The sequence below is a fragment of the Theropithecus gelada genome, chromosome 3, assembly GCF_003255815.1.
Source record: "Theropithecus gelada isolate Dixy chromosome 3, Tgel_1.0, whole genome shotgun sequence".
In the NCBI taxonomy this organism is placed as follows: domain Eukaryota; kingdom Metazoa; phylum Chordata; class Mammalia; order Primates; family Cercopithecidae; genus Theropithecus; species Theropithecus gelada.
Genome location: NC_037670.1, coordinates 6,522,062 through 6,594,150, shown reverse-complemented (window position 1 = coordinate 6,594,150; position 72,089 = coordinate 6,522,062). Strand labels below are relative to the sequence as shown.

The 72,089-nt window shown below is 41.7% G+C and overlaps 2 pseudogenes across 1 annotated transcript; one reads left to right on the top strand and one right to left on the bottom strand.

Moving 5' to 3' along the window:
- Nucleotides 1-24,785: 24,785 nt before the first annotated feature.
- LOC112620598 lies at nt 24,786-32,654 on the top strand (annotated as a pseudogene).
- Nucleotides 32,655-38,506: 5,852 nt separating this feature from the next.
- On the bottom strand, nt 38,507-39,350 carry LOC112621512 (annotated as a pseudogene). Its single transcript, XR_003118741.1, has one exon. The product of XR_003118741.1 is annotated as a 60S ribosomal protein L7 pseudogene (transcript).
- Nucleotides 39,351-72,089: the final 32,739 nt, after the last annotated feature.

Sequence of the window (72,089 nt, the reverse complement as noted above, 5' to 3'; positions counted from 1 at the left end):
AATGAATTGGCCCAGGGTTCCACAGCTACTTGACAGAACCGCAATTTAAATCCACAGTCTTAATCACCATGCTCTTCACCTCTCTTGCCAATGTCATTTAGTGAATATTTCTGGCTCTGTGTAATTGGGCACGCAGTCAGTATATGGTTGCATTTTCTATACCTTCCTTCCCTACGTCATGGTTGGTTAGGGTCATGTAACCAGTACCAGCCAATGAATGATAAGCAGAGGTAATAAATGTAATTTCTGGGGCAAGCATTTAACTGCTATTGCAAGACCTTGTTCCAGAGTTCTCTCTCCCTTTGGGGACTGCGACTAGCATTATTTGAGATGGTAGCTGTTTAATCAGTCCGGGTCCCTGATATGGTTTACATCTGTGTCCTCACCCAAATCTCATGTTCAGTTGTAATCCCCAGTGTTAAAGGTGGGGCCTGGTGGGAGGTAATTGGATCATGGGGGCAGATTTTTCATGAACAGTTTAGCACCATTCCCTTCAGTATTTCCCTTGAGATGGTGAGTGAGTTCTCATGAGATCTGGTTGTTTAAAAGTGGGTGGCACCTCCTCCTTCACACTCTCTTGCTCCTGCTCTTACTATGCCTGCTCCTGCTTTATCTTTTGCCATGACTGTAAGCTTCCTGAGGCCTCCCCAGAAGCCAAGCAGATGCCAGCATCATGTTTCCTATACAGCCTGCAGAGCCATGAGCCAATTAAACTTCTTGTCTTTATAAATTACCCAGTCTCAGGTATTTCTTTTTTTTTCTTTTTTCTTTTCTTTCTTTCTTTCTTTCTTTCTTTCTTTCTTTCTTTCTTTCTTTCTTTCTTTCTTTCTTTCTTTCTTTCTTTCTTTTGAGAAAAGGTGTCACTCTGTCACCCAGGCTGGAGTGCAGTGGCACTATCTGGGCTCACTGCAACCTCTGCCTCCTAGGTTCAAGCGATTCTCCTGCCTCAGCCTCTGGGTACCTGGGATTACAGGTGCCCACCACCATGCCCAACTAATTTTTGTATTTTTAGTAGATATGGGGTTTCACCATGTTGGCCAGGCTGATCTCGAACTCCTGACCTCAGGTGATCTGCCCACCTTGGCATCACAAAGTGCTGGGATTACAGGCATGAGCCACCATCCCTGGCTCAGGTATTTCCTTATAGTAATGCAAGAACAAACTAATACAGTCTCATAGCCCTCTACCAACCCACAGTGGACATGTAACATGAATGAGAAATAAGTATGTGTGGATTTAAGCCACTGAATATTTGAATTATTACACAGTATAATTGGAACTATTTTGACTGACTATATCATGTCTTTAATCTTCAGTTTCCTTGGCTGTAAAATGGGAATAATAATTACTACCTAGGGGGACTATTTAAAGCTTTTAGACTGGCTCGGCGTAGTGGCTCACCCCTGTAATCCCAGCACTTTGGGACGCCAAGGCGGGCGCATCACTTGAGGTCAGGAGTTCAAGACCAGCCTGGTCAACATGGTGAAATCCTGTCTCTACTAAAAATACAAAAATTAGCTGGGCATGGTGGTGGGCACCTGTAGTCCCAGCTACTTGTAAGGCTGAGGTGGGAGAATCACTTGAACCCAGGAGGTGGAGGTTGCAGTGAGCTGAGATCATGCCACTGCACTCCAGCTTAGGTGACAGAGTGAGACTCTGTCTCAACAACAAGAACAACAACAAAAGCTTCCAGAAATACTCTATACGTGTAAAATATCTAATTCAGTGTTTAGCCTAAAGCAGGACATTATCACTATCATATATATGAAGGATGCATGGCATTGAGCAGAATGGTAATTAGGCACCGGCCTGCCCATATAAGTGGAGCTGAACTTGCCTAATTCCCATTTATTCTTTGTAAACATCTGTTGGGCACCTGTAAGATTTCAGCAGGGTGGACCCTGAACGTAGAGAAGTCAGAGAGAAGAAAGACAGAGAGTCGTGGGGAGAATCAGAGTTAATAGGGCTTCTTAGGAATGTGATGTTTGCTAGGATTATAAACTGGCAGTTGGTAAGAGTTAAGCCAGTCAGCGAAATACTGAGACAGAACCAACCACGACTCTGCTATTTTATCCTGGTTACAGTGACAAGAATAACTTTACAGAACAGAAGCTCCCAAAACAGATTTCTTTCATAACCAAATAACAACCAGGTATAGAAAAATCATGTTTTCAAAACGGAGCTTCAATTTCCCGTTAGAGGAGGAATTTTGAACACTTCCCCTAGTGGGAACTGAGGAAGTGCCTCTTATTCAAATGGATGCCAGTCTATGATTGTCCAATTATTCACTGCATTTTGTCTTTGATGGCCCAGATGTTCTCAATTTCTTGTAATAAGTTCTTTCATCTGAAAAGTCGTTCTACTCAGAAATGCAAAATCCTCTACAGCTCGCCAGCTTTTTTTGATGAGCTGGTATAATTGGCCTTCAATTTGCTCATTGTTTTGCAATAAAAAGCCCAAGTTTAATTGCATTTCTGTAAACCTGTAGATAAGAGCCGACCACTGCACCATTTAAGTCACTGTCATTACAATCCACTTGGGCTCTGCCCACCGCCCCGTCTCCATTGGCAGGATGAAATTGTGCAAAAGCATTTTTAACATGTCTCCTTATTTTTCTGCTTAAAAAAAAAGAAAAAAAAGACACATAGCAAATTTTTAATTTTATTTTATCTATTTTTTTGAGACAGAATCTTGCTGTCACCCAGGCTGGAGTGCAGTGGTGTGATCTCATCTCACTGCACCCTCCGCCTCCCAGGTTCAACTGATTCTCCTGCCACAGCCTCCTGAGTAGCTGGGACTACAGGCGCCTGCCACCACACCCAGCTAATCTTTGTATTTTTATTAGAGACGAGGTTTCAACATGTTGGCCAGGCTGGTCTTGAACTCCTGACCTGAAATGATCCACTGACTTCAGCCTCCCAAAGTGCTGGGATTATAGACATGAGCCACCGTGCCCTGCCTTAAATTTGCTTTATTAACATTTATTGATCACTTCTTGAAAAAGCAACATAACTTACACCCAATGATTAATCAATAGATTAACATCTTTAGTCACCAATCTAACTGTATCAATCAATACGTATCGAGCTCCTTCTCATCCCATAAACCAGGTAAGGCCCACGAGAGAGACAGAGATGTATGAGAAAAGTTCTTGGTCTGAGAGTTCCTTAACCTCTATTTGTGGAGGCTGGGTATACTCATTTAAAAAAAAAAAAAAAAAGAATAGTAGGCCTGGCACGGTGGCTCACGTCTTTAATCTCAGAACTTTGGGAGGCCGAGGTGGGAGGATCACCTGAGGTCAGGAGTTCGAGACCGGCCTGGCCAACATGGTGAAACCCCGTTTCTACTAAAAATACAAAATTAGCCGGGCATGGTGGTGCATGCCTGTAATCACAGCCACTCAGGAGGCTGAGGCAGGAGAATCATTTGAACCTGGGAGGCAGAGGTTGCAGTGAGTGGAGATCTTGCCATTGCACTCCAGCCTGGGCCACAAGAGTAGAACTCTGTCTCAAAAAAAAAAAAAAAAAGAACAAATTGCCATCTATTAGATGATTAAAGCCACTCATTCAAAAAGCACTGATTAATTTAACACACAGTGATTAAATTCTTCAACATGGTTGAATGCTAGGAGATCAATTATTCCCTTGTCTTTACACTTTAAATTTTTGTGGCGTTAGAACTGCACCTTCCCCACCTTTTTTTTCCGGATGGTTTTGTATCCAATTTCATGTCCTGCATTAAGAAAATTTCACCTTTTTTTTCTTTTTGGAGACAAGTCCATGCTTCGTCACTCAGGCTGGAGTGCAGTGACACAATCATGGCTCACTGCAGCCTCAACCTCCTTTGCTCAAGTGATCCTCCTGTCTCAGCCTCCAAAGTAGCTGGGACTACAGGTACACACCTCAACACCTGGCTTTTTTTTTTTTTTTTTGGTAGAGAGGGGGTCTTCCTATGTTGCTCAGGCTGAACTTGAACTCCTGGACTCAAGCAATCTTCCCACCTTGGGCTCCCAACGTGCTGGGATGCCAGGCATGATCCACGGTTCCCAGCTGGAGATTTCACTTTATAGGGATGAGAAACCTGAACTGTCTGAGATGCTTCTGCTATGTCTTCTGGACTGTGGCATAGAGAGACAATGTCTCACAGTGGTTACAGCATCAGCTCTGGAATCAGGCAGCCTGGGTTCAAATCCGAGGTCACCTGCTTGCTGCATGACTTGTCAAGTAACTTATCTCCTCAGGCCCTAGTTTCCCCATCTATTGGGATAATAGGACCTATATTGTTAAATGGCATGATAGAGAGTACTTGGAACAGCATTGGGAGCAAGTTCATGCCTCTTTGCTCATTCACTGCTATTAATCTCTAAGCTATAGTGCATAGAGCTTTCTGGCCATTTGTACCTCAAAATTGTCCCTCCATTGCCAATGCCCTCATCTTGGGATGCACCCTCCAAATACAGAATTGACACTGTTGTTGTTGCTGTTGTTGTTGTTGTTGAGATGGAGTTTCCCTCTGTTGCCCAGGCTGGAGTGCAGTGGCAGGATCTCGGCTCACTGCACCATCCTCCTCCTGGGTTCAAGCCATTCTCCTGCCTCAGCCTCCCAAGTAGATGGGATCACAGGCGTGCACCACCATACTCAGCTAATTTTTGTATTTTTAATAGAGATGGGGTTTCACCATGTTGGCCAAGCTGGTCTCGAACTCCTAACCTCAAATGATTCGCCCGCCTCAGCCTCCCAAAGTGCTGGGATTATAGGTGTGAGCCACTGCACCCGGCCTAGAATTTGACACTTTTTTTGGTACCTACCTGATTTATTCATTTTCCCCCTTTGTATATCTCACTTGAAATCACATTATCTCCACTCAGTGGAAAATAATTCTGTTGGGTCATAGACAGACTCAAACAGAGAAACTAGAAATAATCAGAAATTACTTACACCAGTGAAATGTCAGGCAGGTCTGCATGCCCCATTCTTCCAAGAACATTTTTGGTAATTCTGTAGAAGAAAGAGGATTGCGAAGGTTTTGTAAGCCTTTTTTTTTTTTTTTTTTTTATTCTTTTCCTTCTTCTCCCAGATGAGAGGAGCCCTCAACAGCCCTTTGTTGAAGAATAATTTTCCAAGGTTACCAATTTGGATCTCAAAAGCCCAGATTCAAAGGGAACCTCAGTTTGCTATCTAAAATAAGTGCCTGAATAGCTATCAGTTAAGGTGCACATAGAGCAGATGGGAAATAGATAGCTACATTATAGATTGCTCTGTGAATTCAAGAGGTCTTTGTCTGAGGACAATAGTAACACGAACAAATATTCAGATTTTCAGTTACAGGCCAGCCAGAGGATCGAGCGAAAAAAAAAAATCTAATTAAATCTAATTAAATCAGCAATGCCAGCACCACTAATACAAAATGCATCACCACCAGATACGCTTCCCCAGGTTGCCTGGCCCAATTCTTGGAAATGTGGCTGGATTGAACCCAGTATAATACTTCCAGGTATCTTTCTGGTTAAGTACAATGGGGTTTTATTGTTTCTAATTAAATAGGGTTGATTCACAATCTTCAAATGGTTCCCCTGTGCCTTTCACCAAATGAGAATCCTCTCAAGACTCTGGACACGTTATCAATAGGAAATGTACCCTATTAGTTATTTGAATGTTACTGAATGTAAGCTCTATGAAGAGAATGACCTGGAAAATAATCACCTGTCATTCATAATTGTGTTCTCAATCAATTTCAACCATTTAACAGTGAGGTTTGGTTTTACCCATAATTGCTAGTGACTGCATTTTACTAAGTGAGGGGAAAAAATCTATCTGTATCTATGTATCTTTTTGCTCAGATCAGCTGTCTCCTCAAATGTCCTATTTCAATTGAAGGCACCAACACATACCCAATCCATCATCTTTGACACCACCTTCTCCTCCTCCTCCTCTGTCACAGACACGTCCAACAACTAGTCACTAATCCTGTTAATTCCATTACCTATGTAGCTGTCATATTTATCCCTTTCTCTCCTTGGCACTGCTGCTTATCCTGTTCTGGTGGGAGTCATCATGGCAGGAAACCCCAACAGAAAGGCATTCTGGGACATTCCCAGGTGAGAGGGAAGAACAAGTTAAGGGCAATAGGTTAGTAGTTTTGGAATTGGATGTAGGTGATAAAGAATAAAACTTCTCAGAGATGGGATAGTGGTTTGAGTCGCTAAATGCCACAGATGTAACAGAAATGAATCCCATCCAGATGATAATGTTTAACTGAATTATCTGATACAACAGGACTGGGCCAAGAAGAAGGCATGATTCTGAACAGTAGTCATAGGCACAAGTGCTAAATGAAAGTCTAAACCATGGCTTCAGATGTCCCTGTTTGGGTTCAAGTAAGACTAAACACGCAAAGCAGAATCCAGCAGATATAACAGCAAAGAAGTCAGTCTAGATGTTGATCAGGCGTGGTGGTTCATGCCTGTAATCCCAGCACTCTGGGTGGTTGAAGAGGGAGGATCGATTGAGCCTAGGAGTTTAAAACCAGCCTGGGCAACCCATTGTGAGACTCGGTCTCCACAAAACTATTTCTTTTTTTTAAATTAGCCAGGGGTGGTGGTGTGTGCTTGTAGTCCCAGCTACTTGGGAGACTGAGGCAGGAGAATCGCTTGAGCTCAGGAGTTTGAGGCTACAGTGAGCCATGATGGTGTCACTGCACTCTAGCCTGGGAAACAGAGCAAGACCCTGTCTCAAAACAACAACAACAACAACAAAAATTAAACAGCTAGATGTCAAACTCAGATTTAATTGTCTCTTTCTAAAGGACAAGCATTGAAACTATTTTATATACATAGGAGCTCCTAGTAAAGATCTCAATGGTCATTTATTCCCAAAGGAAGAAACAATCAACAAATTTATGCATGATCTTCCTGCTTTCTTATCTGAATTGATGCATACAAGGCACTGAACCTTGGTGTGGACAATTATTGATTACGTGTAACTGGAATTGTATTTAAATTTCTCATCTCACTTTTATTCTAAGGAAGGCATTCTACTAACCCTCTCAAGTGCTGATGACTATAATCAAGCCATCATAATAATAATAATTACAATAATGATAATAACAATATACTTGTCTCACCCTTTACAGTTTATAAAATCCATTCCAAGATGCGTTCACATGTATTATCTCACACATAAAAGGGTATTTTTCCACATTAACGGGGATTGGTCTTGAGAGTAAAAAGCATAAACAAAGCACGTGATCATTTATGAATTAGCATTTCAGGGTCTTTGTGGCAGGTCCCGTCTGTGCGTCTCCCGCATCTCTTTGGATTCTATTACTATTTCTGTGCACACCAGCATCTTTGCTGACTGGCTGACCTGAGGCTGCCAGAACACATTCAGCCCGTATGTAAGAGATGAAAGTGGCTGGAAATTGACATCTTCCGGAATATTCATATTTTGGAACCAATAGTTGATGGGTGGGGGATATAAATACCCCAGCTCCTTTGCCCCTTGGCTAGGATAATCCTAAAGTGTGTATTTTATGGTATTTTCTGAAGCTTCCTTACAGGATTATGCTTCAGGTGCCAACAACAGTAGCTAGGGTTTCTGACTGTTTCTTACCCTCCCTGTGTCTCCTCCGTGTTATCCTTTTATGCCTCTGCAACTCCCAAATAAACTGTGCATCCTCAATCCTCCTCTTACGAACTGCTTCTGATAATAATGATCTTAAGACAGTGTATATACCATTCCATCAAGAAGACAGGTACTTGGATGTTCATCGCTGTGCTATTCACAATAGCAAAGACATGGAATCAAACCAGGTGCCCATCAACGGTAGACTGAATACAGAAATTGTGGTGCATATACACCATGAAATACTGCACATGTCCTGTAGGACAGAATTTCATTCTTTCTTATGGCTGTGCAGAATTCCATGGTGTATATGTACCAGCAACATGGATGCAGCTGGCGGTCATAATCCTAAGTAAATTAATGCGGGAACAGAAAAACAATTACCGCATGTTCTCACTTATAAATGGGAGGTAGAGCGCACATGGACATAAATATGATAACAATAGATACTGTGGACTACTAGAGGATGGGAGAATGGGTTAAAAACTGGTTATCTGCCTATTGAGTGCTAACTGTCTGAGTGACGAGATCTATATTCCAAACCTCAGCATCACACAATATTCCTGTATAACAAATCTGCACATGTACTCACTGCGCCTAAAATAAAAGTTGAGGCTGGGCACAGTGGCTCACGCCTGTAATCCCAGGACTTTGGGAGGCCAAGGCAGATGGATCACCTGAGGTCAGAAATTCTAGACCAGCCTGGCCAACATGGTGAAACCCTGTCTCTACTAAAATACAAACATACAAAAAATACAAGAGCCAGGTGTGGTGGTGGGCGTCTATAATTCCAGTGACTTGGGAGGCTGAGGCAGGAGAATCACTTGAACCCAGGAAACAGAGATTGCAATGAGCCAAGATCGTGCCACTGCACTCCAGCCTGGGAGACAGAGCCAGACTCTGTCTCAAAAAAAAAAAAAAAAGTTGAATTTTTTTTTTTTTTTAAAGTAACCATGAACATTTTGAATCAATGCATAGTATGTGGCATACAAACAAAAAGGTCATCTAAACTGAACAACATTAATATCCATTGAGGAATCAATTTTGTTTTTAAGAAAGTATACCACCTATCTGTAATAAGGTAGTTGCTGCTATTATCACACATTTGCCATCACAGTTCAAGTCCTGACCCCTGAACTGACAGTATGCTGGACAGTGTGAGTAAAAATGAACTGACTGACCTTCCTCTCCAGTGACCAGAAATTAACATCTTCCCAAATGTTCATTTTGTAACCAATGAATGATGGATGTGGGGCTACAAATGCCTCAGCTCCATTCACCCCTTGGCTAAGACAATCCTGAAGTGTGTGTTTTACACATTTCCTAAGGCTTCCCTGCAGGATTAAGTTTCAGTTGCCCACAACAGTAGCTTTACATTCTGGGCTGGCAGTGGGAGCTCACGCCTGTAATCCCAGCACTTTGGGAGGCCAAGGCCAGGGGATTGATTGAGCCCAGGAGCTTGAGACCAGGCTGGGCAACATAGGGAGGTTTCATCTTAGTCTTCATAAAATAAAATAATAAAATAAAAAATTAGCTGGGCATAGTGGCATGCTCCTATAGTCCCACCTACTCGGGAGGCTGAGACAGGAGGATCGCTTGAGCCCAGGAGTTTAAGACTGCAGTGGGTTCCAATTGTGCCACTGCACCGCATCCTAGGTGACAGAGTAATAGCAGGTCTATTAAAAAAACAGGCCGGGCACAGTGGTTCATGCCTGTAATCCTGGCACTTTTGGAGGCGGAGGCGGGTAGATCACCTGAGATCAGGAGTTTGAGACCAGCCTGGCCAACATGGTGAAACCTCATCTCTACTAAAAATACAAAAATTAGCTGGGTATGGTGGCGGGCACCTGTAACCCCAGCTACTCAGTGGGGTTAGGCAGGAGAATCGCTGGAACCCAGGAGGCAGAGGTTGCAGTGAGCCGAGATCATGCCTTTGCACTCCAGCCTGGGAAACAAGAGCGAAACTCCAACTCAAAAAAAAAAAACAAAAAACAAAAAAAACAGAGTTTCTGTTCTGGTGGTTAAAGAAGGACACCAAAACAAAGCATCTATTCACTGTGCAACAGTGATTTCAAGCTGGTGTTGTAAAGAGAAAGGAAAGACTTATTACTTTCCAGTGATTTTCTTAAGGTGTGACCAGACTTGGAAACACAAGAAAACAGCTCAATTGGGGAAATGACCACCTCCCACAGATTGCATTACAGCCAGGGAAAGGACAACTGTTCGGGGGTTTAATGCACCATCAGAAGAATGGGTGTCAGTATGACGTCATCTTGCAATCTAAAACAAAAGGAGAAAAACAGGCGTGCTGATCTTAGCAAATCCTTAGAGATCTCAGCTTTTGTCACAAACCTTGTTTGTCGTATCAGAAAAATTGATGCCTTGCAACCAGTTCTTGTAAGATCTGTCTCTGAAGACGGAGTGGAAATAGATATATCAAGTTACAAGCATGTTTTGTTGAAAGATAACAAACATTTTTCACAACAATGAACCAAAGAACAAACAACAGTGTTCCCTCCAATCTCCATATCTCTGATTCACAGAATGGGTGCTGAGATGTTCACTTAAGTGTAAAATCGGCTGTCCCCACCTCCTCTTTCCATTTTCAAACATGAGCAAGATAATCAAAGAACAAAAGAAAAAAGACAGCATTTCTTAATACCCTTGATAACAAACAGATACAACTTCTTTCTCTAAGGAGCTCTACAGGACAAATATATTAAGAGTTTCCAGAAGAATTGTGATAAGCTGATGGCAGATTCAACACTGATTATTAATAGGTTTTGTCTAAGATCAGTCAACCACACAGGATAAGAGCAGAAATTTAAATAGCAGGCTGGAATTCTTAGGAGCTGTCCGCTCATTTTCTAGACAGCCGCGTTCTGCAAACCTCCTGTTGTGCAGTGTGATTTCTTTTAGCCCTCAGAATGGTTTCTATTATAGATATATAGGCAGACAGCAAGATCTCAGAGAACAAGCAGGCTGTGAGATCCTTCCAGCCAGCAAGGGGCTATTGATCCCCACAGAATTTCCTTTGGTCTGGCAGGATGATTCTCATGTGCCCTAGGGGTGACCCAGGACATGTGGAAAGAGAAGCAAGCCCTCAAAACCAAACATAGACATTATAAGACAAGAAGACTACAGACCAATATCTCTTATGAACATATATGCAAAAATCCTCAACAAAATATTAGCACACAGAGTTCAACAATGTATGAAAAGCATTATGCACCGTGACCAGGTGGGATTTCTCCGAGCTACGCAAGGCTAATTCAGCATTCAAAAGTTAATTTTTGTGGCCGGGTGCGGTGGCTCACGCCTGTAATCCCAGCACTTTGGGAGGCCGAGGCAGGTGGATCACCTGAGGTCAGGAGTTCGAGACCAGCCTGGCCAACATGGTGAAATCCTGTCTCTACTAAAAATACAAAAATTAGCCAGGCGTGGTGGCACACGCCTGTAATCCCAGCTACTCAGGAGGCTGAGGCAGGAGAATTGCTTGAACCCAGGAGGCAGAGGTTCCAGTGAGCCAAGATCGTGCCACTGCACTCCAGCCTGGGCAACAGAGTGAGATTTTGTCTCAAAACTAAAAATAAATAAATACATAAAAATTAATTTGTGTAATCCACTGCATTAACAGGCTGAAGAAGACAAATCATGTGATCCTATCAACAGATGCAGAAAAAGCATTTGACAGCAGCTGACATCCATTCATGATAAAAGCTCTTGGTAAACTAGGGACAGAGGGGAACTTCCTCAAGTTAGTGAAGGTCATCTACAAAAAACCTACAGTGAGCATCACACATAACGAGGAGAAACTCAAAACTTTCCCAGTAAGATCAAGAACAGGCACCACTGCTTTTAAACATCACATACTAGTATCTATGTTGGCAAATAAGAGTAAAAATGGCTTTGTTTTCAGATGGCATAGTTGTTGATGCAGAAAATCTGAAATTTTTTTCTTAAAAACCTCCTGGTGGTCTACGCAGAAAATCTGAAATTTTTTTTCTAAAAAAACATCCAGAACAACTTCCAGTCCTGCAAACTCCAAGTATGCAGATCTACCATTTTTTATTTTTTACAACACATTTTAATTGTACCTTTTCTACATACAGATATGTTCAGATACACTAGTGCTTACCTTTGAACGGCCTGCAGTGTTCAATACAGTCCCATCTTGTACAGGTTTATAACCTAGGAGTAATAGACAAGACCATATACCCTAGAGGCATAGTAGGCTATACCATCAAGGTATAAGCACATTCCATGATGTTCACACAATGACAAAATCACCTAAAGGCACATCTCTCAGAATCTATTCCCATCATTAGGTGATACATAACTGTATTTCTTCAAATAACCTTGAAAAATCTATATCCACCTAAAAACCTGCATGTGGTTGCTTATAGAAGCTTTATTCATAATTGCCAAAACTTGGAAGCAACCAAGATACTCCTCAGCGGGTGAATGGATAAATAAACTGTGATACATCCAGACAATAGAATATTATTCAACGCTAAGAAGGAAATGAGCTATCACACCATGAAAACACATGGAAGAAACTACAATGCACATTGCTAAGTGAAAAAAGTCAATCCGAAAAGGCTATATTACTATATGCTTACAACTGCTTATGACATCCTGGAAAAGGTGAAATTATGGAGTCAGTAAAAAGATCAGTTGTTTCCAGGGGCTAGGGGGAAGGGAGGTATGAATAGGCAGAATACCGAGGCTTTTTAGGGGAGTGAAACTATATTTTTTGGTTTTTTTTGAGATGGAGTTGCGCTCTTGTTGCCCAGACTGGAGTGCAATGGCGCGATCTTGTCTCACTGCAACCTCCACCTCCTGGGTTCAAGCGATTCTCCTGTCTCAGCCTCTCGAGTAGCTGGGATAACAGGCATGTGCCACCACGCCCGGCTAATTTTGTATTTTTAGTAGAGACAGGGTTTCTCCATGTTGGTCAGGCTGGTCTTGAACTCCCAACTTCAGGTGATCCGCCTGCCTCGGCCTCCCAAAGTTCTGGGATTACAGGCGTGAGCCACTATGCCAGGCTGAAACTATTCTAATGATACTACAATGGTGGATACATTACACATCCTTCAACACCCACAAGATGTATAACACCAAGAGTAAATCTTAATGTACACTGTGGCCTTTGGGTGCTAATGATGTGCCATTTTAGGCTCATCAACTCTAAGAAATGCCCAACTGTGTTAGGGGATGTCAGTAGCAGGGAGGTAATGCATGGGTGAGATAGAGGTATATGGTACCTCTGTGTCTTTCATTCAATTTTGCTGTGAACTCAAAACTGCTCTAGAAATAAAGTCTATTAATATAGAAAAAGAGTTTTGCACACAAACATGCAGATCTCTCTCCAAAATTATCCCCATCCAAGAATTTGACTGTAATCCATAACTCCAATTCCTCACCTCCAATTCTCCATTAATTTATTCCAATTAGGCTTTTGATTCTCCTCTTCTGCAGAAACTTCTCTTGTCAAAGTCATTAATGACCTCCATGTTGCTAAGTACAACGGCCCATTCTCAGTCTGCATTGTACTTCATGAATCAACAGCATTTGTCAGTTATCCTTTTCCTTCTCATCAATTTACTTTCTTTACTTGGCTTCCAAGACACCAGATGCTCCAGGTTTCCTCACACTTTGCCCCTCCCACTTCCTTTGTTGGATTTTGTTTTTTCCCAAACTTTTTTAAAATAATGTTTTTGATTTTTGATTTCCATGGGTGCATAGTAGGTATATATATTTATGCGGTACCTGAGATGTTTTGATACAGAGATGCAATGCTGAATAACCACATCATGGAGAATGGGGCATCCATTCCCTCAAGCACTTATTTTTTGTGTTATAAACAATCCAGTTATGCTCTTAGTTATTTTAAAATGTACAATTAAGTTACTATTGGCTATAGTCACCCTGGTCTGCTATCAAATAGTAGGTCTTATTGTAGGTCTTACTCATTCGTACTCTTTAGTTTTCTTTTTTTCTTTCTTTTTTTTTTTTTTTTTTGAGATAGAGTCTTGCTCTGTCACCCAGGCTGGAGTGCAATGGCGCAATTTCGGCTCACTGCAACCTCTTCCTCCCGGGTTCAAGTGATTCTCCTGCCTCAGCCTCCTGAGTGGCTGGGATTACAGGCGCCCGACAACACGCCCAGTTAATTTTTGTGTTTTTAGTAGAGATGGAATTTCACCAACTATTTTATTTTAGTACCCAATAACCATCCCCCACTCCCTCAGCCCCCACTACCCTTCCCAGCCTTTGGTAACCAACCTTCTACTCTCTATGTCCATGAGTTCAATTGTTGTAATGTTCAAGCATCACTAATAAGTGAGAATGTGTGATGCTTGTCTTTCTGTGCCTTGATTATTTTACTTAAAGTAATGATGTTATGTTGCAAATGACATGTTGCTGCAAATGACAGGCTCTTCTTCTTTTTTTTTTTTTTTGAGACAGAGTCTTGCTCTGTTGCCCAGGCTGGAGTGCAGTGGCGCTATCTCGGCTCACTGCAAGCTCTGCCTCCCTGGTTCACGCTGTTCTCCTGCCTCAGCCTCCCAAGTAGCTGGGACTACAGGCGCCCGCCACCACACCTGGCTAATTTTTTGTATTTTTAGTAGAGACAGGGTTTCACGGTGTTAGCCAGGATGGTCTCGATCTCCTGACCTCGTGATCCACCCGCCTCAGCCTCCCAAAGTGCTGGGATTACAGGCATGAACAACAGCACCCGGCCTTTTGTTCTTTTTTATGGCTGAATAGTACTCCATTGTGTATATGTACCACATTTTCTTTATCCATGCATCTGTTGATGGATGCTTAGGTTGCTTTCACATCTTGGCTCTCATGAACAGTGCAACAAATGTGGGAGTACAGATATCTCTTTGATATACTGAGTTCCTTTCTTTTCAGTACATGCCTAGGAGTGGGATTGCTGGATCATATGGTAGCTCTATTTTTATATTTTTGAGGAAACTAGAAACTGTTCTCCATAATGGTTGTACTAATTTACATTCCCACCAACAGTGTACAAGGGTTCTATTTTTCTCCTCATCCTTGCCAGTATTTGTTATTGCCTGTCTCTTGGATAAAAGCCATTTTAGCTGGGGTACCAAACTCATAAGATTAGAGCACCCCAAGTCTCAGTCTTTTTAGTCTCTTTTCTCTACAGTTAGTCCAGGCCTCAGAGATTTAATATGTCAACAACTCGCAAATGCAAAACTCTTATCCCAACCTCTCTCCAGAATTCTAAATCTTTCTGCATATCCTGTTGGATCTACCACTTCATTGTGTCTAGAATCTGATTGTTTCTCACCACCCAGTCTGAATTATCATCATCTCAGCATTGTAACCGGCTTTCCTGTTTCCAGCCTCCATAGAGCACCCTTGACATAAGTAACTCCATCTTAGAAGAAGACTCCATCTTACATTGCAAAGGGCAACTTGCCATCAGGAACCAGATGTTTTGCCTAATCAGTAAAGACTGCATCTAACCAGATAAAGACATAATCAACCATGCTTTCCACTATCAGTCCTCACCGGAGGCCCCTGTGGCCATAAAGAGTGCAGGACTTCAACAGCTCAAAACGACCATCTTAACAGACATGGTCTTGCTGTCACTTGAAATATTCATACAGCATATGCCAGTGAAGGCTCTAACCACATTGAAGACTCTTCCTTGTAAGACCGGTGGACCACCCAGCCCAGGCCAAAATATTATTTTTGTTCAGGTCATTTTCCCTAGACTGATTTTTTTTTTTTTTTTTTTGAGACAGAGTCTTGCTCTGTTGCCAGGCTAGAGTGCTATGGTGCAATCTCGGTTCACTGCAACCTCCAACTCCCTGGTTCAAGCGATTCTCCTGTCTCAGCCTGCTGAGTAGCTAGGATTATAGGTATGTGGTGCCATGCCCAGCTAATTTTTTTGGATTTTTAGTAGAGACCTGGTTTCACCATGTTGGTCGGGATGGTCTTGATCTCCTGACCTTGTGATCCGCCTGTCTCGGCTCCCAAAGTGCTGGGATTACAGGCATGAGCCACTGTGCCCAGACCCCTGGACTGATTTGATAACCCATTTTCCTGTCCCTTCTCTCTCGATGTTAAATGTCACTTTTTTTGTGGTGCAATATTTACTCTATAACATTTATATATTGATTAGGTATGCTATTAGGTGTGGTTTGCAATATTGATTGACTTGTGGAGTGGCTTGAGCCCATATGCCAGTGGTTCTGACTTCCGAGTGGACAGGAATTACTAAGTGGAATTGCCTCCTTGGGAATTCCACATAGCCTGTGGCTTTTGTGATCGAAATAGCATCAATAAAAGCCTAACATGGTGGAAAGACACAAACCTGAATAAATCTGATTATCTCTGACCCCATGCTGCTCAAGATACACCTTTCCCCTACACTTTACTTTCCAAACAGAGACAGAATTTTCCTTTTAAAATCTATGTCATATCGTGTTTGTACTTTGACTCAAATTCTCAATAGCTCCCATTTCACCAGAAGAAAAGTCAAAGTTCACCCAATGTCTTCTTGAGGCACCACCACTGCCTCTCTGCTCTCTATCCATTTCCCTCCCATCCAGCTATCCAGGTATATATCCAGGTGTATAAAACCTGGATAAAGAGACAGCTTTGGAGGGCCATTTCAGAGAAATATATTTGGGGGTAATATGTTGATCATAACATGTGAGGGTTAATTTCAATTTCTTTCAGGGCCTCCTATCTGTTATGTTGGCATCTTATTGTTACAAGGAGTCTGTTTTGTCAGTGTTAAGGTCTTTTTTTTTTTTTTTTTGAGATTGAGTTTCACCCTTGTTGCCCAGGCTGGAGTACAATGGCACAACCTTGGCTCACTGCAACCTCTGCCTCCTGGGTTCAAGTGATTCTCCTGCCTCAGCCTCCCAAGTAGCTGGGATTACAGGCACCCACCACCACGCCTGGCTAATTTTTTATGTTTTTAGTAGAGTCAGGGTTTCACCATGTTGGCCGGGCTGGTCTCGAACTCTGGACCTCAGCCTCCCAAAGTGCTGGGATTATAGGCATGAGCCACCGTGCCAGGCTTAAGGTCTCCGTTTTAATATTAATGCTGGTTAATGCTGTGCCTGAATTGCAAAGGGAGGAGGGGATAATGAGGCATGTCCAACCCCCTTTTCCCATCATGGCCTGAGCTAGTTTTCCAGTTTTACTTCAGAATGTCCTTGGTGAACAGGAGGGCTCCATTCAGTTGGGTGGGGGGCTTAGAATTTTATTTTAAGTTTACAGCTTGTTACCTTTTATTTATCATTTTCTTTTTATTTGGGATCAGGGTCTCACTGTGTCACCCAGGCTGGAGTGTAGTGGCACAATCTCGGCTGATTCCAACCTCCACCTCCGGGGTTCAAACAATTCTTATTCCTCAGCCTCCTGAGTAGCTGGAACTACAGGTGTGCACCATCATGCCCAGCTAATTTTCATATTTTTAGTAGAGATGGGGGTCTCACCATGATGTTCAGGCTGGTCTGGAGCTCCTGGCCTCAAGTGATCTGCCCACCTCAGCCTCCCAAAGTGTTGGGATTACAGGTGTGAGCCACCGTGCCCAGCCTAGTTAGCTTTTAGATGATAATCTAGGACTTGAACTTGGTGCAGTCAAGCCACGTATCTCATAATCACAAGCACTAGGCTACTTGAGAACTCTCCAGTTGCTATCCTGCAGTAAATTCAGAGGTGGTATTCAAAGCACATCTTGTTAATTGAAGTGTGGTCCACAGACCAGCAGCTTTGGGACCATCAGGAGTGTGCTAGACATGCAGAATCTTTTCCTCACCTCCTCTGGCCCCCTCTAGTTAGACTCTGTATTTTAGCAATAGTCAAAGCGATGAGCATAAACATCAAAGTCTGAGAACACTGAAAGATTTGGCAATTCAAAATGTACTAGTAACAAATACCCAAAAGGAATAGGGTGAGGGAAGATCCCAAGGAGGGGCTGGAAGTCATAGTGGGAGTAGAATTTTGGGTGAAAAAATCATAGCTTTTTGTTGTTCACTGCAAAAGTATTTCAGTATTTCTTTTCTTTTCTTTTTTCTTTTTTGCTCTGTCACCCAGACTGAAGGGCAGTGGTACCATCTTGGTTCGCCGCAACCTCCATCTCCTGAGTTCAATTGATTCTTTTACCTCAGTCACTCGAGTAGCTGGGACGACAAGTATGCACCACCATGCCCTGCTAATTGTTGTATTTTTTGTAGAGATGGCATTTCGCTCTGTTGGCCAGGCTGGTCTTGAACTCCTGGCCTCAAATGATCCTCCTGCCTCGGCCTTCCAAAGCGTTGGGATTACAGGCATGAGCCGTCATGTCCTGCCACGATATTTCAGTATCTCAATAACAGTAAGAGTAGCAGGTATTTACCAGCTGGAGATTAATCTCTGGGTCTACTAATGTGCTGTGAATGAGTTACAGTGTGTTCTATATTGATCACCTTAACCTTCTAGCATCCAAGTGAATTTGCTGCCACCAGAGACCTAAGGCCTGTGTGTAAAAGCCATGAGTAGCTTAACGTGGGCTAAGAAAGTGGCCTTGTAGCTGCCCAGTAGGTTCACCTTGCCTGTTGCCTAGACAGAGCTGATTTGTCAAGGCAGGGGAATTGCAGTGGAGAAGGAGTAATTCATGCAGAGCCAGCTGTGCAGGAGACCAGAGTTTTATTATTACTCAAATCAGACTCTCTAAAAACTCAGGGATCAGAGTTTTAAAGGATAATTTGGTGGGTAGGGGACCAGTAAGTTGGAAGTTCTGATTGGTTGGGTCAGAGATGAAATCACAGGGAGCTGAAGATGTCCTCTTGTGCTGAGTCAGTTCCTGGGTGGCGGCCACAACACCAGGTGAACCAGCATATCAATCTGGGTGGTGCCAGCAGATCCACTGAGTGCAGGGTCTGCAAAATATCTCAAGCACTGATCTTACATTTTACAATAGTGATGTTATCTCCAGGAACAATTTGGGGTGGCTCAGACTCACAGCTGGAGGCTGCATGGACCCTAAACCATAATTTCTAATCTTTGTGTGTGTGTGTGTTTTTTTCTTTGAGATGGAGTCTTGCTCTGTTGCCGAGACTGGAGTACAATGGTGTGATCTTGGCTTGCTGCAACCTCCACCTCCCGGATTCAAGCAGTTCTCCTGTCTCAGCATCCCAAGTAGCTGGGATTACAGTACACACCACCACACCCAGCTGATTTCGTATTTTTAGTAGAGACGGGGTTTCACCATGTTGGCTGGGCTGGTCTTGAACTCCTGACCTCAGGTGATCCACCTGCCTCGGCCTCCCAAAGTGCTGGGATTACAGCATTAGCCACCACTCCCGGCCTGTAATTTCTAATCTTGTAGCTAATTTGTAGATTGGTCCCTAGGCAAGAAGGGTTTTTTTTTCAGGAAAGGGCTATTACTAATTTTGTTTCAGAGTTAAACTATAACTAAATTCCTTCCCAAGGTTTGTTCAGTCGATGCCTAGGTGTGAAAAAGGACAAGGTAATGGTTAGAAGCAAGATGGAGTCGGTTAGGTCTGATCTCTTTCCCTGTCTTGATTTCCTCAGCTGTGATTTTTGCAAAGGTGGTTTCAGCCTAAGCAGAGGTGAACCTGACAGTGGATCCCAAATGTCAGCAAACATTGAACATAATAAGTGACACGCAACACCTCCACCTTGCCACCATTCTCCAAGAGTAGCCAATGAGTTTCGTTGTATCTTGGACACCTATGGTATAGCCAGCAATGTGGTATACCCCAACAAGCACGCCCCAGGAACAAGGAGTCCATGGACCTGCTAGTATAGTTTGTATTCCAAACACCTAAAGAGTCAGATGCACAGGTGAATATGCAGGTGTTAGAGTTGAAGAGGCTGAGATATTAGCAGGTGCTCCCGGCAGAGCAGCTCCAGGGGGCCCTGAATCTCTGCCTTCACACATATCAGACGCAATTGCTGCTAATATGCCCTTTTAGTGGCATACAGGATAGCTGCAGGGTAACTGCTCTAACAATGCATGCATTTTCTGCTAATTAGAGCATCATCATTATTTTGAAATACTTGATATGAAAACATTCTGTTAGATTTGAAACCCATTTGCATTATCACAAGAAATTTCAACATTACATTTGTCAGTGCAAAAATAGAGGAGCTGTTAACTCCCTTAAATATGCTTCAACTATTGCAAATTTGTGAATAGCTGTAAAGACGGTTTTAAATTTTTTATCACCTACCAGTATGGATACATTTTCTTGCCAATGGTGAATATCAAAAATTTGAAAAGATCATCATTAAAAGGTCATGATCAGGAATTGAGTATAACCTTGACAAGCATAAAACCTGATACGAAAATTACTATGTTCATGGAGGATAATGGCTAAGATCCAACCAGACTAATCCACCTACAGATAATCACTGTAAACTATGGATATAATACAAAACAAATAGCTATCTTAAGGCAACGGAGAGTGCATAATGCCTAGAATATAATAACAAAGTGCCCTGATACATGAAATATCCAGAAAATGGAACACATTCTTAAAAAAAAAAAAAAAGACCTGTAATCAACTCTGATACAGTCCAGATGTTAGAGTGAGCAAAAATGAATTTAAAAACAGTTATTATGACTATTGGTCGGGTGTAGCAGCTCATGCCTATAATCCCAGCACTTTGGGAGGCCGAGGTAGGTGGATCACTTGAGGTCAGGAGTTTGAGACCAGGCTGCCCAATACAGTGAGACCCTGTCTCTACTAAAAATACAAAAATTAGCCAGGTGTAGTGGTGCATGCCTGTAATTCCAGCTACATGGGAGGCCAAGGCAGGAGAATAGCTTCAACCTGGGACACAGAAATCGTAGTGAGCCAGGATCACACCACTGCACTCCAGCCTGGGCAACAGAGCAAGACTCTGTCTCAATAAATAAATAAATAAATAAATAAATAAATAAATAAACAAAAATAGTTATTATAACTATTAACTCTTCTCTGTGAAGTAAAAGAAAACATGCTGGTGGTGAAAAATTAGGGAGAAAGTGAAAGCAGAGAAATAAAAACAATATAGATAATGAAATGGAGTATATTATAATTAAAAATATACAACAATCAAAATTAAAAAGGCACTGGATGGGCTTAACATAATGCCAATGACATGGGAAAGAGTAAGTGAACTTGTTGATACAAATTAGCCAATGTGAAGAACAAAGAGAAAAAGACCAGAAAAAAAAAAAAGAACCGAGCTTAAGGAACTCACTGAGCAATAGAAACTACTCTAATACATGTGTAATTGGAGTCCCAAAAACAGAGCAGACAACAAATGGGGCAGAAAAGAAATTTTTGAAGAAACAAGGGTCAAATATTACAAATTTAATAAAAGAAGTAAATTTACAGATTCAAAACGCTTAACAAACACCAAGCAGAATAAAAATTGAAGCACATCATAGTCAAATAATTGAAAGTCAAATGATGAAAAGCAAATATTGAAAGCAGCAAGAAAAAAACCAACTCATTATTTGGTTAATAACAGACTTATTGCCAGAAACTACAGAGGCCAAAGGAGAGTAGAACAATACCTTTTTAATTGCTGAAAGAAAAAAGATGTCAACACAAAATTGTATGTCCAGTGCAAAATGTTTCTTAGTAAAGGATAAATTCATAATCAGATAAAAGGAGACTTTGTTGACAACAAACCTATCCAAACATGTACTGCTAAAGGAAGTTCTCAGACTGAAGAGATATTATACCAGATAGGGATTCAGATCCTCATAAAGAAATAAAGAGCATTATAAATGATTAGCATCTTGGTAAACATAAACGTATTTTTCTTTTTTTCTTATAATTTCACTATAATATACATGAGTCTCTAAGGAAAATACAGCAACTTGGTTTTTACATTTGGAATATATGTGACTAGTATAAAGGTAGTGGCCAAGATGGACCTATACATTGGCGAAGTTGAATAATTTTCCTTAAAATGGTACAATATTAACTGTAAGCAAAGTGTTAAAAGTTAAAGGGTTACATTGTAATTTTAAATCAATCACTAGAATAAAATTCAAGAAGTAAAGCTAAAAGACAATAGACGAATTAGTATGAAATTCCCAAAAGAGCCAAATAGAATCTCCCCTTCCTCTTACCCCACCAAATTAAAAACAAGCAAGAAAAGGGACAGAAAAGGAAGAACAGAGGAACAAGAATAAAAGAAACAAAACTTGAAAACAAATAATAAAATGGTAGCCTCATTCCAAATCATATAAATAATTAAGTCAGCATTATCAGCAATGTTGACTTAACCCATTTATGCCTGAAGTTGCAATTTTTGGAATTTTTGCAATCAGAACTTGGCAATGACCTTGAGCAACAGAATACAAATAACTTCCACATGCTTAGTGTTCCAATAGTGGAAGGCTAAGCACAGATGTGCTCTATAAATTGTGCTCTATAAATTAATATTTATAGAAGATATATATTAAGTATATATGTTTAATTTTATTCCAAAATGGAAGAAATTTTCAACAAAATATCCAGGAAAATTCCAAATATTCAAAACTAAACAACACACTTCTAAATAATCTGTGTCTCAAAAAATACAAAATAAATTAGAAAATGTTTTGAGCTGGCCGGGCGCGGTGGCTCACGCCTGTAATCCCAGCATTTTGGGAGGCCGAGGCGGGCAGATCGCAAGGTCAGGAGATCGAGACCATCCTGGCAAACAGGGTGAAACCCCGTCTCTATTAAAAATACAAAAAATTAGCCGGGTGTGGTAGCGGGCGCCTGTAGTCCCAGCTACTCTGGAGGCTGAGGCAGGAGAATGGCGTGAACCTGGGAGGCGGAGCTTGCAGTGAGCCGAGATCACGCCTCTGCACTCTAGCCTGGGCGACAGAGCTAGACTCCATCTCAAAAAAAAAAAAGAAAGAAAAAAAGAAAAAGAAAATGTTTTGAGCTAAATAATAATCAAACTTCACTGTATACAGATTTTAGGGATGTAGCTACAGTAGGCTTTAGAGGAAGTTGCACAGCTTAAATGCTTACATTTGAAAAGAAAGATCTAAACTCAATTTTATACATTTCCACGTTAAAAAAAAAATTTTTAAAAATTACACCCAAGGTATTTTTTAAAAGGAAAAACAATAAAAAAACAACAAAATCCACAGTTGATTATTTGAAAAGTGTAATCAAATTGATATACCTCTGCCTGATAGATGAGGGGAAAAGGGAGACAGAGAGAGAAACTGCAAATTACGAATAAATTTAACAATGTAGATTAAATTGCCAAATTCCTGATAGATACAAAATACCGAAAGTGACCCAGAAAGAAAAAAAAAAAACTTGAAAAGCTTTATATATATTAAATAGATACAATTTAAAATTAAAAATTTTCCACTAGGAAAACTCCAGGTCCAGATGTCTTCACTGGTGAATTATGTCATACATTTAAGAAAGAAATGACACTAATCCTATACAAACTCTGTCAGAAGATAGTGACATTATTTCCCAACTTATTTTATGAGGCAGGATTACACTGATAAAACCAGACTAATAAGTCACAATAAAACTACCTACATGCTATAATTTAAATGTGTGTGTCCCTCCAAACTTTGTATATTGAAATCTTAGCTCTCAATGTGATACTATTTGGAGGCAAGGCCTTTGAGAGGCGATTAGGTTGTAAAGATGGAATCCTCATGAATGGAGATCAATGCCCCTATAAAAGAGGCCCTCGAGAGGTCCCTCACCCCTTCCACCATGTGAGGACACAGCAAGAAGATGCTGTCTATGAATCAGAAAAGGGAGCCTCACCAGATACATCATCTGTCAGTAGTCTGAACCTTGAACTTTCCGGTCTCCAGAACTGTGAGAAAAATATATATACATTTATATATTTTAAATATATATACGCTAAAAACATATATATTATCAAAATATGTGTTAAAACATATATATTATTAAAATATGTATTTTCATATATATTAAATATTAAATTAAATAGATAAAACATGTTTATTAAAAAATATTTATTAAAATATATGTGTACAATAAATTAATATATTATATCTATTTAATGTATATAAAGCTTTTCAAGTTTTTTTTTTTTTAATTTCTTCCTGGGTCACTTTTGGTATTTTGTATCTATCAAGACTTTGGCAATTTAATCTACATTGTTAAATTTATTGGCATAAAGTTGTCCATAACACTCCTTTATTTTCCTTTTTATGTTGTATGATTTATAGTGACAACAGAACACATATATTTTAATAAATATATATGTTTTAACATATATTTTTAACATATATATTTTTAGCATATGATTTTAACATATATTTTAATAAATATATGTTTTAACACTTTTTTTTTTCTTTTTTTTGAGACCGAGTCTCGCTCTGTCACCCAGGCTGGAGTGCAGGGGCCGGATCTCAGCTCACTGCAAGCTCCGCCTCCCGGGTTTACGCCATTCTCCTGCCTCAGCCTCCAGAGTAGCTGGGACTACAGGCGCCCGCCACCTCGCCCGGCTAATTTTTTTGTATTTTTTAGTAGAGACGGGGTTTCACCATGTTAGCCAGGATGGTTTCGATCTCCTGACCTCGTGATCTGCCCGTCTCGGCCTCCCAAAGTGCTGGGACTACAGGCTTGAGCCACCGCGCCCGGCCAACACATATGTTAATAAATATATGTTTTAACACATATTTTAATAAATATGTTTTTAATAAATATATATTTAAAATAAATATATATTATATAAATATATTTTTAAAATAAATATATTTTAATAAATATGTATATAGTTTTTACAAAATATATTTATACATATGTATTTTGTTTGTCAGCTACCCAGTTTAGGGTATTTTGCTGCAGCAGTCCAAAAGGATTAAGACAGTATATCTACATTCTTCCGTCATAATAGAGATACTAACCTCCTCCTCACCAAGTTTTAGCAAATGTAGTTCAGCAATACATAAAAGGATGATAAACGTTGACCAAGAAGTGTGTCTATCAGGAATGAAGGTTGGTATAATATATAAAAATGAATCAATGCAATCCACAGAATCAATAGAATAAAGAAAGAAGAGGACATTTTAATTGATGCACAGAAAGCATTTGAAAACATAAAAACTCCCAGAAAACTAGAAATAGCCTTTTGGCCAGAACCAGTATCTTCCAGTAATTCACCAAAATGACGAAAGCAAAGGGAAAGTGGAGAAGCACCCGATATAAGTTCTCTAGGCTTTTTAGAAAACGTGGAGTCGCTCCTTTGGCCACGTATTTGCGAATCTGTAAGAAAGGTGATATTGTAGACATCGAGGGAACGGGTACTGTTCAAAAACGAAGCCCCACAAGTGTTATCATGGCGAAACTGGAAGAGTCTACAGTGTTCCCCAGCGCGCTGCTGGCGTTCTTGTAAACAAACAAGTTAAGGGCAAGATTTTTGCCAAGAGAATTAATGTGTGTATTGAGCATCTTGAGCACTCTAAGAGCCAAGATAGCTTCCTGAAAGGCGTGAAGGAAAATGATCAGAAAAAAGAAAAAAGCCAGCCGAGCTCAGTTGCTCACACCTGTAATCCCAGCACTTTGGGAGGCCGAGGCGGGCGGATCACTTCAGGTTGGGAGTTTGAAATCAGCCTTACCAACATGGAGAAAGCCGGTTCCTACTAAAAATACAAAAAAATTAGCCATGCATGGTGGTGTGTGCCTGTAATCCCATTTTCTCGGGAGGCTGAGGCAGGAGAATCACTTGAACCCGGGAGGCGGAGGTTGCTGTTGAACGGAGATGGTGCCATTGCACTCCAGCCTGGGCTACAGAGCAAGACTCCGTCTCAAAAAGAAAAAAGAAAGAAGCCAAAGAGAAACGTACCTGGGTTCAACTGAAGCACCACCCTGCTTCACCCAGAGAAGCATACTTTGTGTGAACCATGGGAAGAAGCCTGAACTGCTGGAACTTATTCCCTATGAATTCATGGCATATTCAGTGAAAAAAAAAAAAAAAAAAAAAAAGACTTTGGGGCTGTAAAAATGTTTCTATTCATTGAGTAGAAGTGTGGTGTCCTCTGTCCTCTCCCCCAAAGAAAAATTTAAACCAAATTTTAATCGTGTCCTAATTCATTATGTAATGTCTTTACTATCCAGATGTAATGTATTTCTTATTGAAAGATGTGAGGGACCTTATTGTGCAACAAATTACTCAATTGCTTAGAAAATGGCCAGATGTTATTTATGAAATACTTGTACCGGTTTGAAGACAGTCCCTCTAAATCATCATGGAAGAAATGAAATAATTTACAAAAATAATAAAAAAAAAAGAAAACTAGAAATAGAAGGAAATTTCCTCGACCTGATATAGAGCATTTATGATAAACTCCTAGCTAGTATCATAGTCAGTGATTAATTACTGGATATTTCTGGCCTAAAAGCAAGAGCAAGGTAAAAATGTATATTATTATCATCAATTCTCTTTTTTAAAAATTATTTTTAGTTTTTGTAGAGACAGGGTCTTGCTATGTTGCCCAGGCTGGCCTTGAACTCTTGGCCTCAAACAATCTTCCTGCCTTGGTCTCCTAAAGTACTGGGCCTACAGGCATGAGCCACTGTACTTGGTCTCATCATTTCCATTCAATATTGTACTAGAGGTGTTAATCAGTGTCACAGTTAAGAAAAAACTTTAATATTCAGTTTAGAAAGAAAAAATTAGATTTGTATTCATAATTATATGACTTATAGAATCCTAAGCAATTTTTTAAAAGTCACTAAAACTAATAAGTGAATTTATAATGGTCCTAGGATAAAAGTTTAGTATAAAAAATTAGTTGTGTTTCTATAAACTACTAATGAACAATTAGAAAGTGAAATTGAAATCAATTTATAATTCGAACTAAAAAATAAGTAAATTAGCTACAAATAAATTTAATAGAAAATGTAGAAGAGTTTTACACTGAAAACTTTAAAAAATATTACTGAGGAAAATTAAATACCTAAATCATCTAAAGAAATGGAGGTCATCCTGGCTAACATGGTGAAACCCTGTCTCTACAAAAAATTGGCCAGGCGTGGTCCGTGGGCACCTGTAGTCCCAGCTACTCGGGAGGCTGAGGCAGGAGAATGGCATGAACCTGGGAGGTGGAGCTTGCAGTGAGCCGAGATCGCGCCACTGCACTCCAGCCTGGGAGACACAGCGAGACTCCATCTCCAAAAAAAAAAAAAAAAAAAAAAAAGAATAAAGAAATGGAGGTAATTACCTAAATAAATGGAGAAATATACGGATGTTAATGTGTTAATTTAAATATCAGTATGGAAATTCTTCCCAAATTAGTCTGTAAATTCAAAATTCTCTGTAAAAATAACAGTAAAATCTTTTGAAGAAATTTACAAGCTGATTCTAGAATTTATATGGAAAGTCAAAGGGCTTAGAGTAACAAAAAGAATTTGACTTGCATTTTCTCATTTTAATACTTAAAAATTTACTGTAATCACGACACTAGAACTAGCAAAAGGTCGACATCAAGATTAATGGAACAAATTAGAGTTAAGAAAGAAACTAGACATATATGGTCAATTGATTTTTGACAAAGATAATTTGTCAAAAAGATAATTCAATAGTGAATAGCCTTTACAACAAATGTTGCTGAAAAAAATTGAGTATCAGTGTGGAAAAGATGAACATCAATAACTACCAAACATCACATAAATAAATGAATTAAATTTGGGTCATAGACCTCAACATTAAATGTAAAACTATATAATTTCTAGGAGACAAACATAGAAGAACATCTTTATGGCACAGGGTTAGCGAAGGTTGGTTAAAGAGGTACCATTAGAAATGAAACCTATTGCTCTTTAAAAGACACACGTAAAAACACAAAAAGGCAAGCCTCACCCTGGGAAAAAATATATATGTGTGTGTGTGTATAGATATATAAATAATATATATGTCTATTTTTACATTTAAGAATATAAGTAGTAAATAATTATTTTATTTATATAAACACGCACACACACACACACACACATCTGACAAAGACCTTGTATTCAAAATAGTAAAATAACTTTTACAAGATAATAAAACCCAAGAAAAAATATTCAAATGTATTCAAATGATTTGAGCAAACACTTCACAAAAGAGGACATATGAATGACTAATAAGCCCATGAAAAAATGTCAACTATCATCACTCATGAGGGAAGTGTAAATTAAAACTAATATGATATTCTGCTACACACTTCTATTCCACACACATTTCCTGGAAGGGCTAAGACTGAAAATACTGACTACACTAAATGTTGGTGAGAATGTGGAGCAACTGGAATAATCAATCATACATTTCTATTGAGAATGTGAAGTGCTACAGCCACTTTGAAAAACAGTGAAGCAGTTTCTTGTAAAGTTAAACATAAAGTTGCCATGACCGGCCAGGCGCGGTGTCTCACGCCTGTGATCCCAACACTTTGGGAGGCCGAGGCAGGCAGATCACTTGAGGTCAGGAGTTTGAGACCAGCCTGGCCAACAAAGTGAAACCCTGTCTCTAATAAAAACACAAAAATTAGCCAAGCGTGGTGGCAGTCGCCTGTAATCCCAGCTACTCGGGAGGCTGAGGCAGGAGAATTGCTTGAACCCGGGAGGCAGAGGTTGCAGTGAGCCGAGACTGCACCACTGCAATGGCACCGCTGCAATGGCGACAATGCCTGGGCGACAGAGTGAGACTCCATCTCAAAAAAAACAAAAACAAAAAAAAACTTGCCATGACCAAGTGATCCCAATGGGAAATTAAAGACCTAAATAAATAAAAATGCATGGTCACACAAAAACTTGTTACAAATGTTCGTAGCAGCTTTATTGATGATAGCCAGATATTTGAAACAATCTAAATGTCCATTGACATGTTAATAGATAAATTATTTTATTTTAATACAATATAGCAGTACTGAGCAATAAAAAAGAAAAAAATTGATCCACACAATAATAGAAATTTATGTCATAAACATGCTAAATGAGACAAAGTCAAAGTGGAAATTATCATATACTGTATGATTCAATTTCTATAAAAGGCTAGAAAAGGCAAAACTATAATGACAAATATCAGACCAGGGCCAGGCATGGTGGCTTATACCTGTAATCCCAGCACTTTGGGAGGCTGAGCGGGTGGATCGCCTGAGGTCAGGAGTTCGAGAACAGGCTGGCCAACATGGTGAAACCCTGTCTCTACTAAAAATACAAAAATCAGCTGGGTGTGGTGGCATGAGCCTGCAATCCCAGCTACTCAGGAGGCTGAGGCAGGAGAATCACTTGAACCCAGGAAGTGGAGGTTGCAGTGAGCCAAGATCATACCACTGCACTCCAGCCTGGACAACAGAGTGAAACTCTGTCTCAAAAAACAAAAACCAAAAATGTCCCTTGAGTCCCTAGCAGGTACACACACAAGCAGCTGGACATGGAGAGGAACACACCAGTAGAAGAACACACAGATGCCAACAGGCCATCGACAGTGGAACCACGTGGATGCTGAGGGAAATTCAGCCAAGGGCAGTCAGAAGAGAGCCCAGCTGCTGGGAAACCCGACTCCAGGGAAAGACCACTTTCCCACTCCATCCCCCTTCTAGCTCCCCATCCATATGCTAAGAGCTACTTCCACCATTCAATAAAACCTTGCATTCATCCTTCAAGCCCATCTGTGATCCGATTTTTCTGGTACACTAGGGCAAGAACCCTGGGACACAGAAACCCACTGTTGTTGTAATAAGGCAGAGGGTCTAACTGAGCTGATAAGCCAAGCCACCTGTGGATGGCTAAGCTAAAAGAACACACTGTAACACGTACCCAGTGGGGCTTCAGGAGCTGTAAACACTCAACCCTAGACACTGCCATGGGGTTGAAGCCCATGCTTCCCACGACCTGTCCATCTGCATGCTCCCCTAGGGGTTTGACCTGCAGAGCTCCAAAGAAGCAAGCCATTCCCCTGTCACACATCCTGTGAGGCTAGAAGGGAACTTTTCCCATTTCACTGTCAGAGTTCATTCTCAGCAGGACCCTGAACAGTGTGTCCCAGATGCCACTGAAGACCCAAGGAGCTCCTTGGAGATGGAACTGCCAGCCACATCTCTGAACACTACTGTCCCAGCTAAGTGTATGAGGATTTAAGGGTATGGGGGCTCTAGGCCCTTCAACAACCATAATAAAAGTTACAGAAACTGGGGCTAGGCACGGTGTCTCATGTCTGTAATTCCAACACTTTAGGAGGCTGAGGTGGGAGGATCACTTGACGCCAGGAGTTCAAGACAAGCCTGGCCAACATGATGAGACCCCATCTCTACCAATAATATGAAAATTACCTGGGCATGGTGGCAGGTGCCTGTAATCTCAGCTAGTCAGGAGGCTAAGGCAGGAGAGTCACTTGAACCTGGAAGGTGGAGGTTGCAGTGAGCCAAGATCGCACCACCACATTCCAGCCTGGGCAACAGAGCGAGGCTTTGTCTCAAAAACAACAATAAAAAAAATAGAGTATAATAAAAGAATATGGACTCTGAAATTAGGCAGATCTTTGCTGGACTTTCAGTTCTTCCTTTTCTTAACCATGTGAACTTAACCATGTGAATTATTTAATCCCTCTGTAACATCTATCGCTAGTATTACTATCAATCATAAGAATTACATGGTGATGAAAGCCATACAAAAAGGCACTAGAGACTAGAACTCGTCTCAGGATCATAAGTAATCTTAATTCTAGGCCCCACCATGCACTGTTCTCCACACCTTGGTCATAAATAACTCAGAGACGAATGAGAGAGCAGTGAGGCTGCTTATACAAATTTTTGTCTCTGCTTGACAGAGGCTAGTGAAATCAATGACCAAACAGAAGCATTTTCTGGAAACGATTTGTTTCTTCTTCTTAGTGGACAAACACTATCTAAGGGAAACAAAGCAATTCCAGCCTCATTTTTATTCAGAAGGCCTCATGGCTTTGCAAAGCTTCATTTGAAGAGCTGCAGGTTAAATTGCAACTTGTGTTGATGGAAGATCTGTCTTCCAACATAAAGATGTATGTAAAAGGAGACTGCTTTTTTTACATACATACTGCTCTTCTCCAGATCTATACACTCTATTCTTCTTCTCAGAGGCACCACGTAACATCGCCGTTTCAACGACAATGTCAATAATTGTTTAATTCATGTAGAACACGCCGTCTTCATTGAGAAACCAGCAGCAAGCCGTCCCCGGCCAATGCAAACCGCACAAGCCTCCTGGGTGCAGGAATAAAGCTAACTGAAGACATGGTAGACGCAGAAGACAACCAGTGGCAGACAAGTAGGGTAGAGCAGAGTTGAATGTCTTGTCACTTGCACAGTATATTTGTAACTAACGCCTTGATGGAATCAATTAGTAAGAGACAAGCTCAAAAAGAAGAGAGAGAGAGTAGGTGCTGTAGGAAGGAAGAAAAGAACGGAAGCATTTTCAGAGAAAGTCATTTACTTTTTATCTTATGAAGACCAGAAGGTCTCCTTGGCAGCTGGATATGCCTAAGATGAATAAAAATGAGAAAAATAAATTACTTAAGACATTACTTTAATGTACTGTATTTAGGAGATAATTTTTTTAAACGTATGACTTCCGCAGAAGAAAATAGCAGAACATCAGTCTGATGGCAGAGAGGATGGGGCAGCACTGGTGCAGATCTCTGCTCATTTTTAGTTCTGGGACAATCAAAAAACTCAGTTTTTCCATAAAAAAAGGAAATAGGCCAGGCACGGTGGCTCACGCCTGCAATCCCAGCACTTTGGGAGGCCGAGGCGGGTGGATCACTAAGTCAGGAGATAGAGACCATCCTGGCTAACATGGTGAAACCCTGTCTCTACTAAAAATACAAAAAAAAAAATTAGCCAGGTGTGGTGGTGGGCACCTGCAATCCCAGCTACTCGGGAGGCTGAGGCAGGAGAATGGTGTGAACCTGGGAGGCGGAGCTTGCAGTGAGCTGAGATCACGCCACTGCTCTCGAGCCTGGGTGACTGAGCAAGACTCCGTTTCAAAAAAAAAAAAAGAAAAGAAAAGAAAGGAAATAAGTCTGTGTAGCTTTGTCTTGCTTCCTTAGGGTCCCATTATTTTCCTGTTCACCCCTAACTTACTTCCAAGTGCCCAATATGTCCAGGCCATCTCCAATGATCAAGGGACTCCCTTGCAGATGGGGCCCCATTTGACTCTTCATTCTACCTACTTTTCCCTCTTCCATAGTTACCATTCCAGGATACCACCTCCTTAGAGCCCTGTGCTCTGCCGCTTCATCTGGTAAACACAGTGCAGATGTCAGAAAAGTGCCATCAGGTTCAAACCATCTTGCAGATTCGACGGTTTGTTATTTATTTGTTTTGAGACAGTTTCACTCTTGTTGCCCAGACTGGAGTGCAAAGGCACGATCTTGGCTCACTGCAGCCTCCATCTCCTGGGTTCAAGCGATTCTCCTGCCTCAGCCTCCCAAGTAGCTGGGATTACAGATGCTCACCACCATGCCTGGCTAATCTCTGTGTGTGTGTGTGTGTGTGTGTGTGTGTGTGTGTTTTAGTAGAGACGGGGTTTTGCCATATTGGCCAGGCTGGTCTCAAACTCCTGACCTCAGGTGATCCACCCACCTCTGCCTCCCAAAGTGCTGGGATTATAGGTGTGAGCCACCGTGTCCGGCCTGGATGTTTTTACTAAACACTTTTATTTACAAAATGGAGAACCTGAAAATGAAATGAAGGCATCATCTCATGAGGAAGGGCTACAGGAAGGACCATGGTAAGTGCTCAAAAGGAGAGCTGTGACTAACACTAAGCAGGGACTGTGTTTCAGGACCATGCTAAGCACTTGCTCACTTAACCCCTCCCATGACACCATGAAAGAAGATGCCCATTTAGCTGAAGGTGATACTAAGATGCTCAGAGATGAAGCAAATACTTAGTAGGATAAGGATCTGGTCTCAAATTACTAACTTTAAGGCATATGTTTTTTCCACCTCCTCTTACACAAGATAAATTTCAGCTGCAGGAAACTCTACTACCTGGATGAACAGCTTGTTGTGGCCTGAATAGGCATGGGCATGGGTTCAAAATGTGGATGGAAGTCGTGATCTTCCCTGAAAGAGATTTTCTCCAAAATCTGTTGCTTTACATTTATACCCAAAAGCAATCCTTCCTAATTGTATTAGAGTTTGTTTTCATATTGCTATGAAGAAATACCCAAGACTAGGTAATTTATAAAGAAAAAGAGATTTAATGAACTCACAGTTCTACATGGCTGGGGAGGCCTCACAATCATGGCAGAAGGTGAAGAAGGAGCAAAGGCAAGTCTTACATGGCAGCAGGTAAGAGAGGTTGTACAGGGGCATGGCCCTTTATAAAACCATCAGATCTCGTGAGACTGCTTCACTATCATGAGAACAGCACAGGAAAATCCACCCCCATGATAATTACCTCCCGCTGGGTCCCTCCCACACAACAGATAGGGTTTTATGGGAGCTACAATTCAAGACGAGATTTAGGCGGGGACACAGCCAAACCATATCACTAATTAATAATAGCAACAATAATACCTTGCATGATCTTTTAAAATATTTTAAAAGTATATTTATGATCTCACTTTAAGCACCTAAAATCCTTTTAGGGCAGGAAGGGGGAAATATTATGCCCATGTCACTGAGAAAGCAACTAGTGCCCAGTGATACAATAAATTAGAGGAAAAGACAAAATTCAAAGAAGGTTTTTCCATTTGGTGGAACAGTGCTTTCAAAGCTAACCCAAATGCATCTTGGGTAAAAGAAATGTTTAATTAAAATACAATATTCGGACCAGGTACAGTGATGCATGGCTGTAATCCCAGGGCTTTGGGAGGCCGAGGCAAGAGGATGGTTTGAGCCCAGGAGTGGGAGGCTGCAGTAAGTTATGATCATGCCACTGCACTCCAACTTGGATTTTATTTCTCCTTCGCTTATGAAGCTTAGTTTGGTCAGATGAGAGCAAAGCAATATTCAAGTAAGAAAATAACACTAGATGGTAACTCAAATCTACAGGAGCAAAGGAAGTGAACCAAAAATATAAATATGTAGGTTAAAGTAACCAACTATACAAAAATATATAGTCATGCAGCACTAAACAATGGGGATGTGTTCTGAGAAATGCCTTATTAGATGGTTCCATCATTGTGTGAACATGATGGGACGCACTTACACAAACCTAGATTGTACAGCCTACTACATACTTAGACTAGATAGTATAGTTTATTGCTCCTAGACTACAAACCTGTACAGCATATTCCTGTACTGAATACTGTAGACAATTGTAACACAATGATATGCATTTGTGTATCTAAACATAGCCATGCCTGGAAAAGTTACAGTAAAAATATAGTATAAAAGATAAAATGTTGTACAGCCATATAGAGAACTCATCATAAGTGGAGCTTGTAGGACTAGAAGTTGCTCTGGCTGAGTGAGTGAATGAACGATACTCAAACGTGAAGGCCTAGGACATTACTGCCCACTATTTTAGACTTTACTATCACTGTACACATCGTAGGCTACCCAAAATTTGTAAAAACTGTCTTCTTCAACTATAAATTAACCTTAGCTTCCTGTGACTTTTTTAGTTTATAAATTTTATAGATTTTTTCTAACTTTTTGACTCTTGTAATAACACTTGTCTTAAAACACAAACATGTTTGTATAGCTGTACAAAAATATTTTCTTTCCCTACCATCTTATTCTGTAATCTTTTTTCTATTTTTATTTTTAAAATTATTTTTAAATTTTTAAATATTTTTCTTTAAAATGACACAAACACACATACTAACCTAGGACTACAAAGCATAAAATCATCAGTGTCACTGTCTTACATCTTGAAATCTTGTCCCACTGGAATGATTTTGGGGCAATAACAGACATAGAACTGTCATCTCCTAGGATAACAGTGCCTTCGTCTGGAATCCCTCCTGAAGGACCTGCCTGAGGCTCTTCTTGAGAAGGTGTCACTCTTTCCAGAAATACAGAAATATGTACAATGTGGTTGGCTTGGTTTCTGTTTTTTCATTATCGATTTACTTGTTGGCAGATAATGCACCGTGAACATTCCTCTGTATTAATGGAAACCTTTCAATGTTGGCGTCCATGTTCTCAAACTTTTTAAGGAGCTTGTTAAGGTCTTCAAAACCTTCTGCTAAATCCTTCATTGTGAATTTTCTTGTTTTCTTCTTCTTTTTTTCTCTCTGTTTCCTTTTCTCTTGCCTCTTCTTTGTCTACATGTTTCTATTCCATTTCCAACAACTCCTTCTTAGTCAATTCCTCAGGAACCAGCCCTAGGAGCTCCTCAATGCCATCCTCATCCACAGAGTTGTTTGCCAACTCAAGGCAACCACAGCCTTGTATTATTGCAACCTCCTCATCCTTGGCAAATCTTTTGAAGTCATGGACAAAGCTCTTGAGTGCCTTCTTCTAGGTGACATTAAAACACTCCTTGGTGACATCATCCCAAGAGCAGGTTCTTGATGCAGTCATAAATGTTGTAAGCTTTCCAGAAATGCGTCGGTATCTCCTCAGTGTCTTTATCATTTGCAACAATAGCCTCAGCAAAAGTCCTCCTGAGGTAATAGGTCTTAAATGTTGGTATAATTGTTTGATCCATTGGTTGGGTCAAATAGATGGCATTTGGAAGGGGAAATACTACTTTGATATTGGGATGAAGATCACCAATAAAAGGAGAATGTGCAAGAGCATTATCAACAACAAGCAAAATCTGGAAAGGTATATTATCCTCCAAACCATCCATTTCACTGGGTCATCCATAACTCCTTATTGCTCCTTAGTAGACAGGCAGTGTGTGCTTACTGAAATGCTTGAATGTCAATGTGCTTGGGGGGGTCTTACTGTACCAGATTACAAAATGTTTCCATTTGTAGCCTGCAACATTGCCCCCAACAAGACTGTTATCTTGTCCTAAAAAGCCTTGAAACCTCGCATTGACTTGGCCTCCTTATGGATGAAAGTCCTTTCAGACATCTATTTCCAGAACAGAAAGGTTTTATCCGTATTGAAGATTCGCTTTGCAAGTAATTTTCCTCCACAATCAGCTTATCTACAGTTTCTAAAAATTCTTCAGCTGCCTTCACATCAGCACTCTCAGACTCGCCACTCATTTTCACATTATGTAATGGATAATGATTCTTTTAAAGTGAACCATTTAAACCACTCAGAGTGAGCAGTAAATTCACCATGATAGTCAAGTCCAGCCTTTTCTTTCAACATCACAAATTTTTGCTTCGGCTGTGATTGTCATAATGCTGAGAGGAATACACTTGTGTCTGGTCTTCAATTTAAGTTGTTAGAAGTTGCTCCATGTCTTATAGAGATCCTTATTAAGAGTCTTATTGCCTTTAATGAAGCAAATCCTTTAACAGCTTCCATCATTTTGTTCTTGTTCTTCAAGACGGTAGCTATGGTGGAATGGGACGTGGCTGACTGGCAAGCAATCATCATTACTGATTTTCCACCTTCGTAGTCCTTAATCACTTTTAATTTCCAGGTCAATCACTTGATGTGGCTTCTTACTGGCAACATTAGCAGTGGATTTTGTATACTTGGGGCCATTATGAACAAAACAACATAAGATTAAATTATGCACAAGAGAAAACGATGCAATCAAGAGACGTGATAAACAGGAGATGTATGAGGCTGGGGCTACTGCAACATGGCATATTATATAACAGTAAATACTTTTCAATAAGTAGAAATATTAAATAAATACTCTAAAATAATCATTAGAAGTATAGAATAGTAAATACCTAAACCAGGAATATAGATGTTTATTATCAATATCAAGTATCATGTATTGTACAAAAGGGGATATCCTAGATTTTTATATGACTGGCAGTGCAGTAGGTTTGTTTATATCAGCACTGCCAACAAATACATGAGTAATGTACTGTCCTATGATATTCCAATGGCTACCATGTCACCAGGTGATAAGAATTTTTCTGATAACCTTATGAATCCACCTCATATATGTAGTCCATCATTGAAATGTTATGCTGCACATGGTTGTACATGGTTTTGCTCCTTCTCTCCACATCATTAGAAGAAATAACACTATATAAAGCAATAACGATAGCAATGCATCATGTACATAAAACAACAATAATAAAAAGAGGAGAACAGAGTTACAGAGGAGTAACATTTCTGTATATCAATAACATTGTTAGTATAAATCTGAATTTGATTCTGATAATTTAACTCTATATTAGAGTTACTATTAGACCTAGAGCAACCACTAAGAAATAAGAAAATAATTCAAAAAATAATAAAAAAATTACTGAGGGAATTAAATGTTATACTGAAAATATTCACGTAATGCAAATAAAAGGAGTAAAGAAGGAACAGAAGAACAAAAAAGAAATCTGAGACATATAGCAAGCAAAAACTATAGTGGCAGACATAAGTCCAACTATGTCAATAATAACATTAGGCTGGGTGTGGTGGCCCATGCCTATAATCTCAGCACTTTTGGAGGCTGATATGGGAGGATCACTTGAGTCCAGGAGTTTGACACCAGCCTGGGCAACATGGCAAAACCCTGTCTTGACAAAAATAAAATTAAAAATTAGCCAGACATGATGGCACATACCCTGTAGTCCTAGACACTTGGGAGGCTGACATGGGAGAATTGCTTGAGCCTGGGAAGACGAGGCAGCAGTGAGCCATGATTGCACCACTGAATTCCATCCTGGGTGACAGAATGAGACCCTGTCTCCAAAAAAACAGTAACATTAAACATGACTTAATTAACCAATCCAAACTAAAGTCAGCTATTGTCAGACTGGGTAAACAAACAACATTCAACTATATGTTCCTTATAGATGAAATAATTTAAATCCAAAGATACACATAGTTTGAAAGTAAAAGAATGGGAAAATGTATATCACGCAAACAGCAACCACAAAAAAGCTGGAGTAGGTTTCTAATATTAGACAACATAGACTTTTTACAAATGTTACTAGAGATGAAAAGGGACATTTTGTAATTAAAAAATGATCAATCCATTAGGAAGATATAAATATTATAAACACATATGCATTTAACAACAAAGCCCCAAAATATATCAAGCAAAAAAAAAAAAAAAATGACAGAATTGAAGAGAAAGACAGAGAATGCAACAATGAAATTTAAAGACATCAATATTTTCATTTTCAGTAATGGAGAGAACAACTAAGCAGAAGATCAACAAGGAAATAGAAGATTTGAAGACACTGTAAATAAACCAGACCTGGCAGACAGATAAACAATACTCAGCCAACAACAGCAGATTACACATTTTTCTCAAGTGCACATGGAACGTTCTTGAGGATAAACCTTATGCTACACCATAAATCAAGCTTCAATAAATTTAAGAGGATTGAAATTGTACAAGGTGTCTTCTCTAATTACAATTGAATTAGAAATTAATAACAGAAATAAATTTGGGAAATTAACAAATAACATGGAAATTAAGCAGCACTCTCCTAAATAATCAATGGGTCAAAGAAGAAATCACAAGGGAAATTAGAGAATACTTTAAGATGAATGAAAATGAAAACAGAAGTATCAACATTTATTGGATGAAGCCAAAGCACTGCTTAATTAGAGGAAAATGTATAGCTATAAATGACTACATTAAAATAGAAGAGAGATCTCAAGTCAATAATTTAAATTTTCAACTTAAGGCACTGGACAGGAAAAGAATACACTATGTACACTTGCTTTGGGTTCATAGCAAGCAGAAAGAAGAAAATAATAAGAATTAGAATAAAAGTTTTAAAAATGAAGAATAGAAAATAGAGAAAAAAAAAACCCAGAAGTTAGTTCGTTCTTTCTTTCTTTCTTTCTTTCTTTCTTTCTTTCTTTCTTTCTTTCTTTCGTTTTTTTTTTTTCATTTTGAGAGCAGGTACTGTTTATTAAGCTGATGAGACTCGAAAAATAATCATGGTAGACACCTTAGTTCATTCTTCTAACAAGCCTGTAGATCTGGTCCTCCCTGTTGCCAGCATCTCCACCTTCTACAAAATAGGTGGTCTTTTTCTTCATTCCACCTCATGGAGAAGGTAATTTGAAGGGCCACAGGAAGTTTTTTGCCTCTTTGAAGCGTTTTCCAACAGTATAGATCTCATGAATCAGATCCTCCATGCAGATGATGCCATATTTACCAAGAGATTGAGCAATCAAAACCTTATCTGTCAAAGCCATTCACTTCTTATTGATTTTGCCATAACCACGCTTGTAGATTAGCTCATTTACTAACTTCAGATTGGGGTACCCCCCATGTAATATATGGCTCTACAATCCTCAGCATGTTAATCGAAGCCTTGTTGAGCTTCACAAAGGTTCCATTGAAGATTTGACGAAGGCGAAGAAGCTGCAATACCTTTCGGACCTTTGGGCTCATGCCATTGATACCTCTGATCCTGATGACAAACGCCAATTTGGGTTCAGCAGGTACATAGAAGTTGCCAGCTTTTCTTGCCATCCTCGCCATTCGAATTTCAGTTCTGTACATCTGCCTATATTCCTTGTGATAGTGCTTCGCTTTTTCATAGATAAGCTTCCTCCTTGCCTTTCGAAGCATCTTTTGGGCAAACTTCTTTCTCAGGCACTTGATCTTCAGCTCTGCGAAATTCCTTCGCTTTTTCTTAAGGGTTTCTGGCACAGAAGGAACCTTCTTCTTCTTCTCTTCTGCACCCTCCATGGTTCCAGCGGGAAAAAGAGCCCCAGAAGTTATTTCTTTAAAAGATCAACAAAATTGAAAGACCTTCAGATAGACTGACCAAGAAAAATGAGAGAAGACGCAAACTACTAAAATCAGGAATGAAAGAGGGGACATTATTACTGACCTTACAGAAATAAAAATGATTATAAGGAAATACCATAAACAAGTGTATGCCAACAAATTAGATAACCAAGGTGAGATAGAAAAAGTTATAAAAAGACACAAACTACCAAAACTGACTCAAGAGGAAATTAAAAATCTGAATAGTCTTATAACAGAGGAAGAGAACTTAGTTATCAAACAACTTCCTACAAAGAAGTCCAGAACTATATGGCTTCACTTGGAATTCTACCAAATGTTTAGAGAAAAATTAATACCAAGTCTTCACAAACTTTTTCAAAAAATGGGAGAGGAGGGAATCCCTCCTAATTCATTCTAGGAGACCACTGTTACCCTGACCAAAGCCAGACAAAGAAAGTACAAAAAAGGAAAAGTGCAGATCAATGTCTCTGAGGACCTTAGACTAAAAATAAAATCCTCTTCCTCAACAAAATTATTATACAAAATGAATTTACTAATGTAGAAAAATAATTATACAACGTGCAACATAACCAAGTGGAAGATTTTTTATTTTTATTTTTATATTTTTTGAGATGCAGTCTCACTCTGTACCCCAAGCTGGATTGCAGTGGAACAGTCTCAGCTCACTGCAACCTCTGCCTGCTGGGTTCAGGTGATTCTCCTGCTCCAGCCTCCCGAGGAGCTGGGACTACAGGCACACAACACCATGCTCTGCTAATTTTTGTATTTTTAGTAGAGACAGGGTTTCACTATGTTGGCCAGGCTAGTCTTGAACTCCTGATCTCACATGTTCTGCCCACCTCAGCCTCCCAAAGTGCTGGGATTACAGGCATGAGCCACTGTGCCTGGCCCAAGTTGGGAGATTAGCAAAATTAAAATTACATGCTTCAATGTACAGATTCAAGAAAGTGAAAAGACAACCTACATATTTGCAAATCATATATCTGATGAGAAATTTGCATTTAGAATATATAAGGAACTCCTACCACCTTATAACAAAAAGACAGATAGCTTAATTAAAAATGGGCAAAGAACTTGATAGACAGACATTTCTCCAAAGAAGATATAAAATGGTCAAAAAGCACATGAAAAGATTCTCAACATCATTCACTACCAGGGAAACACAAATAAAAGCCACAATGATATACTACTCCCCATCCACTAGGGTGGCTATAAATCAAATAGCAGATTTCAACATGAGTCAGTGAAGATGTCGTGAAATTGGAAACCTCGCATGCTGCTGGTGAAATGTAAATGGATGCAGCTGCCATGGAAAGACTAGCAGTTCCTTAAATGGCTATGGATAGTTACCATACGACCCAGTGATTCCACTCCTAGACATATACCCAAGATAAATGAAAACATGAAATCTATCTACACTAGGTCGGGCGCGTTGGCTCACGCCTGTTATCCTAGCATTTTCAGAGGCCAAGGTGAGCAGATCATCTGAGGTAAGGAGTTCGAGACCAGCCTGGCCAACATGGTGAAACCCCGTCTCTACTAAAAATACAAAAATTAGCTGGGCATGGTGGCACACGCCTGTAATCCCAGCTACTCAGAAGGCCGAGGCAGGAGAACCACTTGAACCCAGGAGGCGGAGGTTGCAGTGAGCCAAGATTGCGACACTGAACTCTAGCCTGGATGACAGAGTAAGACTCCATCTCAAAAAAAGTAGAAATATATCTACACTAAAACTTATACATGAATGTTCACTGTTGCATTATTCATAGCAGATAAAAAATGGAAACAATCCAAATGTCTATCAACTGATGAATGGATAAATAAAATGTGACACAGTCATACGATGAAATATTATTTGGAAATAAAAATTAAGTACCAATGAATATTACAAGATGGATTCACCTTGAAAACATTACACTAAGCGAACGAAGTTAGTCACAAGAGACCACATATTGTATGATTCCATCTGTATGACACTTCCAGAATAGACAAATGTATTAGGCTGTTCTTGCATTGCTATAAAGAAATACCAGGGTAATTTATCAAGAAAGGAAGTTTAGGCCTGGCGTGGTGGCTCACACTTGTAATCCCAGCACTTTGGGAGGCTGAGGTGGGCAGATCACTCAAGGTCAGGAGTTCAAGACTAGCCTGGGCAATATGGTGAAACCCCATCTCCACTAAAAATACAAAACTTAGCCAGGCATAGTGGTGTGTGCCTGTAATTCCAGCTACTCAGGAGGCTGAGACAGGAGAATTGCTTGAATCTGGGAGGCGGAGGTTGCTGTGAGCTGAGATTGTGCTACTGCACTCCAGCCTAGATAAAGAGAAAAAAAAAAAAAAAAAAAAAAAAAGGTTTAATTGGCTAATGGTGAAGCCTCAGGGAGCTTTTAATCATGGTGGAAAGTGAAGTGGCAACAGGCACATCACATAGCTAGAGAAGGAGCAAGAGAGAGAGTAGGGTGGACGGAGGGGTGCCATATACTTTTAAATGACCAGATCTCTTTAGAACTCACTATCAGGAAGACAGCACCAAGCCATGCGGGATCCACTCCCCATGATCCAACACCTCCCACGAGGCCAGCATTGGAGATTACATTTCAACATGAGATTTGGGCAGGGAAAATATCCAAACTACATCAACAAATCTATAGGAACAGAAAGTAGATTAATGGTTTCCAGGGACTAGGAGAGTTGGGGGGAAATGAGGAATGACAGTGAAGAGGTATGTAGTTTCATTTTGTACATTATGAATATGTTCTAATATAGATTTTTATGATGGTTATACAACACTTAATATAATTTTTAAAACCACTGAGTTGTACATTTGAAATTGGCAAATTGCATGATATATGAATTAAATTCCAATAAAGCTATCTTAAAAAACCAAATGGAACTCAAAAGGGATTGTTTGGGGAATTGATAAAATTTCTCTAGAGTTTACTCTTAATGAAATTATAAGAATCGAATTCATCACTACTTTTTTACATTTCTTAAGTATATTGCATTCGGTATATCATTCAGACTATGGTAATCATGAAAATTTGTGAATTCTTGTGTTGCAGAGATGGGTATACACATCTGTTTCCTTCGTAGCCTCTGATGCCCTTGAAGGCAGCTATTTTGTTTGATTCATCTCTCCTAAATTTCTCAGTCCTCAGAGCCCAGCCCTGAGTGTAGGACCCAGTACATGTGTCAGACATTGTGGCTCATGGGCTTTGTGGCACATCCCACTTTTGGGAAGCATTGCATTAACATTCTACAGGATGCACCCACTGGCCAGGCACGGTGGCTCACACCTGTAATCCCAGCACTTTCGAAGGCTGAGGCAGGTGGATCACCTGAGGTCAGGAGTTCGAGGCTAGCCTGGTCAACATGGTGAAATCCCAACTCTACTAAAAATAAAAAAAAAAATTGGCCTAGCATGGTGGTGGGCACCTGTAATTCCAACTACTCAGGGGGCTGAGGCAGGAGAATCACTTGAACCCTGGAGGTGGAGTTTGCAGTGAGCTGAGATCGTGCCATTGCACTCCAGCCTAGGTGACAAGAGTGAAACTCCATCTCCAAAACCTACGAGGTGCAAGCATAGTAACCAGAGGTACCTATCTGGAAAAGTCGCTGGACAGCCTCACAGAAGTTCAGCTTCCATTCTGGGTCTTGATATTTTCTTTTCCACCTTGTCTGTATCAGGAGAAGTCAAACATTGAAGGCAGAGAGTCGAAAAAGGTGATATTAAAAACTTTGAACTCAAAGTCTGATTTTTACATTTCAATCTTCCTAGGATATAATTTGATTCTATCATATCTTTCAGGTGGGAACTATAGGATTAATGGTAAGTTCCATGTTTCTGGCCTATGGAAAATTTCCCTATCATGAATAGGAGGACTCTACTTACAGCACGATGGATTTCATGGCAATAAGTAGAAAGATTTTGTGATTACAAATAACACCTGTTATAAAAATAACTACCCAGACCTTATGTTAATGTTAAAATATTTTAAAAAATTGTTTGGTGAGGCTTTCCCTATCAAAGAGAACAGTTCTTTCTGTAAAGGATTTATACTGAATAAGTGCAGAAGCTCAAATGACTAAAGTTTATTGCAAGCAACAGTCATGAAGCCAAATCTTAAGTCAAAGCCAAGATTGATGTACCCAATTCCACTGATTATTGCTGTAAAAAGAAAATACGATTTTTGAAGTATAACTTACTAAGTTGGGTTTAGTTACACAATGGTTCTCAAGCAATATACTTCCTAAATCATTCTACCATTGTTTCATGTAACTACTCATTCATTATATATTACTGAAAAATCCCACTCTATTGAAAATGGATCATGGACTTAAATGTCCACTGTAAAACTATAAATTTTTTTAAAAATACAGGCCGGGCATGGTGGCTCACACCTGTAATCTCAATACTTTGGGAGTCTGAGGTGGACAAATCACCTGAGGTCAGGAGTTCAACACCAGCCTGGCCAACATGGTGAAACCCCATCTCTATTAAAAATACAAAAATTAGCTGACTGTGGTGGTGGGTACCTGTAATCCCAGCTACACGGGAGACTGAGGCAGGAGAATCGCTCGTACCCAGGAGATGGAAGTTGCAGTGAGATGGTGCCATTGTACCCCAGCCTGGGCAACAAGAGTGAAACTCCAACTCAAAAAAAAAAAAAAAAAAATACACAGGAGAAAATCTTAGGCATCTAGGACTAGCCAAAGAGTTCTTAGATTTGACACAGAAAGCACAATTCATAAAAGAAAAAAAAATTAATAAATCGAACTCTCAAAACCTTTTACTCTGAGCAAGAACTTTAAGAGGCTATAAAGAAAAGCTACAAACTAGAAGAAAATATTTTCAAACTATGTAACTGACAAAGGACTTATATCTAGAATAAAAAACTCAAAACTCAACAATAAAAACAAATCAAACTATGTCATTAGAAAATGGACAAAAGATATGAAGGAACATATCACCAAAGATGGCAAACAAGCACATGAAAATATGTTCAATATCATGAGCCATTAGGGAAATGCACATCAAAATCATGATGAAATATTAATACAGGCTGCGTGCAGTGGCTCATGCCTGTAATCCCAACACTTTAGGAAGCTGAGATGGGAAACCCTGTTTCTACTAAAAACACAAAAAATTAGCTGGGCATGGTGGCACATGACTGTAGTCCCAGCTACTTGGGAGGTTGAGGCAGGAGAATCACTTGAACCCAGGGAGGCGGAGGTTGCAGTGAGCCGAGATTGCATCACTGTACTCCAGCCCAGGGGATAGAGTGAGACTCAGATGAGAGAGAGAGAGAAAGAGAGAAAGAAATGGAAGGAGGGAGGGAGTGAGGGAGGGAGGGAAGGAAGGAAGGAAGGAAGGAAGGAAGGAAGGAAGGAAGGAAGGAAGGAAGGAAGGAAGGAAGGAAGGAAGGAAAGAAGGAAGGAAGGAAGGAAGGAAGGAAGGAAGGAAGGAAGGAAGGAAGGGGAAAGAAAGAAAGAAAGAAAGAAAGAAAGAAAGAAAGAAAGAAAGAAAGAAAGAAAGAAAGAAAGAAAGAAAGAAAGAAAGAAAGAAAGAAAGAAAGAGAAAGAGAGAGAGAAAGAAAGAAAGAAAGAAAGAGAAAGAAAGATTGATTGATTAATACAGCAGCCCCCAACGTTTTGGGCACCAGGGACTGGTTTTGTGGAAGACAATTTTTCCATGGACCAGTGGCAGGAGTGGTTTCGGGATGATTCAAATGCATTAAATTTATTGTGCACTTTATTTCTATTTTTATTACATAGTAGCAAATAATGAAATAATTCTACAACTCACCATAATATAGAATTAGTGGGAGCCCTGAACTTGTTTTCCTGCAACTACATGGTCCTATCTGGGGGTGATGGGAGACAGTGACAGATCATCAGGCATTAGGTTGTCATAAGGAGCGTGCAACCTAGATCCCTCACATACACAGTTCACAATAGGGTTCGTGCTCCTACCAGAATCTAATGCTGCTGCTGCTCTGATGGGGTGGAGCTTAGGTGGTCATGCAAGTGGTCAGAAGTGACTGTAAGTATAGATGAAGCTCCCCTCACGTGCTCACCACTCACCTCGTACTGTGCAGCTCGGTTCCTAACAGGCCACAGACCAATTCAGGTCCACGGCCCAGGGGTTGGGGACGCCTGCTTTCATATATATATCCATCACAGTGACTGGTGGCTAACATGAAAAATAGTGACAACATCAAATGCTGGCAAGAATGCAGAGAAACTTAGACATTCAAATACTGCTGGTGGGAATATAAAATGGTATAGCCACCCTGAACATTAGCTTGGTATTAATAGTTTCTTATCAAACTAAACATGCCACTATCACATGACCCAACAATGACATTCTTAAGGTATTTATTGCAGAAAAATGGAAACTCAGACATATTTCGACAAGTGAATATACTGTGTTATATCCATACCATGGGATACTAATCAGCAAAAACTGAACAAACTGTAGGAGGCTGAGGTAGGAGGATTGCTAGAGTTCAGGAGTTCAAGACTAGTTCAAGATGTGGGCAACAGAGCAAGACCCCATCTCTAGAAAAAAAATGGAAAAATTAGCCAGACCTGGTGGTCTGCATCTGTAGTCAAAGCTACTCAGGGGGCAGAGGTGGGAGGATCGCAGGAGTTTGAGGCTGCAGTGAGCTATGAGATCATGCCACACAACTCTAGCCTGGGCAATGGAGCAAGACCCTGTCTCAAAAAAAAGCAACCATGAAAGAATGATAGGGAGGAAGGAAAGGCATCGTGCCTGTAAGCAGTCTGACCAGTTACAGTTGCTCCCCAGGAGAAATGGTGTAGAAGTGGCAAAGGAGGGCAAAGAAGACACATTCGGCCAGGGACAGTGGCTCACATCTGTAATCCCAGCACTTTAGGAGGCTGAGGCAGGAGGATCACTTGAGCCCATGAGTTTGAGACCAGCCTGGACAACATAGCAAGACCCCATCTCTACAAAAAATTTTAAAAATTAGCTGAGTGTGGTATTGCGTGCTTGTAGTCCCAGCTACTTGGAAGGCTGAGGTGGGAGGATCCCTTGAGCCCAGGAGGTTGAGGCTGCAGTGAGCTGTGATCACGCCACTGCTGCTGCACTCCAGCCTGAGCAACAGAGTGAGACCCTGTCTCAGAAAACAAACAAACAAAACAAACAAACAAAAACAAGAAGAGGACAGTCTCCCTTAAGCATTTGTCCCAGAGCACACTTCAGAAACATTTGGGAGGCTTGGGAGAGTGGGCTTAGGAGAGCAGAAAATGACAGGAGGGAATTATGTGTTGTACAGAGTAACATGGAGATAAGAACCAAGAGATGATAGATGTCTGGAAAGCTTGGGTTTCCAGGGGCTCCAGAGAGAAAACATAGGATGAGAATAGTGCTACAGATGAAGGCAATTAGTTTAGATTAAGGCAACTAGTATACATAGATGAAGGCAGCTAATATAAGCCCTAGTCCAGAATGTTTAGGGACCTTCTTTTGCGAGAAGCCTGAACATACTACCAGGTACAACTGTGTTTTTCTACAAGTGACTACTTGAATCAGATAGTGTTTCAGTGAGAAAATGGAGCTGAATAGGGAGTCTGACACCGGGTATGACAGAGTCTAATCTGAAATGGGTGAGGGTCTCCAGGAATTGGTGACAGAAACAGAATTGAAGTTGCCCAATATATCTCCACTGCCTAAGAGAGAGTCGGGTACATCATACAGGCTCAAGAAGGAACAAATTAATTACAGATGTTCTTTGATGTACAATGGGGTTGCATCCTAATAAAATTCATCATGACTCAAAAACTCATAAACAGGTCGGGCACGGTGGCTCATGCCTGTAATCCCAGCACTTTAGGAGGCCGAGGTGGGCAGATCATGAGGTCAGGAGATCGAGACCATCCTGGCCAACATGGTGAAACTCTGTCTCTACTAAAAATACAAAAATTAGCTGGGCGTGGTGGCACATGCCTGTAATCCCAGCTACTCGGGAGGCTGAGGCAGAATAATTGCTTGAACCCGGGAGTCGTAGGTTGCAGTGAGCTGAGATCGTGCCACTGCACTCCAGCCTGGAGACAGAGCAAGACTTCATCACAAAAAGCAAATAAACAAAAACAAAAAACTCATAAACAAACCATAGTAATTCAGAGACTGTCTGTAATTAATTAAGATTTCAGGAGTACTGGAATATGTGAAATCTTTGCCTCAAGAGAGATACTAGGGGAGGAAACTCATGGAATAAAACCATCCACAGTGGAAGAGCCACCAGGTATCCTGTGGGCCCACCGTGGATGCTTCTAGAACCCAGGGAGAATGCATGGTTTTCTAGTAGCAAAAGTTGTTGTTATGACTCTTGATTTGTTCGGTGTTCTTTTGAGTCATTCGATCCCTTCAAATGTGCTCCATCACCTCCCAGAAAAATTCCAGTCTCCAAACATGTGGTGCAAAGAAGAACCCTTGAGATTTAATACAGTGTGTGGCGTGTGATTAGAAGAAGCCCCCATTGATAACGTATGTATTCTGCGTGAGGTCCTCTAAGGGCCATCCGCTTTCCATATGCCAAAGATTTCTTTCCTGGGGAAAATAGACATTGTAATCCTAAACTGATCACACTCCTGGTTATCTCTTACAATTTTAGTTACATGGCATGGCACCCTCAAAACAAACTTCATTTTCATCATATTGAATAAACAATACCAGCCACGCCGATCTATGAGGAAGAAGGTAGGTTTCACAAAATCAAATGGCAATATATTGCTGCTGCTCTAAAAAGGAATTGCTGCTCTAGAGAATACTCCCTTCCTAAATGGCTATAAAGGCCCCACACTCCAGAAAAGTCAGAAGAAAAATTACCTCCCAGCTTGTGCATTTATTTTTATGGCTGCTCTTGATCGCTTCTCCCACTTCTGCCTACAACATACCCCAGTGCCTGTCAATTCCCAGACCTAATCCTAGACCAGTTTCCAAAGTCCCAGCTGTGCCAGTTTGCTGAAATGACATGGTACGACTGGCTTTTGCCAGGCATCCAAGTCAAGAATTATAAAGTGAATGAGTCTGTCTGTCTTTATAAGTGCATTGTGAACTTTATAGTTAAATATTAAACTTGCATCATAAAAAATGGCTCATAAATGGCTAATAAAAACCTAGTTTACAGCTTATAAAGTGCATCAGTACTTTACATGGGTTTGCTTAGAAAGATTTATGTGCAAGCTCTTTGTCTTCTGGTTAAAAATTATTCCCCACCCTCCATACCCCCCCCCAAAAAAACCACACATTAAAAATAACTCTTGAAAAATGACTCTTTGGTTGAACTCTGTGTGGTACCAAAATTGAGGGCTCTGAGAAATTCAGACCCAGTGTGCTACTGCTCATTAATATCATAGGAAATGCCTGGGGTTCCCTAACTGGTACAACCACAAGGTACACCCAGAGTGGGTGGCTCCTTGGGAGGTATAGATAAATTGTCAGTAACCTTAAGACCAAGGAAATCCAGGCGCAATGGCTCATGCCTGTAATCCTAGCACTTTGGGAGGCCGAGGTGGGCCGATCACCTGAGGTCAAGAGTTCGAGACCAGCCTGGCCAATATGATGAAACCTCGTCTCTAATAAAAATACAAAAATTAGCCGGGCGTGGTATCGAGCAACTGTTATCCCAGCTACTCGGGAGGCTGAGGCAGGAGAATCACTTGAACCTGGGAGGCAGAAGTTGCAGTGAACCAAGATTGCACCATTGCACTCCAGCCTGAGCAACAGAGCAAAAACTCTGTCTCAAAAAAAAAAAAAAAAAAGAAGACCAAATAAGGTCTACACAACCCTTAGCACCATAGCATGAAATCATGTGTTAGCCCCAATCCTGAGGCCACAAAGAGCTTTGTGAAAACAGCAGAGATGCCAACAAGCCAATCCCCAAGCCACAGAGAGTGAGTGAACCCCCTACAAAAGCACTCGGAGACTCCTTTAATGAGTTTCAAGAGATGGAACACCTCCCTCTCCCTGCCTCTCTCTCTGTCTCCTTCGCTTAATGCATTCATGATATATGTGACTGCAATTCACTCACCCCCTCCACCCTATTTCACTTTTTATTACCCATTGCACTGCTTTATCCAGGTTTATATACTTCATTATGTTCTCTGCTGTCACTTCCCTTATTTCATTTTTGATTTTTATTTTAAACTCGGCAGCTGGCAGCTGCATTGCCACTGTCTTCCTCCTGCCTCTGCAATACCCCTCTGCGCTGCCAGAGACCAAGGTCTTCCATTATGCATTGACTGCAAAGTCTTTGCGACATTGCCAAGGAGGTGGAGTTCTGGGATGCCATACCCTGGACATGGGAATAGAAAACCTTCATTCCTGCATTTGTTTTGCCATCAGGTAGCTGTGATGCTTTCGGATATTTAATTGGCTTTTGAGCAGGGTCAAATGTAAAAAGAAAAGTGATTGAATGAAATGATCTCCAAGATGCGAAACTATTCTCCGATGCTGACTCGTCTACAAAATGTGGATAACAGCTTCTCTGCTTTCCACTCAAGATTGTTATTGGGACTAAATGAGATTAGGGCAGTCAAAAAGCTTTGAATATTATAATGCTTTTTCCAAACCTACGATACTATATTAATTATTAAAGAGTGATTTCAGCACTTTCCTTGTCAACATTTTTTTTATATATATCTCAAGATACTTCCTTTGCATTTTTAAAGAATGCAATCTTGTGTTTTCTCAAGGGAGGCATTTAATCATCCTTGCAACCATGAGCATCTATAAAGCTAGGTGCCAGAGAGAGATCAAAGAAATAGAGAAAACAGATTCTGCCCTTGTTCAACTTTCTAAGACTGGAGAACCAACCTATGGCCAAAGAAATAGCAAGAACCGGGGCAGGAGAATTGCTTTGGGGCCTTCTGGAAGGAGGCAACATTTAAGCTAGACTTTGGAAGGATAAATGGTTCTTCTAATTCTGTTTTTATTTTATTTAATTAATTAATTTATTTATTGAGACAGAGTTTCACTCTGTTGCCCAGGCTGGAGTGCAGCGGCGCGATCTTGGCTCACTGCAACCTCCACCTCCTCGATTCAAGTGATTCTCCTGCCTCAGCCTGCCAAGTAGCTGGGATTACAGATGCCCGCCACCACGCCTGGCTAATTTTTGTGTTTTTAGTAGAGATGGAGTTTCACCATGTTGACCAGGTTGTTCTTCAACTCCTGACCTCAGGTGATTCACCTGCCTTGGCCTCCCAAAATGCTAGTATTACATTCTAATTATAAAATAGCATCATATGGGTTTTAGTTTTAAAGATTTCGAAACTGAAGAGTTTTTCTTTAATGAGGCACTTCAGCTTTGCCAAATATTGGTCTCTGGAGCCATTTGGGCTCACTAGGGAACATTAAGATTTCAGGACCCTGAACATCTTCCTTTTAAGGTATTGAAGGAAAGCCAAAACTTATCATCAGTTGCACTAAATACAAAATCAGGGCGCTGCATGAGTCACATTTTTGGTTCTTTTTGATTTGAAGAACTTCTCCTTTCCTGCAACAAAAAACTGCATCTCAAACAGCCCCTTGGTCATTGTCAAAGGCAGAAGACCCTGGTCCAAGGTGAGGCAGTCCATTTCTTTCCTGGGATTCATTTACCTGAGTCTAAGAAGAGAGACATTGCTTCCTTCTGATGGTAATGAAATTAGAAAGATGAGATGAAATGGAAAGAAGGCTTTGGTGGGCCGGGTGCAGTTGTTCACACCTGTAATCCCAGCACTTTGGGAGGCTGAGGTGGGTGGATCACCTGAGGTCAGGAGTTCGAGAACCAGCCTGGCCAACATGGTGAAACCCTTTCTCTAATAAAAATACAAAACAAAACAAAACAAAACAAAAACAAAAACAAAAAAAAACAAAAAAATTAGCCAGGCACGGTGGTGGGCACCTGTAATCCCAGTTACTCAGGAGGCTGAGGCAGGAGAATCGCTTGTGCTTGGGAGGCAGAGGTTGAAGTGAGCCAAGTTTGTGCCATTGTACTCCAGCCTGGGTGACAAGAGTGAGACTCCATCTCAAAAAAAAAAAAAAAAAAAAAAAAAAGAAAAAGAAAAAAGGAGGCTTTGCTGTCTTGGTGTCCCAGTATCCAGGTATCTCTAGCTACTCTCAGCCATTCTAGATTATGGAAGCAAATAACTTCTCCATTTTACTTCCGCCAGGTGCACTGGGTTTCTCCCACTTGTGATTGGAAACATCCACACTAATGTACATAGCCTCATAGTTCTTGAAGACCAGGTCTCAGTCTACTCTTCCCAACTCATTTCTAACCACTCTTCTAGCTGCCAACTGAAGTCTCATTAAGGAGAATCACTTGGAGTTACCCCAACCCCACCATGTCTTTCCACCACTCCACATGTTTGCAAATTCTTTTTCCTCTGTCTAGAACATGCTTCCCTCATTTGTCTATCTGGAAACCTTCAAGTCTTTCCCAATAGTGCCACTCAAACTCTGTGGCCAACCTGAAGCCTCTCACTATTACAAAATTGCTTTGATATCCAATGAACACTCCCAGCATGATTAATACTGGCTTAGACTCAGATGGAGGATACAAAAACTTGTGGACTAACAGACACTGCCACTGTTATCAAGGAGTTAAGCATCTAGTTGAGGAGTAAGATTAATTCCATGAAACAATATGAGAGAATGTACAATCAAGCCCCAATTTGGGCAGTACAGATTTTAAATGCCAAAGGAGCTGAGAAAAAAGGAAAAATTCATCCCAGCTGATTCTGCAAAAACTCCAACTCACGGCTCACATGTATATAGCAGCTGAAAATAGTCCACTCCCACCAATTGTACTGCCGCCAGCAAATTATTGAAATTTTCTCCCCAACAAGGATGAGAGAGAAAAGAATTAGGACGGGAGAGAAAAGGGCTGGATTATAAACATTCTCACCTGGGAGGGAAAACAGTCGAAATGCAAATGAGGTTGTCAAAATTTGCTTCACCTCTTTCACCAGGCAATTTCACTTCTTGGTGTTTATCCTAGGGAAATATTCTGAATACATAAAGAGTCAGGGTTGTTAATAATAGAGAAAAATTGCAAACATCCGTCAGTAAAAAACTAGTTGAACACATTTTGTTATATCTATACCATGGAATCCTAGTGCAGCCAGTAAAAGAGAATGATGTGTTTCGTTTTGTTTGTTTTTGTTTTTGTTTTTGTTTTTGTTTTTGTTTGAGATGGAGTCTCACTCTGTCACCCAGGTTGGAGTGCAGTGGTGCGATCTCAGCTCACTGCAACCTCCACCTCCCGAGTTCAAGCAATTCTCCTACCTCAGCTTCCCAAATAGCTGGGATTATGGGTGTGCACTACCACGCCCAGCTAATTTTTGTATTTTTAGTAGAGACGGGGTTCACCATGTTGACCAGGATGGTCTCGATCTCTTGACCTCGTGATCCACCCGCCTTGGCCTCCCAAAGTGCTGGGATTACAGGTGTGAGCCACCGCACCTGGCCGAGAATATTGTGTTTATGTACTGTCATGGAAAGATCAACATCTGTGATTAAACAGAAAAAATAGCAAATACCCATAATGCAACTGAGTTCATATAAAACATAGAAGCAGAAAATACTATACCTCTGTACAACTCATTCATTAATTTATTCATTCATTCAACAAATATCTGTAGAACTCCAATAACGTGCCTGACAATATTCTGAGTGTTGGAGAATCCACAGTGTACCAAATATCAAAAATCCTTGTCCTCTCAGTTTTGATAAAACTAGAAAGACCAACATGAAGCCAATAAGCAAGTAAAATATGCAATTTATCAAATGGTGGTGAGAGCTACAGAGAAACGTAAGTCAAGGTAAGGGGGAAAGGAATGACATTGCAATTTTCAATAATGTGGTAAGAGAAAGCAGAGACCTAAAGGAAAGGTGATCACCATGCCATCATGCTTTTTTTCTTTTCTTTTTTTTTGAGACAGAGTCTGGCTCTCTTGCCCAGGCTGGAGTGCAATGATGCAATCTCGGCTCACTGCAATCTCTACCTCCCAGCTTCAAGCAATTCTCCTGCCTCAGCCTCCGGAGTAGCTGGGACTAAAGGTGCACGCTGCCACGCCATGCTAATTTTTTTTTTTTTTTTTGTATTTTAGTAGAAATGGGGTTTCATTATGTTGCCCAGGCTGGTCTCGAACTCCTGAGCTCAGGTGATCTGCCCACCTCAGCCTCCCAAAGTGCTAGGATTACAGGCATGAGCCACCGCGCCCGGCAGATCATCGTGTTGATGGATGGAGAAAGACCATTGCAGACAAAGGCCCTAGCCATTGCAAAGAGCACAGAGCCAAGAATGGGGCAGATTGAGTAAAGATAGAAGTTGACGAAATTAGACAGAGGCAGTGGGGACCACATCTCGCAGATCTTCACTAGCCGTTCTGAAGTCTTCAGCTTTAGCCTTGAATGAGACAACAAGCCATTGCTGTGCTGGATAGAGATATGATATGATGTGAGCTCTGTTTCACCAGGGCTACTCTATCTGCTGTGCTAAGAACAGATTATTGGGGGGAAGAGGTGAACAGGAGGGCCACTGAGAAGGCTATTAAGGTGATCCAGAAAGAAATGCTAGTAAGTGGAATAAGATGAACCAGGATGAAGCAGGGAAACTGGTGACAAGCGGTTGAATTCTGACTGCATTTAGAAAGTAAAGCCAACAGGGCCGGGTGTGGTGGCTCACACCTATAATTCCAGGACTTTGGGAGGCCGAGGTGGGTGGATCATCTGAGATCAGGAGTTCAAGACCATCCTGACCAACATGGTGAAACTCCATCTCTACCAAAATACAAAAATTAGCCAGGCATGATGGTGGGTGTCTGTAATCCGAGCTACTCAGGAGGCCAGGGCGGGAGAATCGCTTGAACTTGGGAGGTAGAGGTTGCAGTGAGCTGAGATTGCACCATTGCATTCTAGCCTGGGCAACAGAGCAAGACTCTGTCTCAAAAAAGAAAGAAAAGAAAGAAAGAAAGAAAGAAAGAAAGAAAGAAAGAAAGAAAGAAAGAAAGAAAGAAAGAAAGAAAGAAAGAAAGGAAGGAAGGAAGGAAGGAAGGAAGGAAGGAAGGAAGGAAGGAAGGAAGGAAGGAAGGGAGGGAGGGAGAGAGAGAAAGTAGCGCCAACAGGATTTAGCAATGGAGTGGGTGTGGAGTGTTAAAAAAAAAAAGGGGGAGAGATCATTTTATTTCTGTTCAAAGCAACTGAAAGAATAATGCAAATGTTAACTGACATGGGGGAAACTATGGGATAAATATGTTTAGGGGAAGATGTGTATACATAGTGAGGACATAAGTGTGTGGTTAATTTGCATGTGTTTTTCCTATAGCCAACCATCTCCTTTGTTCTTATTCCAAACTGGTAGCTGAGCTCTATAATTCCTAGGCCCAGGGATTTGCACGGGGCAGAAACAGAAGTAGGCTGAAGACCAGGGATCTTTCTTGATCTGGAAAGGACTTATTGGACCTCATGAAGAAAATGGTGCTGAGTCTTTAAACAGAAGAACAGGAAAAGTCTCTTGAGGATGAAGAGATTCAGAAAGGACACTTGCCCCAGACTGAGTAGGAAGACAGCAGTCTGCAGTTTTTGGATTGTGACCCAAGTTTCATTCTCCAGCAGTTGGGAAAGCAGCAGAAACTTGGAGGGCAGCTGAGCGGTGTGTCCTTAGACTCTCAGTCCATAGCATGTGCAGATTTTTTTGCCCTGTGCAAAGCAGAGCACAGCAGAGAGAGCCATAATTTATGAAGACCAAGAGAATGGGGAAAAGGGACAGCAACCTGTGGGAACCAATGACCAAAACTCTGAAAGCACCTTCCATTGCCTTAGCACTACATAAGACCTTTATCACATGGCCCAAAACAATGGTGGAACTCCCAAATTTCTGCAATTAGATCTTCTGCCTGCTTGACGGAACTTTGGAGCTTTGGAATCAATATCGCACTGAGTTATAGAAAATGAAACATGGCATTTCTTGCACATCTGAGATTGTATGGTTAGATGTATGTCCAATGGAAGAGAAAATGCATATCAAAGGGTATAGGAGGACGCAGTCCTCACTGACAAGAGCGCCCCCATCTGGACTGGAGGGTGGGATCCGATGTGCCGTGTAAAGAGGTCCTTTTATTCTTTACTCCGTGAATTTGATGGTGTTTGACTATTTCCCCCACAACAATATGTCTGTGGCATGCTTGCAGAATTAAAATTATTTTTTATCTTCATCTCCTTTTGAAGCCGAGCTGTTGGGAAATACTGGCAAACACCTTCTTTTTCTCTTGCAGTAATCATTTTGTCATTACCTTTTGCTATATAGACTTTATCCCGTGCGATAATAAGAGATTTTTTTGAAAAAAGTAATATGAACTTATGATTTAAATTAATTAACCTTTATTTTATTATTATTGTCATTATTATTATTATAGAGATAGAGTTTTGCTCTGTCACCCAGGCTAGAGTGCTCAATCACAGCTCACTGCAGCCTCTAAGTCCTGGGCTCAAGCAATCCTCCTGGCTCAGCCTTCCAAGTAGCTGGGACTACAGGCACGTGCCACCACACCTGGCTGATTTTCTATTTATTTATTTGTTTATTTATTTATTATTTTTGAGACGGGGCCTTGCTCTGTCTTCGAGGCTGGAGTGCAGTGGCGCCATCTAGGCTCACTGCAAGCCCTGCCTCTTGGGTTCACACCATTCTCCTGCCTCAGCCTCCCTAGTAGCTGAGACCACAGGCACCCGCCACCGCGCCTGGCTATTTATTTATTTATTTATTTATTTATTTATTTTTGAGGCGGAGTCTCACTCTGTCGCCCAGGCTGGAGTGCAGTGGCGCGATCTCCACTCACTGCAAGCTCCGCCTCCCGGGTTCACGCCATTCTCCTGCCTCAGCCTCCCGAGTAGCTGGGACTACAGGCACCGGCCACCTCGCCCGGCTAATTTTTGTATTATTAGTAGAGACGGGGTTTCACCATGTTAGCCAGGATGGTCTCGATCTACTGACCTCGTGATCCGCCCGTCTCGGCCTCCCAAAGTGCTGGGATTACAGGCGTGAGCCACCGTGCCTGGCCTATTCTATTTATTTTTTGTGGAAAAAGTGTCTTACAGTATTGCCTAGGCTGTTCTTTAACTCCTGGTCACAAGGAATCCTCTCACATGGGCCTCCAAAAAAGCTAGGATTATGGGCATGAGCCATCATGCCTGGCCTGAACCTATATTTTAAATAAAATACATAAAATATTTTAAAATAATAGTAAATGTACCTAAATAATATTTTAGAATATTTTAAAATAAAAATATTTTAAAATAATAATAAATGTATCTAAAGTCACTTGTCAAGTGAACCAGCATCATGCTCTACCTCCAACAAATTTGATTTAGAAAATCCACCTGCTTTGTACAGCAGATTATATTTAAGTACACGATGCTTTCAGACATAGAGATTTATCTCTACAATAGCTCTCTTGTAAAATCATCTTGCTCCAAAGACTAAGAATCTCGAATGGGAGAGAGAGACGTCTGTTTGACTGTGGATTATTGCTGCAGGAGTGAGATCAATGGTATACAAGTCTCTTCAAGGAAAGAGGGACTCTCTCTCTCTCTGCCTTGTTAAGTAAAGGCATGAGGTCTGTGATTTCCTTGAGCCATTGGGAGTGATCAATAAACTCAGCCTCACAGATTCCTGATAGATAACTCTGTAGTCCTCAATATGCTCAAAGGACCCTAGGGAATCTTCTCAAACTCAAAGACCCCCAAGAGCAACACGAATGTGGAACAGGAAAGTCTGTGAGACCACCAAGACTCCTAGAGCCCCCATCAGCATCAATAATTCAAACTCATGGCCAACCTCTCTTTTTTAACTGAGAAAATTATGACAAGGAAGAGATCTGACCTAACCAACTCTATCTTGCTTCCAACCTCCAAGTTGTCATTGTTCATTCCTGGGCATAGGCCCAACTAAGTTTGGAAGGAATTTAGTTTACAGTTTAACTTTAAAACAAAGATGATAACAACTCTTTCCTGAGATGGACCCCCTTCTTGCCTGGGGACTAGTCTGCCTTTGTAGGACTAACAACGTAGCCATAAGATTAGAAACTAAGATTTAAGGCTGGGCGCTGTGGCTCACACCTGTAATCCCAGCACTTTGGGAGGCCGAGGCAGACAGATCACCTGAGGTCAAGAGTTTGAGACTAGCCTGGCCAACATGGTGAAACCCCGTCTCTACTAAAAAATAAAAAAAAAAATAGCCGGGCGTGGTGGTGAGTGCCTGTAGTCCCAGCTACTCGGGAGGCTGAGGCAGAGAATCGCTTGAACCCATGAGGCAGAGGTTGCAGTGAGCCGAGATCGCGCCACTGCACTCCAGCCTGGGTGACAGAGCAAGACTCTGTCTCAAAAAAACCAAAAAAAAAAGAAAAAAGAAAAAAAGAAAGAAGAAAGAAAAGAAAAGAAATTCTGATTTAAAAGTCATGCAGGTGGAGGCCTGAACCTTCCTGGATTGCTCCCAGGGGTAACATCACTGTTATAAAACCTATGATCAGTGCTTCAGATATTTTGCAGACCCTGCAGACACCACCCAGACCAGTAATCTGGCTCAACCAGTTCTGCAGTCCCACCCAGGAGCAGAAGATAGCAAGGAAAATCTACTTTGACCCCCTGTGATTTCATTTCTGACCCGACCAATCAGCAGCTCCTCACTTCCCGACCCTCTACCCATCTGATTATCCTTAAAAACTCCATTCTCCAATTTGGGAGGCTTTTTTGAGTAACAATAAAACCCCTGTCTCTGGTACAGCCAGCTCTGTGTGAAATAACTCTTTCTCTATTGCAATTCCCCTGTCTTGGTAAATCAGCTCTGCATTAAAAACAAATATTATCATGGGCTGGGCATGGTGGCTCAAGCCTGTAATCTTAGCACTTTGGGAGGCTGAGGCAGGTGGAGCCAGCCTGGTTGACAGGGTGAAACCCTGTCTCTACTAAAAATACAAAAAATTAGCCAGACGTGGTGGTGCACGCCTGTAATCCCAGCTACTCGGGAGGCTGAGGCCAGAGAATCCCTTGAACCTGGGAGGCGGAGGTTGCAGTGAGCAGAGATCGTGTCACTGCACTCCAGGCTGAGTGATAAAAGTGAAACTCCATCTCAAAAAAATTTAAAAATTAATTAATTAAAAATTAAAAGCAAAGATTATCAGAAGTTAAACCTGGTAAGGGTTAAAACTTTGACAGAGACAGTCAATGTAAAGAAAGTAAAAAAATAAAAAATCTAAAATAAGCTGGAGAGCTGGCCTTGGGTCCGGAAACCATCACTGTCCGGCTGGTGTTACTGGGTCTCTAGGGCTTGTTACTTCTATTGGTTAAAATGAGCTTAATTGGAGGAAGTAATTTCTGAGGGCCTAATTAAGCTCTACGATTTTAGAATATCTATTATCTACGGAAGCCCAGAAAATGTGCACCATGGCTTATTCCTTTGTTCATTTATTCATTCATTTATTTGGTTGGTTAGATTCAAAGGCCTCTGGGTCTATCTTCCTGGGAAATTTCTAGGATCAACTGCTAATAGCAAATAAAGACATCCGCCAACTGAAAAATCAGAGAACAGTTTATGTATAATGTATCCGAGGAAGGCTCTGCAGAACCAAAACTGTGGTGCTCTGAGGGCCTGGAAGTCCCATTTCTCTCCTAACTGCTTCATGGAACCAGGCCCACCTGCTATCAGGGCCAGGACTCAGTAAAGAAACTTGGACACCATAGCACAGTGTTAGCCCAGCATCTGCACTCAGACAGTAACACTCTTTCCTTGCTCCTTGAAGCCCTTTCTCTCTCTCTCTCTCTCTCTCTCTATTTTACATTTTAAACTTTAGATTCAGGTGTACATGTGCATGTTTGTTACATGGGTCTATTGTCTAATGGTGAAGATTGGGCTTCCAGTGAACCCATCACCCAAATATTGAACATTGTTCCCAGTAGGTAATTTTTTTATCTTTACCTCCCTCCCACCCTTTTCCTTTTGGAGTCCCTTGTCTCCATTATCTCCATTTTTATGTCCATGTTTACTCATCGTTTAGCTCCCACTTATAAGTGAAAACATGTGGTATTTGATTTTCTGCTTCTGAGTTTGTTCACCTAGGATAATGGCCTCCAGCTCCATCCATGTTGCTGCAAAAGAACATAACTTCATTCTTTTTTATGGCTGCGTACTATTCCGTGATGGATATGTACTATGTTTTCTTTATCCAATCAACCTTTGATGGACACCTAGGTTGGTTCCATGACTTTGCTATTGTGAATAGTGCTGCGAAAAAACATACGATTGCAAGTGTCTTTTTCATATGGTGATTTCTTTTCTTTTGGGTAGATACCCAGTAATGGGATTGCTGGATCCCACTGGATTGAGATAGCTACATACTGTTTTCCATAGAGATTAAACTAATTTACATTCCCAATAACAAAATAGAAGTGTTCCTTTTCTCCATATCCACACCAACATCTGTTGCTTTTTGACATTTTAATGATAGTCATTCTGACTTGTGTGTCTTTTGAACTTTTGTGTGTCTGTAATCCCTAAGCCATCACTTGTCACTGATCCCAAGTACACATTAGGCTGTGTTTCTAACCTGCAAAATTGTGTCTTGCACACAATTTCCGCTTGTCCTCTTGATTTCATCTGCTTCTGGTCACTCCAAAGAGCCACCTATCCTCTCAAACCTGAGCTCCCAGGATACCACTTGACTGCAGCCTCAGTGGACCTAACCTGGCCCTTAGGTTGGTTCCATGACTTTGCTATTGTGAACAGTGCTATTATAAGAGGGGTATGGAGTTGTTGGACATCAGGAGGGCTTGATGCTTTACTGTGCTTTAGTTTCTTCATTCTACTTTAGTTTCCTCGTAAAGAACATAAGATTGCAGGCCGAGGTGGGCAGATCACCTGAGGTCAGCAGTTTGAGACCAGCCTGGCCAACATAGTGAAACCTCATCTCTACTAAAAATACAAAAATTATCCAGGTGTGGTGGTGGGTGCCTGTAATCCCAGCTACACGTGAGGCTGAGGCAGGAGAATCACCTGAACCCTGGAGGCAGAGATTGCAGTGAGCCGAGATGGCACCACTGCACTCCAGCCTGGGTGACAGAGCAAGACTGTCTCAAAAAAAAAAGAGAATTGAAGATCATAATACACCATGTTCATTTGTCTTAGGAGCAAATCTCTAAAATTCACAACTCAGGACTATAAGCCAGTGATTGAAAGTAACAAAGAACAAGAAAGGAGGTGGGAAGGGGAAGGAAGAGGGGGAGGACTTGACCAAACCTAAGAATTAGCAAACATCCAGAAACTTACTCTGTTACCATTGGTACCAAAAGAGGCAGCTGAGATCTATTAAATTTACTGAAACTTGAGATCAGTTATTTTATAGAAAATACTTTAGATAAAATTAATTCAATCTGCAATTCTGAGTTTTAAGCAGTAAAAATGATTCCCTTGGCTAAAATGTTGGGCTTTAGTAGGGGATAGTAACCTTCTTATTACTAAGCACAGTGTCCTCCCAAGAGTTCTGACTTAAACCCTGTAGTCGAGCCAAGACATCTGGCAATTTCAAAAATTGAACTTGATCTTTAACAAATATAGATACAAATGTGAAGGACTTAAAACCGCTCTTCAGAATGAGCTTTAATGGGCTGCGTTGCCTTTTAGAAACGTTTTCTAATGAGCCTTCAGACACGAAATGATTCCAATTTGTGATGCATTGGAAGAAAAACCAAGAGGAGAAATTGCATTTGCTTTTCCCTACTGGGTTGTTAAGGGCTCCAGATTGACAAGCTTGAGACACTCAATTGTGGGCAAGGCTCTTCGAGTTCAACTCCCTCTCTCGCAGGAGCTGGCACTGGGAAGGACTGAGCACAATGCAGCCCTTCACATCTGAAACAGACCAGCAATCCACAGACAGCCGGGTAGTAAATGGAAACGGCAGCCGGTCAGTGCCAGGCGCCGTGCTAGTCAATGACTGGGTGCAAAGAGAGAGGGAAAGAATGCAGAGATGAAAAAGACACAGGACAGGCCGGGCACGGTGGCTCACGCCTGTAATCCCAGCACTTTGGGAGGCTGAGGCGGGCAGATCACAAGGTCAGGAGATGAGACTGTCCTGGCTAACACGGTGAAACCCTGTCTCTACTAAAAATACAGAAAATTAGCCAGGTGTGGTGGCACCTGCCTATAGTCCTAGCTACTCTACTCGGGAGGCTGAGGCACGTGAATTGGTTGAACCCGGGAGGTGGAGGTTCCAGTGAGCCGAGATTGCACCACTGCACTCCAGCCTGGGTGACAGGCTGGGTATTAAAAATAAAAGAAAAAGAAAAAGAAAAAGACATGGGATATCCAGCCTAGGCACCATAGCAGGACACCATCTCTGCAAAATATCAAAAAGCTAACTGAGCATGGTAGTGCATGCCTGTGGTCTCAGCTGCTCTGGAGGCTGAGGCAGGAGGATCACTCGAGCCCAGAAGTTCAAGGCTGCAGTGAGCTATAATCGCACCACTGCATTCCAGCCTGGATGACAGAGCTAGACCCTGTCTCTAGAAAAAAAAAAGAAAAAAAACCACAGGATTCATTCATAAATAGGGTCCCATCACACACACTCAGATTTATGTATGTATTGTGGATACACAAATGGGCCAGAACTGGATAGTACGCCCTGCTTTCCGAAAGTCAGCCTTCCAGATACTCTACATTTCATGGAGGATTGGACTTCATCCAAGTAGAGAAGTGGGCCTCTGAACTTGCAAGCTTCACTTCCCTTCCTAACCTCCCTCAGACGCCTCTGACTACGAATATGCACCCACGCATTTCCTGAGTTTCTCAGGGAGTCTCAGACACTGAGGTGACAGCCTGTGCGTCGGGTTCCTATTTGGAAAATGCACCTAGTTGGAGGCAGTGTTTTAACCTTTACCTCCTTCCAGATCTTGGTGCAAACTTACCCTGGGAAGAGTAGACTCTATATGAGCTTTTCCATGAGTCACCAAAATTTAGAGACCCAAAATATAATAAGGTGATTTTAAAATTCCCAGCAGGTCTGGTGCAGTGGCTCATGTCTGTAATCCCAGCACTTCTGGGAGGCCGAGGCACTTGAGGTCAAAAGTTTCAGACCATTCTGGGCAACAGAGCAAGACCACGTCTCTACAAAAAATAAAAAATTAGCCAGGTAAGATGGCATGCACCTATAGTCCTAGCTACTCAAGAGGCTGAGACAGGAGGATCACTTGAGCCCAGGAGGTAGAGGCTGCTGTGAGTTATGATTGCACCTCTGCCCTTCAGCCTGGGTGACAGAGGAAGACCCTGTATCTAAAAAAAATAAATCAATGGTCACACTCTGGGCAAAGTTCCAGTCTCTTTCTCTTTTGCTCTCCAATTATTTCAAGAGCTGTAGTTAGGAGCCCATCACTGGCCACCGGCTGGGTACTTAAGGGACTACTTGAGATGGAGATAGTCAAAAGAGTAAAGATCCAGGAAAGGGCCAGACATAGTGGCTTATGCTTGTAATCCCAGCACTTCTGGAGGCTGAGACAGGGGGATCATGAGGTCAGGAGATTGAGACTATCCTGGCCGACATGATGAAACCCCATCTCTACTAAAAATACAAAAATTAGCCAGGCATGGTGGCGGGCGCCACTCGGAGGCACGGGCAGGAGAATCACTTGAACCCAGGAGGCAGAGGTTGCAGTGAGCCAAGATCACGCCACTACACTCCAGCCTGGGCAATACAACAAGTCTCCGTCTCAAAAAAAAAAAAAAAAAAAAAATCAAGGAAAGAGAATTCCCAGGCCTTTGGAATCTTTGTGGGTTCCAGGGGAGCACCCCCACTCTGTATGGCACATCAGGCTTGAGGGCATCCACGGGATTCCATTATGCACATTAGGAAAAGTAGCCCCCAGGGCAGACTGAGCTTCAAGGGGACAGAGCTTGGGAACCGTCTAGTTCTTTGGACCTTGCTAGGATGGACACTGCCCCGGGGCAAGTGCATGCCTTGGCAAGTGGAACCAGCACTGGTCTTCAGCCCTGCTCATGCCGTAGCCAAGAGCCCTATTCAGGTCATAGACTGTCAAACTGCAGGCAATGGCCCTGTGCCAGGAAATGGTTTCCCTTCTCAGCTTCTCCCTGGGCGTTTATCTGCTTCTGCTAAGTCCATTGGTAAGATGTCTCCAGTTTTCAAAATGACCTGGGGCTCTCTTCATCAGCACCCCATTACCCCGACCCCAAGCATGCCTACTTGGACTTCCACAGAAACCATCCTCACTCTTGAGCAATACCATCATGCTGCCTTGCTTCCAGCACCTCTGAGAGGCTAATATTCAGCGTTCTGGAGAGATGGCTAATAATTGCCCACAACAGACATAGCAGCATGGTTAAGAATCTTGCTCAACTGGGTACGATGGCTCATGCCTGTAATCCCATCACTTTGGGAGGCTGAGATGGAAGGATGACTAGAGCCCAGGAGTTTAAGATCAGACTGAGAAACATGACAAGACCTCATTTCTATAAAAAATGAAACAATTAGCTGGATGTGGTGGTGTATGCACCTGTGGTCTCAGCTCCTCAAGAGGCTGAGGTGGGAGGATCTCTTGATCCTAGGAGATTGAGGCTGCAGTGAGCTGTGACTGAGCCACTGCACTCCAGCCTGGATGACAGAGCAAGACCCTGCCTCTAAAAGAAGGAAGGAAGGAAGGAAGGAAGGAAGGAAGGAAGGAAGGAAGGAAGGAAGGGAGGNAGGAAGGAAGGAAGGAAGGAAGGAAGGAAGGAAGGAAGGAAGGAAGGGAGGGAGGGAGGGAGGGAGGGAGGGAGGGAAAGGAAAGGAGAGAGAGAAACAAGAAGGAAAGAAAGGAAAGAAAGAAAGAGAGAGAGAGAGAAAGGAAAAGAAAAGAAAGAAGGGAGGGAGGGAAGGAGAGAGAGAAACAAGAAGGAAGGAAGGAAGGAAGGAAGGAAGGAAGGAAGGAAGGAAAGAAAGAAAGAAAGAAAGAAAGAGAAAGAAAGAAAGAAAGAAAGAAAGAAAGAAAGAAAGAAAGAGAAATAAAAAGAAAGAGAGAAAGAAAGAAAAGAAAAAAAAAGAAAGAAGGGAGGGAGGGAAGGAGAGAGAGAAACAAGAAGGAAAGAAAGAAAGAGAAAGAAAGAAAGAAGAAAAGAGAAGGAAGGAAGGAAGGAAAGGGAGAGAAGGAGGGAGGGAGGAAAGAAGGGAAATAACAGAAAGAAAGAAAAAAGAATCTCGTGCTGCAATTGGCAACCAGACTGTCTAAATTACAACTCATGCTCCACCCCTTTCTTAGTTATATAACCTTGAGCAAGTTTCTTAAGCTCTTTGTACCTCTATTACATCCCCTGTGAAAAGAGGATAGTAATATTAGTATCACAGGGTTGTTGGGAGGATTAACTGAGTCAGCAAATGCAAGCAGTACCTGCTCCAGGCAATCTTTAGTTATTTAGCACTTACTATGTGCTAAATACTAGCTGTTATTACTATTTGAGTGAAATGAAAGATGTTCTATAATGAGATATTTACAGTCCAAGATGCCCTACTGTGTGCCTTCAATATGTCTGTGTGATCAAATATTGTTCAAAAGGAGGTTTTAAAAAGCCAATTTTTTTTTTTTTTTTTTTTTTTTTTTTTTTTTTTTTTTTTGCAACAGGGTCTTACTCTGTCGCCCAGGTTGGGTGTGATCTCAGCTCACTGTAACCTCTGCTTCCCAGGTTGAAGTGATTCTCCCACCTCAGCCTACCAGGAAGCTGGAACTACAGGCTCCTGCCACCATGCACGACTAATGTGTGTGTTTTTAGTAGAGAAGGGGGTTTCACCATGCTGGCCAGGCTGGTCTCGAACTCCTAGCCTCAAGTGATCCACCCGCCTCAGCCTCCCAAAGTGCTGGGATTACAGGTGTGAACCATTGCGCCTGGCCCACAAAATATGTTTTAAGTAAAAGGTGTATAGGGCAGTTCTTCTTTTGCCTAAGTGCAGGGAGTAAACTCATGCATAAATAGGGTCCTATCACACATGCATGTATTTATAAATGTATTATGTTTACATAAATGGGACCGCACTTCATGTGCTGTGAAAGTTCCTTTTAAACCCTTTGAGCCTCATCCACCTTATTTGTAAAATGAGCAAATAATTACACAAGATAATACATCTAACCTGTCTACCAGTTCTCTCCCTCTTGTTTCTAGGTTTCAGCACAAACTCCTACTCTCCCTTGACCCTTATCATTCTGCTGTTCTTCTCGTTCTCCTATGTCTTCCCAACATGTTAGGGCAAACATTGAAGAACATTTTTGAAAAGAACCGTCCATGATTCGCCTTCTAGGGATGGCCACTAAACATAGTGTGCTTTGTGTTGTCTTCCTTGAGCAAGGCAGGGCTCGTTCCCTCTGAATCTCGGTTTAGAATCCTATGGAATGGAGATAGAAAGGAATCTGCACACCAGCCTGGAAGGAGTTTCAGGAGTTTGTGTGGTTGTTTTGTTTTGTTTGAGACAGAGTTTTGCTCTTGTCACCCAGGCTGGAGAGCAATGGTGCGATCTCGGCTCACTGCAAACTCCGCCTCCCGGGTTCAAGTGCTTCTCCTGCCTCAGCCTCTGGAGTAGCTGGGAGTGCAGGTGCCCGCCACCACACCAGGCTAATTTTTGTATTTTTAGTAGAAATGGGGTTTCTCCATGTTGGCCATGCTGGTCTCGAACTCCCGACCTCAGGTGATCCTACTGCCTCGGCGACTCAAAGTGCTGGGATTACAGGAGTGAGCTACCACACCCGGTTCTTTTTGTTTGGTTGGTTGGTTGGTATTTATTTATTTATTTATTTATTTTTGGGATGAAGTCTTGCTCTGTCTCCTAGGCTGGAATGCAGTGGCGTGATCTCGGCTCACTGCAACTTCCACCTCCGGGGTTCAAGAGAGTCTCCTGTCTCAGCCTCCCCAGTAGCTGGGAATACAAGCACACGCCACCACGCCCAGCTAATTTTTGCATTTTTAGTAAAGATGGGGTTTCACCGTGTTGGTCAGCCTGGTCTTAAACTCCCGACCTCACATGATCCACCTGCCTCAACCTCCCAAAGTGCTGGGATTACAGGCATGAGCCACTGGGCCCAGCCCCTTGTTTTGTTTTTTTAAGACAGAGTCTCACTCTCTCGCCCAGGCTGGAGTACAGCAGCGTGATCTCAGTTCACTGCGACCTCCATCCCCTGGTTTCAAGCAATTCTCGTGCCTCAGCCTCCCGAGTAGCTGGGATTACAAGTGTGCACCACCATGCCCAGCTAAGTTTTGTATTTTTAGTAGAGACTGGGTTTCGCCATGTTGACCAGGCTGGTCACTCCTGACCTCAAGTGATCCACCTGTCTTGGCCTCCCAAAGTGCTGGAATTAAGTGAGCCACTACGCCCAGCTGGGGTTTCAGGATTTTTAAATGAGATTATGCAGATCTAAGTGCCTGGTATTGCATGTGATAAACGTTGGTTCTTTCTGAACCATGGTGCTGCTTAGAAGCGTGATCCAAATAAATTATATTTTATTCCACAACTCAGCAAACCTCAGACTGTGCATAAACCTTTCCTGTTCAGTGTGATTTTTCTGCCTGGCTTCCCTCTTCTGTCCTCTACCACCCTGTGTTTTGCTGATGGCCAATCAATGGCACATTTTTCTTAAACAGCCTGCACTTGGTATTTTACTACCGACCATGAGGGCCCCCGCCTTTTAATTACTCCTGCTGAGCCCAGCACTATATATAACACTAATGTTTCTGGGACTGCCGGCAATTAAAACCAAAAATAAATAACACATTACAAGCTGCAAACCCAGCTAGGCTCGGGCAATGCTACGGATGGATAGGAGGCTTTTTGTTTTTAATTGCTCAAGTTTCTCCAGACCCCACTGAATATAAACACCTGACAAGCAGCTGTTTGCCAGGGGACGGAGCAGAGGAAGCCTTAACTGAAATCTCTTCTCTGATGCTCTGTCTCTTGTTCTGGGTCCCCAGGGAGCTGACTGACATTCTCCTGCCTCAGTGTTGGTCTCTGCAAAAGGGAGATGTTCAAGAACAAAGCCGATGGTAGACACACATGTTTATGAACATGTTGCTCTTGGTCCTGTATCGAATTGGAACAAGCTTTATTGATTTTTGCTGTTGTTTTTGTTTTTCTAGCTTGAAAAAAAAAAGACACGGAAAGAGCAGTTTTGATGAATACTTATTTCATTTAGTGAACATATGAGGTTAATACCAGAGGTTGTCCACAACCAGGGACTACCATTATAACATCCAATTGTTAAAGCCCAACTTGAAAAATTAACTTTATTTATTTTTTTCTAAAGGAAGTCCTTGGGTAGTACCCATGTCACAGTGTTGGCTGAGCTTAGGACAGCTCCAAGTTGTGGGATCCAAAAATACGGGGCGGGGGGGGTGGGCAGGAAGGACCTTGAGTCTCATCCATTCCCTTGCCCACTCCATAGCCCCCTTGAAGGAGTTCTGATTTTTTTTTAATCTAATAGACACAAGATTAAAGGATCAAAGGTTCCGACAATGCAAATGCATCTGATACGTTTCTGTGAAATTGTTCATAGAAAGACAGGGCACCAATAAAACTCAGTTTGAAAAGGTCAAGAATGGGCTGGGCGTGGTGGCTCACGCCTGTGACCCCAGCACTCTGGGAGGCCGAGGTGGGCAGATCACTTGAGGTCAGGAGTTGAGACCAGCCTGGCCAACATGGTGACACTTTGTTTCTATTAAAAATACAAACATTGGCCAGGGATGGTAGCGAGCACCTGTAATCCCAACTACTCGGGAGGCTGAGGCAGTAGAATCTCTTGAACCCAGGAGGTGGAGGTTGCAGGACTGCAGTGAGCCAAGGTTGTGTCACTGCACTCCGGCCTGGGCAACAGAGTGAGACTTCATCTCAAAAAATAAATAAATAAATGAAAAGATCAAGAACAATCTCCTTTGTGGAGCTCCCGGGTGCCTCCTTAGAAGTCCTGCTCAGCACCAAGAGACATGTGGCCTCCAAGGCAACCTCCCCTCCACCCCAGCTCTGAGCAGCCACCTGCTAATGACTGAGTGTGTAAACGGGTATGCACTGATGCCTATTGAAGCAGCTCTCCTCACCTGCCTAGCCAGCAGATGGCTGCGGTATGGCGGAGTCCCCCCCGCACCTCCCAGTCTTACTGCCTAGACTGCCAAGAAATGCAAGATGGAAAATTCGAACACACCAGGGCAAATCCACATGCACTTTCCTTTACCCGTGGGTGTTAGCGGCTTTGCTGCAGGCAAAAGCAACTCTCTTGAAAGCAACAAATAATGAGCCTTGACAGCAGCAGCACGGTGCGAGTGCTGACTCATGAATGTCATCATTGTTCTTTCCTGCTACGGGCATTAGTCCATGTTCAGCCCTAAGCCAGAATGTCTGCATAGAGAACAAAGCTGATTATCTCCACAGCCGCTTGATTCGCTTGATTCTAGATGTGTGGCTAATGCAGGTAAACAAGTGCAAGCCAGGTCTCATAGTTGAGGAAGAAACACCCAAGGATAAATCCAAGAGGGTCCAGGGTTATATTCTTCATTTGTTCCCATTGCCCATTGCTTCTTCTCAATGGTTCCCTACGAAAGGGAGGAGCTCATGAATGGCTTTTGGTTCTGTGAGAAGGACCAGCCTGCCTCATTCATTAAGCTCAAGAATCATCATATGTTAACCACCAACAAGCCAAAGGGAAAAAAAAAAGAGTACTAGCTCCCTCCTCGAACTCCAACATTGCTCACCCTTCCCCAGCACCTGTCAAAGCTCTGGGTACCAGCCTCCCTGCTGGGCAGGGGGCACGTTGTCAGCAGCCCAGCTGTCTGGCACAGCCCAGCTGGAAGCTAAGACTCTGTTGCCTCTCCATCCCTTTTCAAATCACATCCATCAAGACCTTTTTCTCCCCCTGTCAGGTTCCTGGCCTCCACCTCCACCCGCAGCACACCCTCTGATTGGCCTGCTTTCCTTGAACAAATGTTTTATTTCTCACATCAATGGGTGTCTTGGCACTGCAGCCCCTATTATACACTGGATTGAACACTATACCCATTTAATGTGAGGGGTAATCATTTTTCTCTCGCAAATATGGAGCAGAGATTGTTAAGGTTTTCACTCACTACTCATGGTGCGATTAGACATTTTGGCCTCTGAGACAAGTGTTAGAAAAGGCCAGACGAGAACTGATGAATGTTCCATTCGAGTGCAAAGATGGTACAGGAGGTGTGTGACCCGTGGGGAGAAAATGAAGACCCTGCCTGCCCTTTTCTGCAGGGCGAGCAAATTCAGACACCTCCAGGGCTAGACACATCACACAAAGGTGAAAAACTACCCTTGTAAAAATCACAAGGAGGGAGTAGTGGAGCTTCCTCCCTGTGGGGAGGGCACACCCCTCCAAAGGGCATTCAAATTTAAATTGAAAAATAATTGCAGCCGGCTCCTGGTGGTTCCTGCCTGTAATCCCAGCACTTAGGGAGGCCAAGGCAGGCAGATCATTTGAGGTCAGGAGTTCGAGACCAGCCTGGCCAACATGGTGAAACTCCACTTCTATTAAAAACACAAAAATTAGCTGGGCATGGTGGCAAACACCTGTAATCCCAACTACTCAGGAGGGAGGCTGAGGCAGGAAAATCACTTGAACCTGGGAGATGGAGGTCACAGTGAGTCGAGATCACACCATTACACTCCAGCCAGGGCAACAGAGCAAGACTCCATTTCAAAATAACAGTAATAATAATTGCTATCCAAAAAAAAAAAAAACAAACAAAAATCTAGGCACAGACCACTTTAGGGAGGCTGCTAGTCTGCTGTTTCTGGATTGTGACTACCACATGGGTTAGTCTCACAGTCACCTGGGTGTCAACATAGCTCTGTCACATCCTGGCAACCTGACTTTGAAAACTTCCCATCATCTTCTAAGCATTCATTTCCCAGGTATCAAAAAGAAGTTGTAACAAGTCACAGCGCTATCGGGAGCTAACGAAAGCTGTTCTGTTGATGAACCTAGCACAATGCCTGCCTCATAGAAAAGCTAATCAGTGTTTAGTGCTTTTACTCTGACACTTCACTTTCACTAGGCAGGCAGTAATCATTGAGGATTCATCCCCCAACAAACCAGGTAAATCAGGTAAATGAACCTCTTATAAATGCATCGAGTTGCCTGAAGTAGGTAATTTAGGAATACTCAGTCAGTAAAGGAGTCTCACTAGAGACTGCAGTCTAATAATCCTCAGTAAAAAGCAGTCTTGTCTCTCTCTCTCTCTCTCTCTGTGTGTGTGTGTGTGTGTGTGTGTGTGTGTGTGTGTGTGTTTTAGACATAAGCTCACACTCTGCTGCCCAGGCTGGAGTACAATTATCGTAGCTCACTGTAGCCTCAACCTCCTGGGCTCAAGCAAGCCCCCTGTCACAGCCTCCCAAGTAGCTGGGACTACAGGCATGCACCACCACGCCCAGCTAATTTTTAAATTTTTTTTGGTAGAAGTGAAGTCTCACTATGTTTCCCAGGCTGGTCTGGAACTCCTAGCCTCAAGCAATCCTCCTGCCTTGGCCTCCCAAAAATGTTGATATTTACAGGTGTGAGCTACCATACCCAGCCAAAAAATTCTTCCTCAAGTAAAAGAACTTGGGAATAGGTAATTGAGCCATGCCATGCACTCAGCCATTCATTCACAAGCTCTTGTTAAGTATCTAGGCAGGACCAGCCCAAACTGGGCCTGCTCTGTGGTTAACAAAACGTCAAGCATCCTCATAGGCATAACAGAGCCAAACTATGACTTATGAACCCTGGGCACATGTAATGGAAAAAGCTTTGACCTCTGACAACACCTGGAATCAACAATTCCTACTCATGGAACCAAGAAGACTGGGATGTGACCAGAATCTGACTGTCGGAACTCCTTTAGAAGTGAGGGGTTTAGGCGGGTGGCGGGGGGGATGGTTCATGCCTATGATCCCAGCACTTTGGGAGGCTGAGGAAGGTACATCACTTGAGGCCAGCAGTTCGAGACCAGCCTGTCCAACATGGTAAAACCCCATCTCTACTGGTGGTATGTGCCTGTAGTTCCAGCTACCCAGGAGGCTGAGGCAGGGGAATTCTTTGAACCCAGTCGGTGGAGGTTGCTGTGAGCTGAGATCGTGCCACTGCACTCCAGCCTGGGAAACAGAGTGAGACTCTGTCTCACAAAAAAAAAAAAGAAAAAGAGGTTCATTGGCCAGGAATATCTGGGACTAAAATCCTCTTCAACATACTTTCCTGTACACTGTCAAATTTAAAGCACTCCCATCAGACCCTGCCATGCCAAATTTCTGAAATTCTTTCCCTTGCCCTCTGACCCTTTAAAATTTGCCCCAGACCCTAAATCAGGGAGACAGGTTTGAACCTAATTCCTGTCTCCTTGCTGGCCAGACTTAAAGCCTTTCTTTTCTCAAAAGCTGATGCCATGGTATTGGGTTCTGTGTACGTTGGGTGGTGAGCCCATTTGCTGGATAACACCTCCTAGGTTCCAGACACCGTCACTTCAAATTTGCTCTCTTCCTGATCTTTCGACTTATTTTTTTTAATGTATTGATATATAATAGATGTACATATTTTGGGAGTGTATGCGGTAATTTAATACATTCATATAATTTTTAAAGCTCAGATCAGTGTAACTGATATATTCATCGCCTTAAATATTTGT